The sequence below is a fragment of the Lytechinus pictus genome, chromosome 2 (assembly GCF_037042905.1).
Source record: "Lytechinus pictus isolate F3 Inbred chromosome 2, Lp3.0, whole genome shotgun sequence".
NCBI lineage: Eukaryota > Metazoa > Echinodermata > Echinoidea > Temnopleuroida > Toxopneustidae > Lytechinus > Lytechinus pictus.
The window spans coordinates 58388363-58444302 of NC_087246.1; the positions used below are offsets into that span (position 1 = coordinate 58388363).

Sequence of the window (55940 nt, forward strand, 5' to 3'; positions counted from 1 at the left end):
AATTTTTGTGATGTCATACACAGTGATAATAGTGTTATACAGTGCGTATAAAAAGGAAACCCAATTTTCGATGGCTAATATTAAGAGATTTCAATTCAACTCCAATTTAGCCAAATTCAATGCCATTCAGATTATTCGATATAATATGTTAATTATATTTTACCTGATAATAAAAGGGCAACTCTACAGAGTGTTACTGATTCCCCTGCTTGTACCTGTTACACCATCCATGACAAATCTAATTGTCGTTGAAGACATGAGGTACCAATACCCTATTCCAATATTTGTTGAGGCTGAGATGAAATTTTCACTGATGCCTCAGCTAAGTAAATACATTTAAATAGCCCTTTTTGTTGGCTATGCTAACGAATGCATAGCTGAAATATGATCCCCAATGACTGATCAGTTTCCTTAGACTTCAAAAATGTTACTAACAACTTGGGGAAAAATGGCAACTGTACCTCTTGTTTTCCAAATCAATTCATTCAACTATGTATTATGTCAGTAAGATATAGTAAAATTATGATGAGTTGCTTTTTCACATTAAGCTAGATTTACACCGGAACCGAATCTGCCGCGAATTCATCCGAATACACGTATTCGGGTGATGTCGGGAATATTCTGTTCTCCCTCCGCGAATGCGAGAAAATTCGGGAGGGACTCTTTTCGAGAACATTCGAATCCATCGAAACCATCCGAATCGGATCGTATTCGGGAGAATTGTTTTATGTGTAACCCTAGCTTTATGGGAAATCTGAATTGCAACATGTATTGGTTCTTTTATAATAGCCATTTATTTATACGCACTGCATACTGAGGTGAATAAAAAAAAAACCTGCTGTAAGAAATTATCAAATCATCAAACATTGCGCTACACAATTATATTCCCATCACTATCATCATCACCAGTTTAGCTATCAGATTTTTTAAAATATATATTTTGAATTACTTTGGAATTATTTTTTAAAGAAAAAAATGTAATGATTTAATGCACTTACCTCTTAAAAAGCTAGGTAATATAGATAAGCTTTATGAACAAGCTGCTACGGAATTTCCACATTATACAAGGTACTAGCATTCATCCTCAGTACCGACAACAGATCACCACCATCGTCATTATCATCGCCATCATCTTCATCACTGCAACAATCATCATCAGCATTATCGTCATCATCAACTCCACCACCACCACCACCACCAACACGTACATCATCATCCTCATCATTACCATCATCATCATAATCATCATCATCATCATCATCATCACCATCATGACGGTAGTTTATAACATGAAGACAATGTCAACATCTTGTAGGCGGTGCCGGGTATCGAATATGGGTGTTTTCTTGGACATTTCGACGTTGTCGTGCATTCCGATTAGGCCTTCGGTCATTTCCATCACGAATTGATCCATGTCATTAAAAGCATCGGGAGTCGAAATCCCCCAACATATCCTTGGCATTTCCAAAACACCTCACTTTACAATGGTGGACTTTACAGTAAAAATACGGAAATCCCAGCTACATAACTGCAATGATTTGAAACAACTCAGTATACAGCACACGACGGGGAAAAACTGGCTAACTTGCAAAAAATACTTTGACAAACAAGAAATTTGTTGCTTAAAGAATATTATCATAAAGATATTATACAACCGGAAAAATAAACCGAATGGAACTATAACAATCATGACAATGAAGAAAAATAATATCCATCAACGCGATTGGAAAGGCTCGCTCGAAATCGTTGTTATGTATTATCCAATGAAGTATAAAGATACATCTATCTGCAAATGATGTATTCTGCGGACTGGTCTCATCGGCGTGTTGTTGTGGGTTTACTGTAATCCGTCCAAAATATTCGAATCACGTGTTAATTGAAGTGTACACCACGTTATTTTGCGGTACGAACAAAAGGAGATATTCGGGCGTTGAATTTGTGCTTGGTTCAAACGTTATAAAGTATCTGGATGGTTTTTTAATCTTCACGCTACCCATACCTCATGTAGCCTTATGATAAGTGGGGGAAGGGATATTGATGGAAATTATTATGTTATGTTTTCGATCAATAGATTAATTTTGCAGAAGAGCACAGACGCATTGCCGATTGATTGTATTCTTAAAGATCAATGTCAGTTATTGCTTTCAATGGAAGAAGGCCCGAGCTAATAGACGCACGAGGAAGAAGAAATATTAAAATCATTATATCCCTGCATCCAGATATAATTTGTCCTCATTCGTGTCGCTTTGTAAGGATGTATTTCACCGATACGTTGGAGAAATATATAAGCTAATCACTAAAATTTGATGACGAGGGTTCGGGATATGTACGCCGTGTAAAGAAAATGTTATGCTTGTTATCATTGCAAACGGCTGTTTGATATTGATCGTTCTAAGTGCATGATATTTGTCAGGGAACTACAATACCATCTTTTTTATTAAAGGGATTAGTTACCAATACTGGCGTAATGAGAGAAAAAATGAGGTGGCTGAATTTTAAAAACTGACTTATGGTGGAAAATTGGAAGCTAGCGAGGCGAGTGAGCCATAGCTTCTACATCAATGATTGATTAGGCGTTCAAAATAAACAACCACATATCAAATTAATTTGTTGAAAACGCATAACAACGATTTTACATAATTATTACCAATTATTATAGAGGGGGGGGGGGCAGTTCCCACTTCTTTCATCTCCATCTTTACGCCAGTGAATATTAGACGTCTAAATGCCACCTCAGACCTAACGATGGAATAAAAAGTCGTAACATTTGATGCGAATATCAAATATAACTGCAATGTTCAAAACATGACCCTAGAGAGCAGGGGTGTTGTAATACTTAGGAAAAAAAAATTGTTGTATTGGAGTAGCCCGCCCCATCTTTAAACATCCCCTACCCAGGGTATTTTGTGTATTGTTATCGATAGTATCAATATTACATCTCTTGCTGAACTTGCGATAAAAATAAAAATAAAGATATTGTAGACAAAAAAAAAAGCGAGATCAGTCCTCAGGTTATCCTTAATTGTATATTCACTGTGAAATATTTTTACAAGAGATTTTTTACATACTATTGTATATCTTGGTATGTTGTGTATATGGAGTGGTGCATACGGTATCTCATGCTGGATGTATGAATAACCAAGAAGTTTTACGGCAAAATGAACCTGTATTCAGTGTGAGATGTTTGCATGTAAGGGTGTATATGTATGATTGTGAGTGTCATGGGTGTATAAGTACGTAGTGTTATCATATAGTGTTATCATATACGCAAGGTATGCGATAGCCTTAAAACCTCTTCTGAATTCGATTTCTTAAGAATGAGGAGAGAGATAAAGAGATATAAATGTAATAAATCTAAATCTAATCTATATAGGGAGAAAGGTAGAATGTGAGAGGGAGGGGGAGGACATAGAGAGGGGTGGAGAGAGGGAGAGGGGAGAGAAACAAAAAGAGAGAAAGAAAGAGAGGGTTAGAAGGAAAATAATGATTAAGATATTTTGAGATTCAAATGATTATTTCATATTTAGTTGCAATGCCAATAGCGAATAGGCCCTACTTGATATGGAAATGCCCCTTCACCTGCCGGCCTTCAGACTTAGGCGCCATATGACGCTCTTCCCATAACAATTGAGAGAGCAAATATTCATCTTTTATTAAAAGTAGATCATCCTGGTGTGAATGAAGGTGTGGTAATAAACGGCCTGGTATAAGGCTATAGACATATTGAAATAATATATATTACTTAAATTGGAGACCATGAATATATAATTGGTAACAAATTGAATTTCTTTGCACTGTATTCGATTAAAATGTTGTATTTTTGTTTTACTTTTGCGCTTAAGCTACCGTACAGCGTCATATTATTATTGATGAAAGTGATGATGATGGTGTTGGTGGTGGTGGTGCTGATTCTGGGGATCATGGTCTTTATCATCATCACCATCAAAATCATGAATCACCACCATCATCATGATCATGATGATTAAGGTACATTTGAGTTAATTCCCTTTTCCGAAAAATATGCTGATTGTACATTTTGCAAATATTTATTCATATTATTGAATGTAATTTTATAACGGTACGTAATTTTACATGTATGATTTGGTATTATTTTTTTCCGATGTAATTTGAAATGAATTTTGAATTAATGATGGTGATGATTTGAATGATTTGTGTGCCGTCATTTATGGCACAATAGTAAATAATCGCTATCTTTAACAGTACCATAATTGCAATCATTATTAAGACCATCATCATAATTTTCATCATTGGAATCATCATTATTATTATCATTATCCCCAACACCACAATATTCATCATCCCCATCGCAATTAATATCGTTAAATTCATCATCATCACCACCATCATCTTCAAGATCATAGCCGTTATCATCACCACCACAATCACCATATTCTTCTTCTTCATCATCATCATCATCATCATCATCATCATCATCATCACCATCATCGTCATCATCATCTCCATCATCATCTTCATGTTCATCATCATCATCATCATCTTCATCATCATCATCATCATCATCATGTTCATGTTTATCATCAACATCATCATCATCATCTTCATCATTATCATCATCGTCATCGCCATAATTGTCATCCTCATCACCCTCCTCCTCCTCCTCCTCATCATCATCACCACTCATGCATATCACCATCGTCATTGTCATCATCTCCAGCACCATCGTCATCATAAGCGATAACAATTATGACTGTACATTTTTTGTTCTTTGTCAGTCTCATCACCTCCTTTGATTTAGACTGGATTGGAATACCAGGGATATGCATATCCCTGGGAATACATCAACGAAATCACACATCGTCAGCTTTATCATCATCGTTGTCATCACCATCTTCACCATGTCCACATCACTAGTACCAACGGATCACGGTTGCCGAATAAGCAACAGAAGCCATACACCACTCACACTGCAAATATTTTGTTATTACATAGAAACTACCAAGCATGAATTACATCAACGGCATCCATTAACTATACATCGGATTCAACGTCCCACCTCTCTCATTAAAAAAGAACGAAATTTTAAGGCAATTTTTAGTCAATCTTAAATTCTATATTTACACTTATATGACTTTGGCATTCTCACATGAACTCTCGATTTGTAAAAGATAATCTATAATATAAATGATTAAAAATTACATTGTACGCAAGCAGTTTGCATCTTAGATGCTACCGCACACATTACGATTGGTCTGCGATCCGATGGTGGAATAGAGCGTAATAAAATTTGCTACTAATAATGGGACATGGAACATCTTACTATTTAAAGTTCTGAATCAACGTGCGAATTCCTATGTCCAAATATGTGACTAAGCTACCATCCTTATTAGATTAAACGCCAATTAGATATCTAGTCGTAATGACGTCATTGCAATCGCACGAATGGTTACGATTTGATACCAAACTGGCCTTTGTTCCAAATTGCAATCATCAAATATTATTCTATTCATGTATGTATGTTATTTATACCTCAAAAGTAAATTTCCATTTACAATGTCAGAAAATAAGCAAAATGCTATTTATTCCAAAATCGGATCGTAGAGTGTGTGGAGGGCTTTAAAATTATCATGATACCATCCCCGTTCATTGGGTCATGCGACTATTGGACGAAATGAACATTCAAAGATTATTTAGGATCTCTTTTCGATAAATCCCTACTTCCTTTATTCATGTAGTATGAGATATGAGCACAGAGTAAGCCTGTCTGCACATTGAAACACATTTCCAACCGACTGGGTAAGATGATTCAGGGCAGAGGTGACTTTCAAGTTGAATTCGCTGAAAGAAATATCAGTTATTCTTTCTCAAATAGCAAAGTTATATTCGCGTTATTCAGAGTTTGGAGTCTAATATCTCAGGAAGAAATTAGAAAATATCTGTGACTACTCTTGGGGTAAATCATGACATGGTTTTCTCATTATTCTAAGAAAACATTAACATAATCCACGGCGATGAAAACATCAGAATTTTAGTATTCTTCCTCATATTCCCCGTAATCGTCATATTCCCCATCTTCATAATACTCGTCGTCATAATATTCTCCATTCTCATCATACTCGCCGTTGTCATCGTAGTACTCATCATCGTAGTATTCCCCGTTCTCATCATAGTATTCGTCATCGTACTCGTAAGCATCATTGACCACCGCACCTTCGGGTGACTTCCGATCTTCAATCGGGCTCGACCCATCGCCCTTCTTTCTCGGTGGTGGCGCCAGCAAGGCACCGAAGTCTTCCTCGGGATCGTCGGGTGCGCCGGGTAAGGACGGACTTCGCGGTATCGGACTCTTTCTCGGGGTCGGGGTCTTCCGAGGGGATTTCTTTCCGCTCGGTGTTCGTCTTCCGGGCGTGGTTCGACCAGCGGGTGTTCTTGAGGTCGCGCTCCTTGGCAGTGTTGCAGCGATCTCGCTTGCGGTCTGTTTCGTCCTGTACGGGGACTGTTCATCGAGCTCGGAGTAATCTGTCTTCATGAATCCAATCTTGGGTTTGCTCGGCGGCATCGACGGCGGCGGAGGTTCGGTGGAGTTACGACCTCGGCTCTCGCCATCGGCTTGCTCTCGGACCGCGGTCTCTTTCAGAACTTCGGTCGGGGTTTCGTTTGCCTTCTTCTTCTTCTTTTTCTTCTTTTTGTTGCCTGTAGACTTCGTAGCCGTTCCACCAACCATTTGCGGCTTAGCGTTCCGGACAGCCCTCGCTAGCTTGATTCCTCGCATTGAGAGTACCGACTGTTGGTAAACAAATGGGAAATAAATTATATATTTGCTTGATATTTGTGCCATCAATATTTTCAATTAATTTCGAAGTTTCACAATCATGGATAACTATTGTCATTCTCTCAAAATTAAACAGAATATTAATGATGCAATATCTAAATTCTCATAGGCCTAGTCACTTCAGAGGAACTTAACTTCAAAGTCTGGAAATGATATGCTATTCAGAAAAAAATTGTTTTTGCAAGATTTCAATAACATGTACTGTGGAAGTTATGGGTTGGTATTCCTATCAGTTAGCGTAGGTCTCGTCGACTCTTCAACATAGTGCAACTTACCATGTATATATCTTATTCATGAAAGTCTCCAAAATAATTCATTGAAATTCATTGTACCCTCATAAATCTCCTTTTCATTATCATTCCATAGTAAAAACAAAACAAAAAAAATATTCTGGGCTCCCCCCTCACTTTTGATCAGTGGTAATCAATCGGTATCAATTAGACTGATCTATTACAACTGGCGATTGATAGCCCTTCATATCGCGATTGGCAGTGACGTATGAAGGGGAGGGGGCGATGTGTAATGTTTCAAAATGCTTACCGCTTTGGACTTCCTGCCACTACTGAAATATTCTTCCTCTTGTGCCAATGCTGCAAGGAATATAAGAAACAGTGTAGAAATATTAAGATATTCAGTAAAACTAAAACCTCATCGTACTGATGAAGTTACCGCACATCTATGATCCGATTTTCGAATAAAATTGTGTAAACTTGTATGTGAACTTTGAAGCATGGAATTTCTTACTGTTCAAATCTTTAAATTTCAGGATTCATATAAATACACTTTGAATTTACATGAAGACTTAAGTTCAAGTACATGTCTAATCTTATCTTCCTTACAGATCTAAAAGCGAATTCAATATCTAGTAGATACGATATAAACACACGACAAAATTTGAATAAAGATGATCAAAACTTACAAGGGTCGCCTCTGACGGCATCATCCAATTCCGCGGCCTGAAAGAAAGTTATGAAACAAACAGAAATGTGAAAAAGTGTAGGAGGTGTAAGGGTATTTTTAAGTCATGGCGGTGTTATTTTTGAAGTGGGGGTAGTGGTCAGTTTAATTCATTTTGACAAAGAACGGGGGGGGGGGGGTGTATTTAGTCAGAATAATTTTTTCCCCTCACTCTCCTAGCTATTTTTCATGGTCCTTGCCTAACCCTTTGGGGCCTCTCCTGCATTAAGTGACCCATCTCTTTCCCTATACTTAAACCATACAAAATATACAGGACTTGACGCAAGGTCTTAGTCTGTAAGGAAGGATATCTTTAAAGTGCCATCTACCTGATGAGATGGCAAGTTCTTGCCGTATCGACTAGTAAGAAAATTATTTGTCGTCATGGTCAGCTACGTTACCATGGTTACATTATCTACTTAGTACCTTGCCATATCGAATAGTAAGAAAGTGACATGTCGTCATGATCAGTAACGTTACCATGGTTATGTTATCTACTTAGTATCTTGCCATGTCGAATAGTAAGAAAGTTATCTGCCGTCATGGTCAGCTCCGTTACCATGGTTACGTTATCTACTATTATCTCGCCATGACGATATAATAAAGCTATTGTGTAGACATGACAAGGTACATTATCTTGTCATGTCGACATAATGACGCTATAAGTCGACATGGATAACATCATCATCGGTGAGCAGATGGCATTTTAAAGCTTCCTTAGTCGGACCTGTCTTCGTTTGCCCATCTATATTTGGTAAATTGTCAATTCGTCCTCTGCCAACCCGTCCCCCGTCCCCTCACCACATTGTCTGCCTTCATTTGGTCTAATGCCATTCCGTCCATCAATATTTTGTCTAATAACCATTTGGTCCAATAATCACTTCGTCTAATCACCACTTCGTCTATGACCATTTCGTCTCATGACCAGTAATTGGTCTAATATCAATTTTATTTTCATTAATTTCGCCCATTTAATACCAAGTCCAATTAGATCATATGGTATATGGACTAAATGGCTATTGGATTAAATGGTTATTAGACGAAATGGTGAATGGACGTAATGGCAATTACACCATGTGGATAATGGACGAACTGGTGGTAGACCAAATGATAGTAGACGGATTAGTAATTGGACGAATTGGCATTAGATCAATTGAAAATAAACCCTTTATTTACTACCATAAATATGGCGATTCGGTACTACTTTGTAGCAGGACATTCGAATTTTAATGATTTGTGTTGATGTAAGGTTGTAAATATTTTTTAAATAAACATAAATTATGTAATTATTATGGAGTACAGTGGCATTCCTTTACTATAATTTTTTTGGAACGCGCTACGAAGTGGAGTTTTTACAGCGTAAGTTGATGAAGTAAAGGAGATGGAAAAGATATCTTACCCAAATATCATATTCATCCTTAAGTTCTTCTGGAGGATTCTTCTTTATCTTATATGCCTCTTCAAGCTGTGAATGCAATCAATGTGAGAAAATACTATTAGATTTACACGAACTATAGACTTATGTTTTAATCTTTGCATTATTTAACACAACTTTATAATGTTTTAATACTTAACTGAATTTATTTTAAATGGATTTTATTTAGTAATCTTGCCACGATAAAATTTTGAATTTCAAATATATATTTTTTTCATAAGTCTGATGTATATTGTTTGTAGTTGAATGAGTTTAAAATCAGGATAATTCAAATACTGATATGGAATTAAATAATTTTAATTCATGAACTTACAACACGATTACAAATGATAAAATTCTACGTAAAATTGACACAAATCACATGGATATTTTCAGTAGATTATGACAATATCTTTATTATATTGTGGCTCGATTAAACAGGGCCTTTGTCATTGGTACACTGTGCCACCGTGGACGCTGATTCTGTATGTGTAGTTGGTCCATGGTATTTCCATGGTAAGACCAAGGCATGTTGCAGGTATATGGTGTGCATTAGAACATTGGCCATTTAGTATGAATAATTACTTACCTCTTTATTAAAATGCTTCTCAAGAAGAACCACAAGGAGACCCTGCTCATAATAAAAAAAAATGTTTGAAATAATTATTGACAGATATATGAATTGTTGTAGAGTATAAAAAAAGAGAGAAGAAGGTGGATTCTGATTTTAAAAATAAAAATCTGTCCATTCTAAGTCCTTACTCCGAACATGCGCACTTCGATCTTTATGTAAAATCTACGGCTTTTTATCTTCCGTAGTGTTTTTAAGGACCCTTAGTATAATTGTGGATGAAGGAAGATGCTACTTGATTTCCATTTAATTTGATTTTCTATTTATTTTAATCATTTATTTTCCCTCCTCTGGTATCTCCTACTTTTATGATACTACCCTATGGTATTTTGTGTTTCATTATCATTGCCTTCGAAATCTCTACCATATCATTCTAAAGCTTAAAACTTAAGATGGAGATTTCCTGTATTTCTGTCATCGCTCGTTGATTATTAAAGTCAATATTACGTTAATACCAAAGGAAAAGGGAATTTACGAAAAATTCTTAAACGATGATAATCAAATTTTTTTCTGATAAATGTCGATATTCGTCATTTTGTTTATGTATTTCTCAATGATGAATTTTCAAATAAATACATTAAATCGATAAAAGATTGAACAAACGCCAATTTAATCGATCGGTGTCGCAGTCACACTAACAAAACGATACCTGGGGCCCGTAACACAAAGCTTAGCAATGATCGTAGAACATTTTTCTACGATTGATTCCATTGACTACAATGTACAATCAATCGTAAAAATCAAGCGTACGATCGATCGCTAACCTTTGTGTTACGGGACCCAGATTGATCATAACTATTAGAGTACGTTATTTACATTGACATATAATCGGTTTGTTTAGCTTTGGTTCGGTTGGTGTGGCTAAGAGTATTACGAACCTGGAAGGGCATGAGTCCACCGAAGACATACCCAATCATCGGATTGAGGAAAGAAAAATGGCCGCAGAAATAAAAGATACTAAGTTCAGGAGACAGTGCGAGGAAGCACAGACATGTTGCTCTAGAAAGGGAGATGAAACAAAAAAGATAAATCAACATTCAGATGATAGAAGAGGTTGCTTTGTGAAACAATACGTATTCAAGCTATCAATAGTAGTGAACAAAGAATTTATCATGTATAGGTCCAGTGGTGTATCTAGGGGGTGTAAGGGGGCACGTACCCTGGGCGCCATTTTCACGGGAAAGGGGGCTCAAATAAACAAAGGGGGGGGGGGTGAAGAGAAAAAGCAAAGGAATAAAAGCGCAGAAGGAAATACCACTGAAGGTGATAAATACCACCGTTCTATGCTATTACCATGGTAATGCAGTTTCCAACACATTTAGAAAATCAATCTTGCATATCTTTACCCAGGGATGAATTCTCATTCCATCTTTTGATTAGTGATATCCTTATTTTCTTCAAAATTTCTAGCAAATAATCCTTGAAATATTCCTTTTCAAACGCAAATATCATAAATGTTCATCTTTAGCTGCGGGTTTGTATTTGAATAAGTTACTCTTTATTAATTATTACAAACAGTTTTGAAATAATGTACATTCTGGGTTCAATTGTCAAAGATTTTAATCACGCGCTGATTTGAAAAGGAAGATACATATTCTCTTTATTATTTTTTTCAAACAATCATTAAAATTTCTTTTTAAGGTGATTTTGACGATACAGTGTATATTTGTCTTTCCTACGTCAAATACTTCGGCTCATCCGAATCCATTTAAAAACTCACCTTAATTTCAGTAGTTCTTCTTTCTCTCTCTCAAAGAGAGTGATTTTCCCTGCCTGCACAATAGCTCGTATTGATGCCAAGAGAAGTAATATAGTTAGCTGCGTAGCAGAAACAAAACGAAAATAATATTCCAAATCAATTCGGTAAAATATTATTGTAAAATAATTGAGTAAGCTCAGAGAGGAAGAAGGGTATAATGACGATGATTAGGATGAAGATGATGATTATTATGATCATGCTGATTAGGTGAAAAGGGAGAAGAAGAAGATGTTGGTGATAATGATGTTAAGATGATGATGGTAATATTCATTATGACAATGATATTGACGATCATCGTGTCGACGGCGATGATGTGCATGGTAAGTGTTATGATGATATGGTTTATGACGGCGGCGATGGTGGCAATGATGCCAGTGCTAGCAAATATGATGATGATTATGATAAGGTTAATGGTGAAGATGATGATGATGATAATGGTGATGAAGATGATCATTTTGGTTGTGATGTTGACGGAGAATAGATACATAATTCAAAAAATGTACTACTTACCACACTGTAAACTAAAGTGGGTACCATGAATGCCATCTTAATCTTACTGTTATTATTAAACCAGCATCTAAAAGGAAAAGAAAGAATTTCAAATACGTCACATAAACATAGGTTAACACAAACATTATCCATAGAAAAACAAAATCTAAATACACTCAAATTTAAATAGAATTTCAAAGAGGCACTTAATATTATTTCAATTAAAAAAAATGACGACCTCTTATCAGTATGACAGATATCTTGTCATTGAAATATGAAATGAGTCTTCACATTTACAAAATATAAATTATATTACTTGCTCCTCTAATATGATATGTTTTAAAATTTGAATAGATTATTTTCTAGTGTTGTACATTTAGCAATAAGGTATAAAGCACAAAAGAAACATTTCGAACCTTCTGATTATTCTATTTTCATTTGTCTATTTAGAGTGACAGTAGTTATATTTCCAGAAGATATAAGTGTGATTCGTTGAGTTTCTTGCGAAATAGGGCCCATTCGCAAATGCCATAAACTTTGCAATACTTAGCCATATCGTTATTCCTAAAAATCAAATTAGGTTAAAACGGCTAAAAGGTAAGTTATCGTTGATTTGTTAAAATTGGCTCTTGCATGATTTATCTTCGTTATTTGTACAAGTAAATTAGGGTTAAACTGCTCATGTATAATTTATTTTTGATTGGTTATGAACTTTTAGATCTCTCACCAAGCTAGTCAAGACACTCGAATATTTTTCCATAGATTGCAATTTTTTATCACCTTTACATGAATTAAACTGTTAAATGTTTTATATATCCTGTTCATATATATGATAATTACTATGGAATACTCACCTTGGCCCTATTCCGTATTCTGTGTAGAGCAAGCTACCGGTCACACCAACAGTTAGGATAGGAGTACCTAAAATAGAAACAGAGAACGAAACATGAATAAAGGTTATATCAGTATAGGTCCATGGTTATATCGACTGAACGCTATCAAAACCTTAGGGGAGAGTTTTATCAACATTTTAGTCTGACAAGTTGTTAGATCTTACAACCTTCCTTGATTTTGATTGGCTGAGAAGCACTGTTACTATGGGAACTGTTGGATAAAACAGGACTTTTCGGATAAAACGTCTGACAAATTCTTTCATGAAACGCTTCCCAGGACTACCAAAAAAAAAAAAAGTGCCTTGTAGCACAAAGGTTTACGAAGGATAGTAAATTCGAAAAAATGACACTGATTGATTCACGATCAGTGTTTTGAATCAACATCCATGTTTCAACGATCTTGACAGGCCGTTGCTATAATAAATCGAGTGATCGTGTGTGTTGTGGAACCCTGTTGGGAGTTGATGAAGCACCACGTGACTTACCACATCCAATCAGATGATAGAGTACCACGTGACTTACCCCATCCAATCAGAAAGGCCAGCCAATGCGGCGCCTCTTTACTTGTGAACTCTGTGACCCGTGTGAATAGAAGAATGCTGATGACAAACAGCCATGCAAACGTGGACGTAGTGAATAGATGCATGGCTATACCGAACCCCATACATGCATAATCGCTCTGTATGGAGATAAATGCAAAATTGAAATGTGTACAATTTTATGAAATGAAAAACGACCGTTATTCTGAATAACAAAAATGTGAAGAAGTGAATGAAATCACATGTTCTGGAATAATGTCACAATAGCCTTTGTGATGGTTTGGGCAATTTTACTTGTCTGAGTTACTAGTTATTTCGATATGACCTTCGTAACTAAACAACACCGATTTTTAAGTTTCTAAAGATTTTTTAAAACGAAATTTAAAAATACTCTACTCTATTGTCATATTTCTCCGAATTGCTATCATTATAACGTCTTGTTCTCTAAGTTCTTTTATGATCGATATTATATATATATTTTACAAAAAGTCCTTTAACATCGCCCGCTATTTTCAAATAGTAGGTTCTAATTGTAAAAAAGGCTTTGAACCGATTAAACACACTTTTAAAAATGATCCTAGAGATACTTTCTCTTCCTGACTCGAGTATTTATTATGAATGGTACGTCATTGCGTTAAAATGCATTTGCACCTTGCAATAACAAAGAGATGATACATAAATATAATAAACAGGGTTCGGTCGCATATATCTTTTGAGTTATAGCAGCTATTTCTCATCAACATTTCAAGATTCAATATTAAAGAGGTTTATTGTTTGCTTGGCCCAAACATATAAAATATAATTAATGTTCAAAATATTAGGCCAACAAAGGCATAGCACAGATATGAATATCCATTATTTGTCAGTTATGTGACATTTTTAAGTTGCAAATGTTTGTATTAAAATATATTTATAGAAAAGCAAATATTATTTCGTAAAATCTCACCTTTTGCCATTTAGCAACCTCATTTGTAGCTAGCACGATTAACATCATGATCAAACTAAAAACAAAGTTGATTTGTGCCGACCTACGCTTAGAATTAATTGTCCTGTAAAATGAAAAAAAAAAGACAGCATCACATAGCATCAGAAAAAAAAGTACCCATTACTCGCAAAAACGAAACATTTATTGGTAGGCTTTAATTACTATCTTAACAATAAAATCTACAGCAAAAATAAAATTATGGTTTTGTTATAACATTATAAAGATGGAATAGCTAATTTAATTCTTATTTTATTTTATTTCCATTTCGACTTTTTAATGAAGAATTACATTAAAGCTCAAAGCAAGGTATGATTAATATTTTGATCAACTTAATAGTATTTTTTTTTAAGTCTTAACGGGGATGAATTAATGGAATAATATATAGCTAATACCGTATTTTTCAACGTACATTTTATTCTGTAAATTTTCCAAATGATGTATCTGAGTGATAAATGAATATGTAGTGTATAAAAATAAGTAGTATTTATCAAAATAAATGAATATGTCATGTAATAAATAGTATTTATGAAAAACAACAATAACTTACGTTAGGTAGATGAGGAATCCAAAGAATGGAAATAATGGCAAGACCGAGACTCCTGCTGCGATGGACCATAGCCAAGTTTGTATGATGAAATGCCAATCAACGTACTAATGATAATAAAAAATGAAAGAAAATACAAATTTAAATAAATGGCAATTGTATTTGAGAAGGAAAGAATGTCTTTGAAAACAGTGATTTAGAGTAGACTACGTGAAAGCAATGAAAACCTGAAGATCATTTATTTTGCTCTATAAATGCAAAAAGATCTAATCTATAGGAACCAATCTCTTTGGAGTGAACTGTAGAGTGCATCATAGCTCCTTCTGTAAAGTGTGCATCTTTATCGACATTTTCACTCGAAAATGAGGTAAAATACACTCTCAAAAGATGCAAATTTAACTCTAAAATTATCGTCTAAGATCGTCTAATCCCGAAAGGGTAGTGATTAAGGACTGGGGAGATCAGCTCGTTTGCATTTAGAATGTAGAATAGCTGCAGTTTGCACTTTGGAAATTTAGGCCTAGAACTAATTAGGCTTATGTCGAAAACGCTTAAGGTTTTCCCATTAAACCAAGTACATTTTCAACTTGTGGAAAGAATCCAACATTCCATCATTTTCGAATCGAAGTTTTACGAAGTTCTTCATGAATAAATAGGAAATTCTATGTCATCTGGTTTCATTAAAATGTATTTTCTTATAGTTTATTAGTCTTTTTTTACAGTCCATTGGATGTAACGTAATATAATATTTGAGGGAAACATTCTTAAATAGTGTTGGAAGAGACTTTAAGCAATCAATTTATGTTTTCACTTGCAAACTTGAGATTTCATTTATTGATATAAAATTTACAGTCCGGTATTCAATTGTGAATATACAAAATTCTGCAAGACTTGTCATTGACCTTGTTCTAACTTCGATCTGCAAATGCATTGTAACCCTTTTGCGACCCTTTTAGATTATAAGTTGTGAAATCCTTACCTCAGGGTCGTGTTCAAGAAGAATCAAGCCAAAGTTGGTGGTGTGATTACAGAAACATTGCGTTGACCAGGCAGAGGAGGATACTTCAATCACTTCACATCCGGTATCATCCCAGATACCACCTTCATCAGAGCTGGAGAAAAACAAATACATCAAAGTAAAGCAGTCAATTTTCACTCAAATTATATGCTTCTAAATTAAACCAAAAGGTACATTTAAACATAAGTCGTACAGAATCAGGTAAATCATACAGAATAATAATGTTCATGTACAGGACATCTTCAGAAAGGAGTGATGTTTAGGTTATATTGGATTAATTCACATCACAGAAGACTCAGGAGCTGAGCCTGATGATTTTGGAAGGGGAAGGGGCAAGATTGTCTAATTATGACGTCATTATTTTGAATTGAATAAAAGGGGTACATTGTAGAATTCTCATAAGTCTTTCATCCAAATAGTGTTTTCTTTTCATGTTCCTTTCTCTTTTTCATCTCCTCTTATTTCACTATAAAAAAAACCCATAACATAGCCGCCTCTTTACAGCTCCACTCTTCAGAAAAATTTACATCAACTTTGAAGTTGTTTTGGTTAATGTATTAATCTATTGTCTTTGTTATTTTAGCCCCATATATGTCATTTAACATAAGTCTTGCTGTGATTTGCACATACATATTAATTAGACTTTACCATGAAACTAATATCAAAGCAAATCAAACATTACACGTTACACAGTATACTCTACAATCTACTAATGCGATCAGTTCAAAGAAACTTACAATTTATCGAAATTCCAGAAGGCACATACAACGTCCCAATGCTCGAGTTTCTGTTTAAAAAAAGAATGAAATCAGATAGAATCATGCCAAGAAAAAATACAAAGGTAAATACATGCCATCATAAACTGGGCCTAATTTTCAAACCCAGTATAAGCTTTAGGTACACATCTTAAAAATGAGTGCCTCTAAGTGCTTTTCAATAAAAAAAATCTGGCATATTCCTTAGATAGCGAAATCGTCTCATTATCATCATCAAATCATTGTAAGACTTTTGTTTATTTGAATAGCACTGACTTTATCAACACATTTTGACAATCTTCTTACACTGAATCCCATTATCACGGTTGCAATTGGTAATGCATGGAAATATAATTCAATCAATCAATCAATCAATCAACCAACCAACCAACCAACCACCCACCCAACCAACCAACCAATCAATCAATCAGTCAAAATCTTGGATTGAATAAAAACGAAAACAGAAATAAAACAAAACAGAAAAAGTTAATAAGTAAATTAATTTATAAATGAATGCATGGGCCTAATTAAATGGAAAAAAAAATTCATTTGATAATCTGACAAAACTATACCTTTTCTAGATTTGCCATCCTATATATGACTGGTATACTGGTACTACTGAAGTCTGGTACACGGATGGCTGTCATAGAGATCACATCATTGTTTAATATCCTTGGATTATAGGAGCTGGAAAAAGAATGAGATTTAAGAAATTTGCTTTATTTAAAGTATTCTTTTCAGGCAATACATATCAATAAAAACAAACCAACGTTACATTCGTTAGTGAATTTTCTTAACTTTTTGCTTATGAACAATATGGAGGAAAAATGTGATTACACCCCCTTTTATGGGGAGGGGGCCTTGACAATTTTTTCTCTCTAGAGAATGACCCCCGCCTCGTAATCCCTGATTCGTCATTGACATTACATAATACTCTCGCGAGAGTTACTGTAGTTCGTCTTTTAAGAGCATATAATTGTTTTACCCCCCAGAAAAAACCCAAAGATGAAATATTACATATTATTACATTTATTAAGGGGAATTTCAGTCCAATAAGAAAAGAATTATACTTTTTCTTTCCAGAAAGATTAATTTTGAAGGAGTTTCAATTATCTGCTTCATTTTCGAGATAAATACACTCTCACGAGAGAGCGAAGCAACCGTACTCATTGCAAATCTGTTTGTGTGTGTGAGGGTGGGGGAGGGTGCGTATGTGAATGTATTTTAAATCGAACATTACATTTTGGGTCCACAGTTCGGTTCAAATGTATTCACCTCTCACCAGAAATACGTGATGTTCATGCTTGATATGCTGGAATTAAGATATTACCTTGGATTTAAAATGGAAAGTTTTCTCTTACCTTTGTTCTCTTATTGATGTTGATACTGAAACACGGGTCTTGTTCTTCCCCATAAAGTCGCTTACGCCCTTATACTGCACGCTTACCAAAGCTACTTCATCATAATCTGCAAAGATAGGATAGGAAGATATTTAATTCCACAATGGTCACAGTATATGGACAAAAAATCAATACATAATGTAAATAGGTGGTTAAAGGGATTCTATTAGATTTGAAATAACGTATACGGCATTTTGTATGTGTATGCAATCCCAAGGTGTTGTAAGTCTATTCATTCTGTGTATGTGCATATGTATTTGTTATTTTGTAAACCCGACGTGAAAAGAATTTCCTACACAGGACATTAAATGCATTCAATTCAATTCAATAAAGTATTTTGAAAGATTTATTTTCAGCAATGATTGCACTAAAAAATGAATTAAAGAAAAGTTACAAAAAACAAATTCTTTCTTCAACAAACCCTTGAATACAGCGAAATCAATTAAATAATAGCATTTTTTCTTACTTGATTTCAGTTATTCATATTTTAATGGACTGGTTTTGGTGTCGTTTTGAAATGCCTAACTCTAATAACTTGGTGGGGAAATGTTTAATTCTGCCTAACTCTATTCGGCATGCTAATTGATGAATCAGAATAGAAATTCTCCTCAGCAAAAAGGGCTACCTAAAGGTGACAACCCTGAAATAATTATGCAAATGAGCACCAATCTGAACTACCTCACTGCACAGCAAAAACTGTATAGTATTAACTCTTATACTGGACCACAACATTCACTTTACTCTAGTGTTACATTTAAAGCGTTAGTTCAACATCCAACATCTTTGGTTTTTGTTACTTTTAATTATTTCTAGAGTTTCATTTTAACTCCTCATATTGTCATCAGTGTGTAAACCCTACTGTGTCTAAAACACCAGTCGGTCTTTAGAGGGCTGTACCCTCAGTAACATCACTGTCCATATTAAAAAGAGAATGACACAAATGGGTGTTGAACACTGGTGGAAAATGTTTGACGCAGACCTCTTGAGACACAGACCGGTGTAGTTTTAACACTTCCCTTTTTTTGCAGCGTATAAAAATGGAGACTCGGAGTACACTTACAGTCAAATTCTGCCTGTTCAAGGTAGAGTTCTGGGATGAGGATACCCTCGTTGTCTCTGACCTGGAAAACATAGTCCTGGTACGTCTGGGTAAGGTTGTACCATGAATCCTTGACGAGAAAGAAGTCTAAAGAAAAAAATACAAGCTCACAATTATTATTCGTTTGTTTTGTGACATGATCATTAATAAGTAGCGTACACCTGAAAAGCCTGTCTATTCTACACAATTCAGTCTTCTGCACGCGCAATACAAGTCCTTAATTCAACGAAGCTATATCGGTAACTCGGCTAAAATGCTTCCACATGGAGAGGGCAGGGGCGGATCTAGCTTTTTATAAAGGGGGGGTTGGGGTGGTATGTGAGGGAGCATAGCGACCGAGTCCAAGCGAGCGGAGCGAGCGAGGGGGGAGGGTGTGGGAGGGGGGTGTCATACATAGAAATAGAATAGAATAAAATTACAAGTTTAAAAAAAAAGATAAGATTTTAAAAAATGGTCCCCGGATTTTTTTTCTTTTGGGGGGGGGGGGGGGGGGTTGCAACCCCCCCAACCCCCCCTCTAGATCCGCTTCTGGAGGGGATGTGTATAGTCATCCAATGCAGGCAAAATTATTCTTAAATCAAAAGGCTGGATTGAGAAGAACATCTACACTTCGAAAGTAATGATAATACTAGGGAGTGAGCAGTAAAACTGTAAATTGTGGAAATCTGTATTCTTTCATGTCATTTCGTTATTTTAGAATCTGAAGTCAAACAAGCAAACAAACCATAATGCAAATTAAGTGAATTTTTTAGGGTAATCCTATATTAGGATAAGGTGTGAAGGCCTGCCTGGCGGTATGGATAATCATGAAAAGGTTAACGGTAAATCACGTGATGAGTCCTATAGATGGACTGTGAAAAGGGGGGGGTAGAGGTAGAAGTGAAATGGAAAGGTGAGAATAAAAGTTAAAGGTTGTAAAGTAGAGTATTCGTTTCTGAGATTAGTGTAGTAAGGAATGTAAACCAGAAAAGGTGTGAGACTTAGGAGGTTTAGTAGATGAGAGAAGGCTGGGATGGGCCTATAATCATATTATGACATTTCAATGATAATGACTAGTATTTTTCTGGAATGACTTACTGATGTTCTTTACGTCTGACTTCAGCGTTCCCGGGGACTCGATCAGGTTGGCGATGGCTAGCGATGCAACGTCGACGGTCTCAATCACCGCAGCATAGACAGGATAGGCCTTTGATATAGAAAAGGGAAAGGAGTTCAAGCATTACTCTCACAAAGTGAAAGATTAAGAGGACGTTGGTAATAATTCAGTTTACTTTGATAAATAACATTCTGAATGAGACTGTAAGATTTTAAAATTAAAGTATTTTTTGTTAAAATCATGGTACACCAATGTTGATTTTACATGTGCACGTTCATAGGGTCATATACATGTTGATCAGAGCAGATAATATTGGTTTCTGAGTCTAAATTATGAAATTAAAAAAAAAAAAGAAGAACATCAGCACAGGATCGGCGAGGAATGCAAGGCAATCATTTCGTATTCTGTTTAATATTAAAAACAAAAACATAACAAAGGCGCGGCGTCATGAATTCCGCGCACGAGGTAATTTTTGAATATATAGCTCCAACATGCTCGAGCCATTGCTGAGTGCACTTGGTCTCCTTTAAATGAAACAATGTCTGTGTCATTATTTTTTAAGCCACGTCATACGAGATAGTTATGTGGTGCTTTTTAGTTGATAAACCACCCTCATCTCAACACCATGCCGGATCAGTAACATGAATAATATATACCAGTCATTAGCAAATATTCTGTTCGCTAAAATAAATGACTGATATTATCATACTTTTCAGCCAATCATTGATTAGGATCCATATCACCATTTGATAAAACGTTTTCATCATGATTGTTACTGTAGTATCATTTGTTTTTAATCCACAAAAGCAATGAATAAACATGATGTTTGAAAGTGTTAATATTTACTCTCTGAATGTCCAACCACAGATCCACGTATTCCTCGTCCAGTAGGATATCACATATTTCAATGATATACTAAAAAAAGAGAAAATTATAGGAATTCAAATAAATGGGTACTAACAGAAAATACAAAAAAAAATCCAAAAAGAGGAAAGAAAGAAAGATAGAAAGAAAGAAAGAAATAAAGAAAGAGGGGGAGGGGTGAAGCAGACGAATAGAGCAAGAGAAAACGAGAGAGGGTGAGAAGAAGAAAACATTCAATCTTGAATAAAAAAAAAAATCATTTATACATACTGATATTTGGGATATGAATGTAACCAGATAATAAAATAACATATTCGATCTAAATATTCAGATTACCGAAAAAAAGTTATAACGCTAAACAATGCTGCCCAAAGATGGGTTAGGATCATGTGGCACATGGAGCCCCAACATTTAGGGGGCCAAACATGGCGTATGATGCAAAATGTATAAAATGTTTGCCTTTTTCGATAGAAAAAACTAATTTATATATATATATATATTTTGACAATATGTGTATATAAATTATCATTTCATCATTTTCCGCTACTTTTCTTTTTCTTGGTCGTAGATTTAGTTTTTTTTTTTTTTTTTTTGGGGGGGGGGGCACGGCTTAGCCCATGTTTGAGTCACACGACTGACTGAATTTAACTTTTTTCAATTAATTGTAAATTTCAATTGCTACAAGATCGAAGTACAAAATACATAGTTGTAATTCATCTCTCAGATGCAAATTCTAAATTTGATTTGGCAATTGATTGCAATTTATATATTTGAAATGGCATATTACATACTGAAATGAGAAAAAAAATAGACGACATACCGACATGACACTTTCGAACTCTCCGAAATCAGCGGTGAGTTCGTTCTCCGACATCTCGAGGAGAATGGTGGCCGTGAGGTCTTGCATGAAGGCCGTGGTCACCAATACCTCCCTGGTCGTTATGTTCACGCTACTGTCGTCGAGTACGTCGATGACCACGGAGAGGATCTGCAGGAGCTCGTCGGATGATAACGTTGTCAGGTCTGGCCGCGTGGTCGTGTTCAACATGTAGTCACTGTTGAAGTAAGTATCCTCAATGACCTGATAAATGATGGAGGGTCGAAATCAATTTTACACGAAGATAAAGTAAAGGCCTTTTTCACTTTTAAAATCATTATGTAATTGACATATCAATGTTTCTGTATAAAGCTTGATGGATTAAAATTGGACCTATTAACTTTTGCATTAAATATAATGCAACATAATCTCAAAGGGCCAACTATTCTCCATAAATCATGATGACATAAAGGATGGTCAATTTATATGAACGAGTTACTTTAGATTATATCTAACAAAATATACACATAAAACAAGACTGGAAAGTTTTTTTTAAAGAGCAACATAATTTATGAACACCAGGATTAACAAATAAGCCCACACTTTCTCAAGACTTTCCTGGCAAAAACAAGGCGGGGGGGGGGGGTGGACGAAAGGAAGAGAGAGAGAGAAAGAGAGAGAGAGAGAGAGAAAGGGGGGAGAGAGGGTCAAATGCCATCATCTTTATCAATTTTTCCGGCAAAGAATTTTGTCGACAAGTAAAAAAAAATCATCACTTCAATGAAAAACATCCCCTCCTCAACGCTAGGAAAGAGAGGGTCGCATTGTCACTTTTCTATTGTCTCTTTAAAATAGAAAATGAAATTTTTTCCCCATGAGGAAGAGGAAACCTGCACTTCTTAGACCCGCCAATGAGTGATTCCTTATCCTCTCTACATACTAAATATCATACTAACCCATGAAGTCTCAAATGGATACGTTTCTATAGTTCGAAAGAACGTATCATTGAAACTCTGCGACTTCTGAGCCATGAGTTCGTCCACGATCGTGAGCCACCTGATTTCCGCCCTGCTCGGACCTTCGTTTCCCGACGTCGTACTCTCCACGATAGGTGTGACGACGTCGCCCGTGATCGTCCCGCCTGGTGTCTCTTCTGTCGTGGTGTTCTGTGCTGTACCTGTTTTAATCATGTTAACCGAAAATGCAAAGTAAATCTTTCAAGACACATTAAATTTCATATTCATTTTTCGTACTTTCAATATAGGCCTACTTACAAATCAGAAATACAGAAATACAAATAATGATAAACAAAAAACAATTAAGTTGTACACGGGTAATATCGATACAAATGCAATAAAATAAATTCAAACCGTCGTAAGATAAGGTTATCTGGTATTTTGTTTTTATAATGTTTCCTAGATGCCGGGGTTTTTTTTTGCTTTAAAAAAAAAATCAGCACCCGGAGTGCTGTCACTATACGAGATCCATGTTTGTTCTTCTCTTTTTAACGAAAATTTGTCACGCAAATAGTGTCGTTTCTTTTCTTTATCATAATAAAAAATGTATATAAATATCCTCATCATTTTGTTCCGTTTATTCCATTTCAAAGAGTACAGATCAGAAATATATTTCTTTCTCTATTCATGAATGTGAAATACTTTTTATTTAACAAAAAAAGATAATGGCATGATAATCTACTGATTTCTGAGGGTTTATTCCTGCATTTGATTATTATGAATGTAAGAACACACAAGTCCATCTTTTGGCCTAATTGAGTTAAATATGGGACACCCATTTATACACCTTCCCTTGTTGTGTGAAATTTATATCCCGGAATTCCACCCAAAAATCCCCAAATGAAATAAAAACTTGACCGAAGTTCTCATTGGAAGCATACAAAAATAATTTTGTTTTTCTTGATTTTTTCAAAAAGAACAATCATATGGACTTGGGTTGTTTTGATATTCAATTTCATTCCTCGGACAGAAATTATGAATAATTCGATAATCACAATAATAAGAAAAAAAGTGCGAGATAGCACCTTAAATAAGTTTACTCCTCATGCTCGTTTGTATATTCATTATACGGCATGTATTACTGTCTAACATGTCCAACCGACATGACCGAAATAACGTAAAACATAAAATTGCCTTTAATAACTTCTACATGTCCTGCTATTTCACTGACACATTTAAGTCTTTGCTGGGTGGTGAAATTTCCAATATTGATTCAAAAGATTTTTAGGTCTTTTAGATTTTTATGCTTTAGGTCAACGTATTCTTTTATAAACAATGAAGATATCCATAATTGTCGCTTCGTAAATTGTTTAAAAAAAAACGAGAGAGAAAACTAATGTTGAATTGTTTTTCAATAGGCCTACTATATTAATGTTTTATTATATATGAGGAGGTAGAAGCTGAAACTTACCATAATTGATGATGTAGAGTAAGAGAAGTAAGAGAATTTTCGTCCACATCTAAAAAAGGAAATAAAGAAAGAAAGAAATGAGAGTCACATGTAGATAGAATTTATATCAATAGACATTTTAAATCATAAAAACAAAATAATACTAATGACATTAATGGGTAGATTGATTAAAATATTGCGATATCCACCTTGTTAGGTGCAAAAGGCGCTTCTATCTGTCATAAAAGCGCTTTGTGATTTTACGTATGTTCACGGCCTCAACTCAGTGGAGCGCGCCATTGAAAGGCCTTTTCGCCTAGCAATATTGTTAGCGACGTTTGTTAGCATCACTTTGCTCACTCTCCAAAATGTCTGCGACATTAAAATTCTAAAAACAATGGATTTGTTCAATTTTAGTGAGGCTATGAATGTTTATCATTTACATTGACTATCAGTGTACCAACATATACCGAATTTACAAGCAAGTGTGGGTAAGACTTTGAATTATCAGTCATTTCGATGCAATCCCAAAATTGATGAAAATATAACAGAAATGTGATATAGCATTGCAAAATCCTTATTTTCATATCCCCTTAATTTTTAATCATTTGCAAAAGCATCTTAGTACGTTTCCTAGAATTTTTCACAACTGATAACGGTGGTGGCTTATTGATTCTAGTTTTTTTAAAGAAATGGCAGGCATTTGAAATCAGGTAAATTGTTGTTATATTTTTAAAAGAAAATCGTTAGATTCGAACAACTTACTAATAGTTCTCCAAAAGAAGGGTTATATTCAATTATCTGTGTGTAAATGATACATGACGACAAATTTTACGAGTATATCATTGCATGTTGGATAACCTTTTCCACGATGAGTTTCGTAATTGAGAGAAAAATCAAGTTCATTCCTAGCACGCGAGCCGCAGAATGATAAATTTTAGCGTGCGCACACGGGCTGATCGCCGTGTCTGCGGGGACGGATATCTAGTCCCATACTGGTGTAAGGTGGTATTTTCCACGTACCTTTTCCCCTTGTAATGACCACTTCGCACTTTAGTACTTAATTTTGACACTTAATCTGTGAAATTGATGGTTTAACGATTTTGGAAAATGTTCGGAATATACCTAACACATAAATGATTTCATTTTCTAGAATTATTATTTCTTTCCTGAATTACCAAAAGGCAAATTTAGGTCAAGATTGCATATACTCACATTGACTGTTTAGCATAGCGCATATCTATTACAATTTCTATTATGTGTGTCTATATTAGATAAATTGTCCTGATGTAAATATATGTTATAGAATCATATTGGATACAAAAATCATGACGGGCGTCATGGTCTGAGTTTTCTTTGTGTATAACAAACAAAATACTGCATGATTCCAATTTTATTTGAACATGTCATCGTATGCAACGGCAATTTCAATCAGTTTATAATTTTCTTTTGCTTAGTCAGCGTTTATTTTTCAATGTGCAGAATTGGTTCGCAAGCGGTTTTTACACCAAAGAGCTTGCCAAAGAGCTCATTCCTGGCACTTCGACTAAAGATGGATATGATTATTTTGTTTCTCATGGTTATCCATTTTTAAAAACAATATTTATTTACTGAAGCCAACGAGTTCCTGACACAATTTATTTTTTGACTAAAAACTACATTATGAATGTCCCCCGAGCGGTCTTAAAATAAAAAAGAAATACCCTTTTTCGCAAATAAATCATAGTTGTAGCTGTAAAATTACTTTGTCTTAATTCCTTTCCTCTTAATTTAATATTTTAGTATTTCATTAACATAACCTAAATGAAGGAGGATTCGGAACGATTATTGTTTGATGATTATGGGTGTGAAAGGACCCCTCCCCCAAAATAATAATGAGTAAGAATAAATAAATAAATGAATAAATAAATTAAATTAAATTAGATTAAAATAAAAGTCAGTAATCTTTAACAGGATAGTTCGAAAGCTTATTTTCAGTGGGGTCCTCAACACGTATAGAATTGTAATTATAAAAGGTAAAATCTGTTTACACTATAAATATGAATATGAACTACTATTAAAAATAAATAAGATCTTGAGATGGTATGTACAAGAAATATATAAAAAAGAGAACGAAGAAGAAAGTTGAAGGTATAATGTTGTCTCAAGCGGATCGGGAGAAGGGGGTGCTCCTTTCCCTCTCTTTTCCAATACACCGGGTGAGTTATGTATATCTCAATATTAATTTTATAACAAACTACTTAAAATCCCCATTTCATGACAGATTATAAAAAATTCGGCTTACGATTTGTGCTCGCATTGATTGTTGAAAATATATTAAATCGTGCATCATAATTACAAAAGTGCTTTAAATGTCAATTTTTCAAGCCATAATATTAACAGATTACGCGCTCTCATTAGGCTTATTAGACTAATAAATAAGATATTAATTTAGTAATCACTATGTCGTTGTTTTCAGAATGGAATATCGACAAGTTCTATTTCGTGCTTAGGAAGAGAAATAGGAAGACAGTCATCATTTTCATTTGATGACATAATGTTCTTAGGATGTCCCGGTCCTAGGTCAAAACTCAAAGGAATAATATTGAAACATATCGGCTTTTTTAAAACTGTGATTCAAATCCACCTCACAATTGTCCTACAAAGTGCTTGAAATACAGAGATTAAATTGTCCCTTTTTCAGATCGGAATATCAAATACTTTAAGCTCGCGCTTTTTGCGCTCGCTTTATTGATTTTCATGATGTAAAAGATATTTAGAATGCCCAGATTCTAGGTCGCGCATGTTTATTCAGATACGCAGCTTGTTCACTATTTAAATCATCCAAATATCAAACATTTTGTGCTCGCATTATAAGATTTCCAATTATAATTTTCATGATATACACAATCAGAGTGTCCCATTTTTGGGTGTAAATCTCGATTTTTTTCCGCACGCGCTTCGCGCTCGCATCAATTGTTTAGTCATTTACTTATTATTATCACGATTACAAAAAGTGCTTAGAATTTCCGTACTTCGTCTAGAAATGTCAAAATTTTCAGCCCACGCTTTTCGCTCGCATTATTTGATTGTTGAAAAATGTAAGGTAGTTGCGGTAGATACACATCTGTCTTAGGATCACAAACATTGCCCAGAATATTTAGATTTTAGGACAAAATACTTAGCACTCGCACTAATCAAATAAGGCTTATGAGATTATTATATATTTATGTTGATTTATAAGAATAAAGCTTAGACTATTATAATAAAAGACTACCCGGCCCTTCAAAGATACAAACAAAAATCAACTTCGAGTGGCCGATCGGGAAAATGTGGCTAAAAAAATTCGGCTCCCCCCCCCCATATTGGCAAAGGCTGGATCCGCCCCTGTCTACTGATAGCTCTTGAAGGGGGGGGGGGGATGAGTTACCCTTGAATATTATTGTTGAATATTCAGCTCAATATATTGCTTTGACCCCCATCCCTTCACACACGTTTTGTATATCCCCGTCTACTAACAGCTCTGGGGGGGGGGGGGGGACCATTTTTTTTTAACTCAACATAATTATTGCTCTCACCCCCCCCCCCCCCCGATCAGATGAATTACGCCACTTGACGTGCGTGATTTCAATTGTAATATAGCCCCAAGATCCACTGACTATTTATTTAGCTTACACATTAAAAAAAACTGGAGAGTTGTCAAACTCAACACAAATATACAATAAAATAACAACAAAATAACATACTATAGAAAGAAAGTATTAAAAAAATTGAGAACTTAGTACAATAAAGATAATAAAATGTTGAAATTTTTTACCCCCGTCTCCCACACTCGATCTATTACGTATTAGACAATGATATGAAATTATGCTGATCTGCCTTTATTTGCGCACGATATTCTTAACTAAAGTCATGATATGACCATTGATATAATGGATTATAAATTTTCATAGTTTGATCACACCATATCAACTTTAAATCCCTGGAAATTCCAGCAACAATACATGTTGTCATGGTACGACACACATTTTCTTTATTGAAAAGTATCACGACACCAACGTTGAAACTGTGCAAAGGCCTTTAATGGCGAACTCCACTGGGTTGATACATAGCCTATGGGTGATGAACATACGTGATTTGAGATGAACATTTTATTTGTATGTGGTAATTGCTTGTTGATTATTTATATAATACATTTATACATGTATTTATTTATCTGTTAATGTTTGTATTGTATATTTTTTTATGAAGGGTAGAATTACAAACAGATAAATTGATTATTAAACAATATATAAAACATATACGACGATGGATATGGATATAGTGACAAAGACACCAATCGTGTTATTCATTAATTGTGTTTTTTACATAATTATATCTTAAACAAAATTATTTAGACCCCTGTATTGAATGTTGCAATAATTCAAAGAAAAGGAAAAGATATTAAGACGAACTACAGCAATTGAAATGTAGCGGTACGCGTTTTAAGAATCAGGGGCAATAGTTTTCAGGACAATGGGATAAACACTGACCAAAATAAAGAGAGATGGAGGGGTGGGATAAAGAAAAGCTTTCGAGAAATAAAAACATCTTTTAGAGCATTATTTCATAAATAATAATATATGATAAACGATAAGTTAGACGGGGAGGGGGGGGGGGGCTGATTAAACCTTGCGTAGGTAATAGTTAGGCAAAGTACTTACCTTGGAATAATGGGCCGTCATATCCTCTTTGTGGTTACCATCTTATACGACTGATTTAGTGGTTCTTGGAACATATTCCAACTTATCCAATCCTAAAACAATAAGACCTGGTCCAAACTAATGTTCTAACAACGTCGATGATGTAGCTTATTCTCGTAAATTCTACATTTCGCCAGAAATTGCAAGGACCCAACGAATAACGTAGTCCACGCAGTTTTCCAAGATGGCCGCTCGGTCAATATATCATCTGGAAGTAAGTTTTGAAAACTTTTGTTATCGACGCAAAGTGCTGATTCTTCTTCATGACAATTGGACATAAATTTCTTCATACCACATCGCATTCCGATTTCAATTATTGCGGTGGACAAAGTGATTATCGATTTCGCACCCCTTTCGTCTCAGTCTTATTCTCCGATAACAGACACAAATCGAAATTCAAAATTAACATAACATTCACAGGCTTCTTTAAAAAAATAACTTTTATCTAATTCCACTGAAAATGTGAATTGGCCTTGTTATGCAAATTTTGCTACTTCATAGATTACAATATATAAGTTGAAGTAATTTTTTTACTCGTTTAAGAACAGGTAAATTGCCTATTTAATAAGACTACACTCCTTTTCGTTGCCACAACTCGAACGTCGAAAACCACAGGGTAGCTATATACAACCAATTCTTTTATTTCCGATCGATATTGGGGACGATGCCATTACAATATACAGACATAAAGATATATCGATCGGTACTCGAAATGAACTAATTTGCAAGCGGTCTGAGAGTCTTTACGTATGTAAATCTTAGCACGGCAGATGTATTTAGTAGCATTGCAACAAATTAACAATGGTTACATGCGAGGAACCTGATTAAATAATTTATGACGCTAATGCTTTTACACAATTGATTTAAATAATGTCTTTTGTTTTACTTTGGAAGGAAATTGTAAAAAAAAATCAAAACAGAACTCAGACTACCTTTTGATAATATATGATTTTACTAATGAAGACGTGAACTTTCATTTATTTCTTTCTAGAATATCAGATTCATAGGAAATATGAAATTGGATGTAGATGGGGAAGGATGGGGTAGAACTCGGTATAACAATACACCAGATGATATCCATTTCACATGGTATATAAGCTTTAAAAAGGGGGAATCTCAACCCACCCTCTTGATATCAGGACGACTATGATTATTCTTTATTCTTTATCATGAACTATATTGCAATATTAGGCGTATTATATAAATTGCTCGTCACATCATCCTATTGGTGTTGTAGACATCATGACACAGTGATGTGATAAAATCAGATCAATAATCATTGTTCCTCTATATGGTAGACGAAAGTGCAACGAGAGATGGCGGTAGACTACTATTAATAGAAGTAGTGACGAATGCCAATCTCTAAAAGGAACTGAATCCTGACATCAAAGATGAAAATTGAAATTGTCATATTGATGGACATTTTAATACATTTTGAACAGTTTGATTTCTTTAAGTATCTTTCCCATAGGCCTATAATGTCATAATCTAATATGAATTCTATGAATTCTCATTTCTCATTTCGAACTCTCATGATCACTTGCCACATTGGTGGTGGTGGTGTTGATTTTTTTAAAACCTGATTGCTTAGAAAGCATGAATACTTGTAAGCAAGCAACCAGAGGACCAACGGCTTGAGGTCCTCACCGAGAGCGGAAAGTTACAATAGTTGGAAGACAGAATGATGACCAAAGTCGTCTTGTGGCGAGTGAGCGAGCCTTGAAAATTGCTTCAGTCGTTTGAACTGGTGTGCATGACTTGTATTACAGAAGATGATACGGGTAAATGATCAATAACGTAGACTTTAAAAGAAAAGGATTAAACAGTTCAGATTTTGTTCAATGAAAACCCATTTGCTCAGTGGGTTAAGGTGGGATGAGAATGAAGAAAATGACTGTGATCATGATCGTGAATAATGGTGCTATGTGGAATGATCATTATAAGCCATCACAGGCCACAATATACACTTCCAAAACGTAGAAATAGTACAAAGATGCAAATGAAGAAGGAAAAGCTTGCAGAAAGGATATATTTTGAATAATCTTTCAGATTATATTGAGAGATGATGCAACATTAAAAAAATGAAAAAAATTCATATTCAAAATATTTATTACACTGTCATGTTAAATTAATGTGATTTAAAGTCTCCTGTAAACGGATGAAATTGTAAAGTCTGTGGTAATATTGCGAGTGTTTCATTCATGACAATGATTTGGTCAGTATCATCAGTAACTCATCGCATAGAATTTTGCATTTTTATAATGCAAAATTGGGCCAATTTAAGCACTTTGACTGTATTTAACGATGAATCCACGCCTAGTGTTAATCCTTTTGTGATAAAAAACATCGTTTCTTTTTTTGGAAAAGTTTTGGGGATGGTTGAACATGCACCCCCTCTCTGAAAGTGTGAACGGGATAAATCCCCCACACCCCCGGGATTTACGCCAGTGCTTTTAATCTATAAATTAGTTTTAGAACAGATAAAGCATTAAAAATAGAGATTTATCGTTTACCACTTTATAATTTTGATTACGTTCAACCTTTTTTTTTTGCATGTTGTCACATAAATTTTTATTCAAGGTTGTTGTTTTTCAGCCAAAGGTATGAAGCCTAAATATAAAATATATTGGCATCGTTTACATTCGATAGCCCATTGATGATAAAATCATTATTTACAATAAAAACCTAACTAAATATTTGGAATATTATACAAACCCGACTAGATTATAAATTTGTCCCATAATAGGAGGTAGCTGTTTAATACCAGAAAGGTATTATTTCCGTATTCATTATGATTCGTGTGCTTGGCATAGGTCTCAGGGCAACAATTTAGATTTTAGAGGTTTTCACCCATCGGAAAGTTGTCGGCTACCGCCCTCTTTGTTCAAAATCGGGCAATTATATCCTTGTCACCATTCTGCCCACAAACTAACGGTAATTCATTCAGTGATCGTTACACTTGGTTAGATTTCTTTCAGAGAAAAAAAAAGAAGAATATTAGCAGATGAATATTAAGATATACAAAGTTTTTTCCTCTAATTTCATTTTACTCATTTAAAATCTATTCATACTGGTTGATTTCCTATTTTATTGTGGTTAAGGACAGCTATATAAACCCTTTGACACAATCAATCACTAAAATTATTTTGTTCGTTCTTAAAAAGATTCTTTTTTGTTGTTGAAAATTTGAAGCGAAAAAGATTTTATATACATGACTTAAAGGAAAATGAAACTCTTGGAGCAAGTTAGCTTTTGTGAAAGCAGAAAAATCAAAGAATAAGATCAACAAAAGTTTGAGTAAAATAGGACTAGCAATAGAAGAGTTATGAGCATTTGAATGTCGAGATCACTAATGCTATGGAGATCCTCCCATTGGCAATGCGACCAAGATCTATGATGTCACAGATGAACAACTCTCCCCTTTTGGACACTGAAAATATACCCCAAAACATATCTTTTTGCTCATTCTAATCATATGACAAACGATTCATCAATGATATAATGTTGTGAAACCTCTGTACTTGTCCTCTCATAAAGAGAACACCTCACCTTGTGAAATACTATATACAAGTGAGAATATAAGTGAAATAAGTACTAAAGTACTGAGGGAGTTGTACGTCTGTGACATCACAGATCTTGGTCGCATTGCCAATAGGAGGATCTACATGGCATTAGTGATCTCAATATTCAAATGCTCATAACTTTCTTATTATTCATTCAATCTTCCTCAAACTTTCAACAATATGTTTTTTTGATTTTTCTCTTTGATATGGATTCAGCTGGTTTCAAGGGTTTCATTCTCCTTTAAATAAAAACAAATAAAGAATGATATAAAGAAGCTCAAATTACAACTACGAGCTATTACAAGCTATTTACACTCTTCGAAACCCGATTTCTTTGTATTGCTTGAACATTCTAAATTGGAGTACCGGTAGACATCATTGCGATTTTTTTCTCAATGTTTCTGTACCCCACTTTTCAAAAAGATTATTCAAAATATTTAAGATTATGCTTGACCAGAAATATTAGATATTGTTTTCTTCTCTCTCTCTCTATTTTCTCTTTACCTCCACCATCGCTCAACTCGACTTTCTCATCATCTTTCTCATCCTCACACATGAACAACCCTTGTATTTTCACATCCCTGCTTCACAACCCTCTATTCCTCTCTTCCCTTTCCTCCTTCAGCCTTTCTCCCCTTCTGTCTATCTGAACCTATGATCTCCCCTTTACTCCTCTATCCCCACCTCTTCTCCATTCAACCTTTCAATACGCTAACCCTATATACTTCACAGCCTGCTTCTCCTTTCACTCTCTCGACTTTTAATCTCCTTAACCCATCTTCCCACCCCCTCCTCTCTCTCCCCCACTCTTCACCCCTCTTCCCTCATGTAAGGCGTGATATTGACGTTTCAGTCAAATCTATTTGAATTTACTCCGTCCCGCGCTCTGGTGTCAATACGCATGACGTTCCTCCGCTGCTAAATATGACAGTTAGACTATCAGATTTATTCAATTTTCCTGGAAAGTGTGCATCCGCAGCAATGCCCCTGTAATTGTTAAGAGGCTGCGTGTCATAGACCCGGTCGTCTCTCCCGCGATTTCACCTGTACTTTAAGAAGCAGTTAAGTCGAATTTGCGCAAGATATGAATAACGTTGACTTCGGAATGGAAATAAGGCGCCATTCACGTTCACGAATTGTGTATGAATTTTATTCCATATATTCACATAATTTTTTATTACAGTAATCGAACGGGAAGTGTGAGGTTTTGGTTCAAAAGGGAATTGCACTACTTGACCATAATCTGTTTCGCAAACCGGCCAAATTAGAAGGTTTAGGTTTTATAGAAGGTTGTATTTTTTATGAAAAACTCGCACATAGAGGCATATATACATGATGTCTAACTAAATGACTGCAAACTATTTCAACGTAAAGATCAAGTCCACCCCAGAAAAATGTTGATTTGAATAAATAGAGAAAAATCAAACTAACATAACACTAAAAATTTCATCAAAATCGGATGTGAAATAAGAAAGTTATGATATTTTAAAGTTTCGCTTATTTTTCAATAAACAGTGATATGCACAACTCAGTGACATGCAAATGAGACAGTCGACGATGTCCCTCACTCACTATTTCTTTTGTTTTTTATTTTTTGTTGGGGTGGACTTGTCCTTTAATTAGGAAACGCGATAATATTGAATAGATTTTGTAAGCTTAATGTTATGACTATTCCCTTGTAATCGCGGCTTGAAATCGATGTTATTTTTTGTTATTTTGTTTTGCATCATTTTCAGCATGCATGGAATCGATTCATTTTACGTGGTAATAGAACAAGAGTGATTTTATTGGAAGGATTTGCTTTGATTCGTGAACATTTGAAACGGTCAAAAAAGCGTTTACAGGATAAAGTTTATTCAATATTATGGTCATTCGATTCAGCGGTTATCTGCCATCTACGTTCGAATTTATAAATTTTTCTCCACTTTCCTTCAATAATTTTATATCGTGTGTCGGAGTCGCGGTATATTAAGCAGAACACCAAAAAGTGATACCCGTTAATGATACCGTTTAAAGGGTCATTTTGGATTGAAAGATTCTACACAGATATTGCTTTTCTCCATAGTAACAGCAGCAGCAAAAACAACAACATCGAAAACAACAACAACAATAATGATAATACTGATAATGGTCATTATGATAATATTGACGTTTATCTAGCACTTTTTAAACAATATTTCAAAGCTCTGGCATCATTCGTCTCTATCATTAGTTATTTATATCATCAATGATCTTGAGAAGTATATACGTTTATCACATTTATGTATTCAGGGGCGCTTCTAGCTTTTTTTCCTGCCTGGGGGGAGGGTTGACCAGAAGGACCATCACCCGCAAGCCGGCAGGCGATTTTTTGTTGTTGCTATTTTGAACCCCCTTAAATGGTGTTTTTCTCGAATCTACTAACGCGATGGAGACCATAAAAGGCAGTTCATGATAACGTCTTTTCAAATGAACTAACAGTTATATCCGTGTGCTTGGTTTGGTTACTAACTGTAGTAAGTTACAAGAAAAATTCCACCTATAAACTATCTGTTCTATTAAAAATGATATGGGAAGTTACATACTTTTGTGAAATATTTCATGGTGGAAAAAAAATTCCTGAATTTTTGAGAGCTGATTGAAAACTGGAAAAGTTAACCACTTCTGGCAATCATAAATATGATGGGTATTAAACATAGAGATGTATACTAATAACGCGTTATTAGTATACATCTCTATGGTATTAAATCAAACAATTTATGCGAGAGCGAAGAGCGAGCTGGTTTTTTTTAATCCTAAAACAGGACTCAACAATCGGTGCGAGCAAGAAGCGTGAGTTATAACTTTTTATTTTCCGACCTGGAAACTAGACACTCATCTAAGCACCTTTGGTAATCGTGCACATTATTTGTTTTAATTGGAAGCCCAAGGGGTATTTAACCCCCTAATACCCCGTAGATCCGCCACTGGGGTTACAAAAGAAAGAAATAAAGCATTTAGCGACACGGCTTAATAATTTTCGTTGTCTTCCAACGAGACCGATGGTCCACGAGACCAAGGATTTGTTTGTCTGTCTACATAAAAAATGTCAGTGTAGTCGATTAAAGGCCGAATCTTATAAACCTTACTTCAGGTTTCAAGACATGCTCTGAAGGTGCATAGTTGACTTCTACGTGCTTATGATTATGGTATTTTCTAGAGTGTATATTCCAGTTTACATCAGAATAAGCGAAAAACCGTTTGACATGTTTGCTGTAAGCCTACATGACTTTGTATAGGCCCAGTCGTAGGCGAAAAACGTAAAAAATCAGCCTCGCTGGCCCTTTCAAATTTTAAACAGAAATAAATAGCACCGATCTTTAATATTCATTCATCATGAAGAGAAAATGATCCGGCTACGCTTTAATGTACTAATTACCTTTACGGATCAAGAAATCTTCGCTTTAGTAATCAGTATATACTATTTCAAAGTTCATCCTTATATAAAAAATGATCGATGACTTGGAAAAATTCATCATATTTTAAAGAGAATGATCAGGTATACTTTGAATGATTATGTATAAGATAGATTGGTATTGGCTTATATGTGTTAAACAGAAATGGCTGTGTAATTTAAATTAATATAATATAAATATATCCTTTAATAAAATTATTCTTTGAAGGTATTAGAAAACTCGATACATGACAGTTGGGGCTGCACGTTACGTAGTATGAATTATCCTTTGGAATATAGTGGTCACCTTCCATTTTGGACAATATTCCTTACATATTCTTACCATCCAATTCAGAATCACACCTGAAGGGGTGCACTAACACCCCTTCCCCCCCAAAAAAAAGGAGAAAGAGATAAAGTAAAATAAATAGAATGAGAAATCATCGTCAACAATGTGAATCGCATCTTAATATAATCTTCCATGAGAACACAGTGAAGTCTCACAGTGTAGAGAGGTATCCACAGTGTAAGATTATCTCCACACCATTCAATTTCAAGATACTTGTCAATCAGATCGTCACACAGTCCAAGGTGTGGACACACTGTGCAACACAGTGTTCTTCCAAATAGGGATGTTACAGTAAAGAGATAATACAGGCCTTTAAAGCTACATGATTGCGGGGGCGAAATCTCCGGTAGATATTAACATAGGTTGTAACGGATAATCTAGTTTAATCGGGCAAATCCACAACGTGCCAACAAAATGATGCACTTTCCATGACAGAAACAATAATATACAATAACACGCCAAGTGCAATTAGTATAATTAGATATCTATAGTTCGAATTAGGGAAGGACTATGCAATGCAGAATGACTTTAATGTAGATAAATAGCAGACGTGACATTATCATTGTACATGAAGTGTGTGTTCATTGGGGGAAGGGGGCGGTATAATAAATTATATGATTAGATGGATTATAATAAAAATTATAGATGTGAAGCGGAGACTAGTCTGTAGTATGGTGCTATAATGATGATTTTATTCTTACAGGAGTGAAAATGTATCAGGAAGAAAATAGTTCTAGACGAATTTAGTAGGATTGTCTCAAGCTCAACTCTAGCTAAAGCTGTGCCAGCATAAACGACTTTAACCTTGCCAGTGTCGGATTAACCACCGCCACCCACATAATTACAAGTTTAATTCACACCATGAATGCTAGTATGATAACCGATTTATGTCTTTATTATGTTTTCCTTCTGTTTCTCTCCATTTCTCTTTCCGTTTTTTACGTCTACCTTCGACTTTATTTTTATTTTTTTATAAACTGTAAGCAGGAGACGTGCAAACGGATCACCGCACCCGGTTTTTAAGGCGGTTGTCATGGCAATGCATTTGCATTGACGTCACAGCTAGCGGGCAGGCAACTAACAGTATATAAGAAGCCTGAGATCTGGGAGCAGGGAGAGAGAGAAAGAGATAGAGAGAGTATGAGATAGAGAGAGAATGAGATAGAGGAGAAGAAAGAGAGAGAGAGAGAGAGAAAGAGAAAGAAAAGGGGTGTTAAGCCGTGTAACTGAAGAATAAATGAGATGGAGATGGAGTGGAAAAGTACTATAAGAGATACTATACAGAATGATATAGGAGAGAGACAAACAAAAGGAGAGAGAGCGCAAGAGAGAGAGAGAGGGGGGGAGAGATGACAGGAAAGATGACAGGATGCAGGTATCATCAAAACATGGAAGAAGACAAAACGGGAGGCAGAGCGAGACAGAACAACAAAGGACATGTGGAGGAAATTAATGAGGGGGTGGGGTTAAGGGATCGAAGAGGAAGAAGGGTAACAAGAGAAAGAGAGAACGAGAGATAAGGAGAGAGGGGTGGGAGGGCGAAGGGGAGCCACGTTAACGGAGAGAGAGACGGAGAAAGAGGGGTAGAGAGGTGAGGAGGGGGCAAAAATTAGGAGCAAGAGCTCAAGAATTACAGATGAAGAAAAAAGGGAGACAGTTAATTAAAAAGAAAATGAAGTATGGTCCGGCAGACATGGCAGAGAATAATCGAAAGTTACTAGAAATAATATACAAAATACTTTTTTAAAAATAGTTTGAGGTGGACTTAAATTAGCTACTCTTGTGGTAATTAGAGCAACAACGACATCAGGAGAGACAAATAGAATAAAAGGCATGCAGAAGAAATTAATGTTCTTTCCTGATATGGAATGAGAAATAGTGTTTTTTTTCTTCAAACCTTTGCCACCCGGCCTCCCCCTTGCCCCCACTCCCTTCGCCCCTTGGTAATTGGGCATCCTTCCCAATGCATTGTAAAAAAATAAAAATTGTGATAAAATAGAACGAAACACCGTTAATTTTCGCCTCTTTCACCGAAAGACACAAGCAAGCATACTGAAGGAAGCACATGACTTGTGGCAGGAAAAAGGCATTTCCACAAACCTAATTATTCATTTACTGCCCATTGGGTCAAAGATGCGCTAAAAATAGTGTGTGCATGCATTAACGGGACTTTTCATTGAAGATTGTACGACCGACATATCGAGGGAAAAAACATCAATAATTAGCTGGTTTGGTTTGTACAAATGTCTGGACCCTTTCTGTGTACGTACATTTTATTTTAATTTCATTCAATTCCATGTCGTTTTTTTCCAGTTCGAAATATGTAATTTAGGATTGACAGGATACAATATTCAATTATGTTTTAAATTGACTTGAGAAACAAAGTACAGGCATCATAATCAGTGTACAACAGGTTATATATTATCAAGGTTATTAAGGTATTGACAGAAGTGAGCTTGTAATAATAGCTTTTAGATTTTATATGACAAGAAGTATAAAAAAATACGAATATGCAGAGTTAAAGGGAGAGAGAAGGGGGATGTGATGTAGGCCTATAACAATAAGAAAACGTTACTGCCTACCTGTTAAGAATAAGGGAAAAGAAACAAGTATCACAACGTGAAGGTCATGTACCATGAGGTCATGAAGACGAGGGATGAAGAAAGAAAGATAGGGTGAGATGGTAGTAGTAAGGAAGAGACAGGGAGAGAGGGCGAGAATGATGGTAGACAATTATGAATGATACCATATGCACACAAAATGGGAAAAATATATTAAACGGATAAATAGAAAGTCGATAGAAAGATTACGGAAAAAGATGGATTTCAAGAGGGAGAAGGAGAAATGGAAAGACGGAGAGAGGAGGGGGGAAGAAAGAAAGAGGGAGAAAGAAATACAGACAGAGGGAAAATTGAGAGAGGAGGAGAGAGAGGGAGGGGGGGGGGGAGATTTGCTGCTCCCTGGATGCGTGGGTGGTTTAATGGTACCCTGGTTCGGGTTGCGTAGCAGCACATCCTGATAGGGTCTGCCTCATTGCTAGTCTAACACTCAAACCTTTCTATCACAACCATGCAGCTGCTCAAGTATTACAGAGCATTAACTATTTAATTTGAATTCAGTTAAAAATAGGAAATGGATTTAACTTCTATCATATTCTTTTATTTTTTAAGTGAGAAAATTAAAATAGAATTACCGGAGTCCAGGGGCTCTGTATATGCTATACTATGTCAACATCTAAAGCTGATAACAACATTCTTGGCTATATATATATGCTCACTTATCTTGTTTTCACTGAAGTGTCTTACCTGGCAGAGGGGAGATTGTTCTCCATCACATTTGGAAATAAAATCGACCTCTTTCTCACGTCCGGAGTCAAAAGCTCACTGCCACCATTATCAGACTTTACAGAGGTACACACGACATAGCACCATTAGGCTTATTCATTCCACAACCTGCTTTCAAAGGAACAATCGATATCCCGATGGATGTGTACAGCCTGTGATGATGTCATCCGTTTTCGTAATTAGCTCTATATAGATTTTTTTTTTCGAAAATTACCCAAGTATCATTCCCTATTCATTTGGATAGGTTTTTTTTCTTCAAAGGAGATGTTATGTAAGCCTGCCTGGTATACCAATCTTCGATATTCAACCCAAATAAATGAACCACTGTATCTGCATATACCAGGTGAATTAGAGGTTACATAATTATTATTGGGGAAGCCACTATTACATTGTTCGCTGGAAAATAGTTAGCCATGATTAGACCAATTGCCAAATACCAAACATGACTCAGAATTTTTTTGTTATTCTTTAAGGGGATAAACATAATAATTTAATATAACATATTAATAATAATGATCATGGAGGAGGAGGTTGATTGCACTATAACAAAAACACAACATTGCTTATAGGATTACCAAGGATTAACAAGTATAGGATCATAGGAGACAATCCAAGTATCATCATGATTATCAGATTAGTTGAAAACAATTATGATATATATATATATGATCTCTATTCTCCATAACGAGGAATATGAGTGTCTCTATAAATACATAATGTTCTGTTGAATTTTCCTCATACTGTTGCTCGTTTTTTGTCTGACAAGATGATCTGTCCATAAAGTAAATGTCCGTATTTTAAAACAATTAGAAGTAGTTTATAACATATGAAAAAAATATTTCCTGCTTTCTTAGTGATTTTGTCTCTTTCACAATTTCACCTTTGTTTTGATATTGACATTTTGTTTAAAATTACAAAAAGCAATAATGATGATATCAGAGCTATTGCATCCCAGGGCCCTGCGAACGATTTTTTTTTTACTCGGGGTGCTAATATAAATTTCAAAAGCAAAAAAAAAAAAGTTTCACTACGAAATGAAAGTTATTTCAGTCCAGAGAAATTTGATAAGCAAAAAAAAAAGAAAGAAAGAAAAAAAGGGGTTTAACTACAAAACGTACGTCATGTTGGTTACATTTTTCATTTTTTCCACACCTACCAAAAATTGAGGGGGTGCTGCCTAAGGATGATAAGACACGCGGTACCCCCCTAGGAAAATCTTGTGGGTGCTTCAGCGCCCCCAGCACCCCTGCTTCACACGGCCATGTTGCATGAAATGTTTTATTTTCATGAACGTAAATGGCAAGTAAGAAAGAGAAAAGAAATTGTGGATTACTTTTTCCACCGAATTAAAAATCAAGATCAGGCATAAAGACCCATACAGTAAATGATGAAAAAGAAATGATTTGCCTGTTAATTTTGAATTTTTGTAATGATATATATTTTTTTCAGACAAGATGTGTATATGAAATGATTTTTTGTTGAAAATTAGATAAATAAAAATGTCCATATTTCGACCTAGTTTGATTATCCGGTGACAGTTGGTGTCAAAGTTCACCTTGACGAGACTGCACTACGTAGTTAATATCATTTAAAGCTTCATAACCACAATATTGTCTCAAACTTGATCAGGATTAACTGGTTATTAATCATATTAATTCTAGACAGATATTCCTTTCCAAATTTGTATTTTTATTCACTCATGGTAGATTAACTGAGGATTTAATGAAATACACTAATGCGTTCTTACCTATCATGATGCACTCTGTCATCCATTCCGCACCCAATACACCACAAGCAGATGAATTTTTTTTTTGGGGGGGTGGGTGGAAGCTGGGGACACCTACCCTCTTATTGGTCGTAAGTTAACTGTACACAATTGGTACTGTGCATAACTAGTAAATACTCCTCTTATTCCATGTATACCCCTGAAAAGTTTGTTTTGTTCTATATTTAATCATTCATTTATTTTCTTATTCAATTATTCGTTTTTTCTTACTTTTTTATATTTCTTTGCCATTATAATCATTTCTTTTTGCTTGTGTGTGTGTGTGTGTGTGGGTGTGTGTGTGTGTGTGTGTGGGGGGGGGGTTGTTGAATCTGTTTTATTTGGGGGAGTAAGATTATAGCTTTGTTTTTAAGTGAGAAACATTGGCTTGCCAGGTTTCATCTTGATAGACGACATTAATTTAGGGGGATTTTAGGTCTTTTTTGGCAGCGAGTAAATGGATCATATCTCCCCCTGATTATAAAGCCCCGAGGCTCGATCTACCCCTGCCCAGACGGTTGCCTGGATACACCCCGATGATGATTCTGCAGTGGAGACTTGTCTTCTACCCACCTGCACCATCTGAGCCAACATCCAACCTCCATTCCTCCCTCCTGAGTTTACAATCTAATTATTATCCTCCCTACAAAAACATCACACGATCGCCTCGCACCCCATGATGCGCCTGGTCCTGCTCGCTCGCCCACCCGTCCGGCAGCGCTGGTCTGTAAAGTATCCGTCACCCTGGCTCTGCAGCCAGAGCCTTAATCAGATGCAGAACCGATTTTCCACCGATTTTTTTCTTCATCTGTTTAAAGCCACCATCATGTCAATAATTTTCAATTTGCCTCGGGTAATTCGTCGTTATCATCAAACTTTCAGACAAGTAGCCTCGGCAGTCAAATAGGGAAATCAATTTTGAAAAGAGCACAATTTGTAATATCTTTTTCCAGATCATGTGAACGTCCTTTCAAAATAACAAACTAGTGAAATGATAGCAGAATTGAATACAACCAAACTAACTAAAATCCGAATCAACGAGAATGTTTCGATCGCTCTCTTAACATAGTCTGTACTACAGGCGCTTTAACACATCATTTGACTGAAGTGGGTATAAGGAGACTCCTAATTAGAATAGATAGGCAAGTTACAGATTCAGTATGGGTTTCTTCTAAATTTGAAGATGAAATTCCGATTTTTCATAGAGGCATTCAGGTATTCAAAAACCAAAAATCGTCTTGTAATATTAGTACAATCAAACAAAACAAGGATATTGATTAAAATAGGAACACCGTTTTTACAGTGTTTAGTATTAGATTTTAATAAGAATCTTTGAATTATGACTGCAAACATCTTAGCACAGTGATTGTGGCAGTCAACAAACCATGCCACAACTCAATGAGCAAGGTAATAAAAAAATACCCGACATGCAAAATGACTGCAAAAATAGGAAAGCTATATGTAGTGTGGCACGTTTTGGCCAAAATGTTTGAAATTTAGTACTTTGGAATACGGACTTTAAAAAGGAATAAGCTCGGTGGATTCACCATGCACTTTTCGTTGCAAGTCAGGAAAATCAAGCATCACTATTATGGACACTTCCTGTTAAACCTCAGTGGGCAGGTATCCATATAGTATCAAGTCTCTAATCAATATGAGAGTTTTAACACTGTGAAATAAACTGAACTGCGATGTGTACACAGTCATTTGAAGTCATCTTTATATTGTTAGATTCAAGAGTTTTTAACACTACATGAATAATATCTATACATGTATAGATAAATTCACACTTTGAAATCATACTCCCGTTGTGAGCATCGTGAATCGTATCTTGTCAATCGGTACATTCATATTGTGAAATAAAACTCCGTTGTATTCCACACGGTTTCTATTTGATATTATTAACCCTCTGAATCAGCTGTTAGCTAATAAATTCAAATCATATGTGGACAATGTGGTGAACAATTTATTTATTCATTCATTTATGTCGATAAACATCTTTTTTCTTTCATTTTCACGAAACCAGACTTTTGAAAAAGTTGAATTCGAGCACAATTCGACTATATAGAGTGTATATGGACAGTGTATACGGAGCAGCGGTACACTGTCCATTTACTTGAAGGGAAAGCTATAATCAAACAATTTCTTCTTTGAAAATATACTTGTAATGTGTTCAATCTTAAGCATTTATAATCATTATATAGAAAGACAGATAGATGTTCCTTCACTGGAAAGCAAAGCGCTTACATCGCAAGAGATTACCAGTTCTTTTCCGATATTAAATTGCATCTCACGCTATAGCTGACATACCCCCTTAATATGCTAAAGGAGGTGGGGGGAAAACGCGCATTCTAATCGCATTTCACACTTTACTTCCTCCCGAATGCACGTGACGTCACAAAAATCACTCTATTTCAGGATTAATTGATTTGATATGCACCGTAATGGCGGCGACAAGCCTTTCAAAATATCATCACATGACCGAACAAAATGGCGGATGTTATGAGCAATTCACCAGCCCTGACAGCTCATCCGCTGCAAGTTTATGCCTTTCTTTCTGTTATCAAATGCTTATTACTCGCTAGAATGGAATCATCTGAGGGAAAGTTGTCTCTTGCATTGCTATCAAGGTCGGATGGTCTTTCCATCATTTTATCATCATGTTTATAGAAGCATAAAGTTTAAATGCTAGAATCTAAGAACATGAATTAGTTTCATCATCAAATTGTATTACTGTAGTGGAACTTAAAGACCCATGAAGATTTCGAATTTTGAATGGCAATTAGATCTACAAGTAGATGTAACTTATGATGTAGCGTACTTGAATGGGATGTAAACAAATAAAGAGAAAATTAAAACCAAACAAAAAGCAAAAGCGAATTATCTCACTATATGGAAATTTGTAGTAAATGTATGAAACAAGTTAATAGTCTGCGGTGTTTAGCCAAAAGGAAACTCAGAGGCCTAATCATTATGAAAGTTTGATGTTATGGAATGATTTTAGTTACCGAGACGAGACCCAGACCTGACCCAAAAGGGAAATTGACAAATCATATACTAATCGAAAGCTTGTAAAATACTTAACATAGAAATGCAAGCTTAATGCGTTTTCACCGCTTAATTACCAGCCAAGTATTTTGCTGAAGAATAACTCCAATTATCGGGCTTAGAAAATAGGCTTTCTTGTACGTGCTTTCAAGGGCCTCGAGACCTTGACGTCATGTTGTGTTAGAAGTGTTGTGATTCCATTGGTTTGTACCATGTAAATTTTTCTGCTTTTCAGATTCTGAATTCGATATTTTTTTTCAATTTGCATAAAAAATTGAATTGTTGGGAACCTGCAACTCTTCACTGGATTCTTTGTGATTTCTTTGTTTGGCTCTTATTGGGCCTATATCGAATTGGAAAGCTGCGCCAAATAAGCATAAAATAAAATATGTAAAAACTATTCAAAAGCTTTAGATGTTATCAATTCAAGCTTACATGAAAGACATTTATGACATCTCTTTGTGATAGAAGGGAAGGAATGAAAATACGTAATCTGAAAAGTGGAAAAATCACACAGGTTTTGTTTGTGTGTCTACTAACCTATATCACAACACTTCTAACACAACGTGACATCATGGTTTCGAGTCCGGTGTGAAGGCACGTGCACAAAGCTTATTTTCGAAGCCTGATATAATTGGACTTATTCTTAAAGGAAAATTAAACCTTTGAAACAAGATAGCTTGTGTGAAAACAGAAAAATCAAAGAAACAGATCAACAAAAGTTTGAGGAAAATTGAATAGATAATAAGAGAGTTATGGACATTTGAAGTTTAGATTATTATAAATAAATGTATAGATCCTCTATTTGGCAATGCGACAAAGATGTGTGATGTCACATGTGAACAACTTTCCCATTACTTTTCTATATATTTCACTCAAACTGCCTATTTTATCACATCTATTAGTGTTTGTATTCATGTATCCTTTCTAATGTAATACAGATTTTTAAAGAATACATTATAAATAAAGAGTTTGTATCACCATAAGAAAGAGCAAAAAAAAAATGTGGGGGGGGGGCATTTTATAGTCCAGGGAAAGTTGTTTACATCTGACATCACACATCTTTGTCGCATTGCCAATGGGAGTATCTCCATAGCATTAGTGATCGCAATATTTAAATGCTCATAGCTTTCTCATTATTTATTCGATTTTTCTAAAACTTTTTTACCTCATTCTTTGATTTTTCTCTTTTCACACAAGCCCACTTGTTCCAAAGGTTTAATTCCCCTATAACCAAAACATTCAGCCTGTAAGTAGTGAATATGCACGTAGCTTGCATTTCTGCGTTAATTAGTTTATTAGGTTTCGACTGGTATATGATTTGTCAATTTCACTTTTATGTCCTGTCTGGGTCTTTAAGAGCACAAATTACTTTCAGATAACATTCTTCAACTAGTCAGTACATCACACTTTCCAAAATATAAAAATAGCAGTTAATAGTTATTATGAGTAATGAAAACTTGTGTAATAAGTTTTATCAAAATGCAAAGTCATGTGTACCTGTATATTTTTCGTACGTGGGGAAGATATATAAGGGGAGTAAAGGGGATAAAGTAATATAAGGAAGTTTCAACATTTTCATTTACAATTTATATCCATCCCCTACACGTGTCCTCTAGTGTCATAGCATTTAAAAATAAAATCTTAAGTCGTTCATACAGCTAAGTTGTACTCCCGACTTTCTTACAAGTTCACTCGACTTACTAACGCCGAGTTATAAGGTGGCGTATGAACCTGTATTATGTCGTGGGAATTAGTGAGTAAGCTCAAGTTTGGGACAAAGTCACATGATGTAAACAAATCAAAAGAGGAAACGTGTTGATTGTGATAATCGTACAGTGACGTACGTTTATTAATTTGCTGTTTATCATCTTCTGTACAAAAAACAATTGGTAAGGACAAGTCAAACAACATGTAATAATTATGCTCAAATGTGTTTCCATGACTACCGATTGGTATCTAGGTATTTTAATAACTAGTAAAGAGAGAACATCGCAATCAGTGATATCTCCTTAAAGGGATAGACCAAATTAGTCAAAATCTATGTATGTCTTTGATGAAAAATAAGACTAATTAATTAAACGATCAATCGACCACGTAAATAGGAAATGAGTGAATCCTGAACGGATGTTTGTCGCTGTTACCATGGTTACGTAATCATCACACAACGTAGGGTCTCATCTGAGAATATATTATGTGTATAAATAGTCTCTTCCCCAGACGCACTTGCACCTTTTGTTCAAAGGGACGGACATTGTTTTCCCTTTTTCATAGAACAAACAAAAATGTAGTCCCAGATAAGGCTATTGCGTTACAAACTGTCTGATTTAAAACATTGAATAAAATGATATGTACGAGACAGATTTTTTTTTCTTCACCCGTTGCACTAACATAAGTGTTGATAATTAAAAGAAATAGTTTAAATTCGATGAATGCTTCATTAAATAAAAACCGACATAATTATATGAAACTCAATTTATTACCAGGAGCACATTTAAAATGGCAAATACTTTGGATTCAATACTATTCATTCCTTCCAATACTGAGTATTAGATATTATACAAGTCGTATATTCTTTAATATATTCGTTGTAAAATCTGTAATTACTCATAGAAGTAGACATCATCAAGTCTAATGCAGCAAATTACTGAACAGCTGCAATGAGCATTTAAATAAATCATATTCTTTAACTTCATAAAATACAAACTTATAATTCTGCAGTCATCAAAATGCCCCAAATGTGTACCATCATTACAGGCCTATAATAAAGTGGAAATACGTTTACATAATGACTTTCCTTCAACGACCATGTTTATGGCTGAGCCTTCACCTGTATTTACTCAAGATGGATACAAAGAGGGTCATCTCATGTTGCCACGTGTTTTCACGAATTGTAAGAGATACAGTGACGAATACTATCCACACTTTGTCCAAAAAGTGCGCTTAATAATCGCTTGCCTTTGATTTACATAATTATGAATATATTGCTTCTGGGGAGCGTTTCATGAAAGGACTTGTCGGACGTTTTATCCGACAAGTCCTGTTTTATCCGACAGTTACCACAGTAACAGTGCCTCACAGCCAATCAAAATCAAGGAAAGATGTCAGATCTGACAAGTTGTCGGACAAAAATCTTGATGAAACGCTTCCCTGGTCTTAGAATAAATGACAAAATTGTCGGCAAATTTAACCATTTTTTATTTCAATATCAATTATTTCATCTGAAAAAAAAAATCCATATGCACGGTTTGAAATCACTGGAATAGAATGCCACAAGCCACTGGTCTAAAACTTTCCAATGAATAATCTTTACGGCTAAAACATATTTAATAGAGTAATGGAGCCTATGCACAAGCGTATTTTCTTTTAGAAAAAAATAAATCAACTCTCTTGAAATGCTGTTTTGAATTGAACATTATCGAAAATAATACTTCAATACCCTGTAATAGTTTTATATCAATATGATAAGATTGTCTGTTAACATGGGCGTGTATACCCATTTGAATAAAACATTTAAGCCGAATAAATTCGGCCAGAACAAAATAAAATCTCTTTCGTTGCACCGATGAAAATCTTCAATTTTCGTTTTATGTCTTAATGAATCAAAATAGAATTTATTTTTATTATTTTATTCTTTCAAGTTCACTATTGAAATTCAAATCATCAAAACGGCAACAAGCATTATACTTCATGATGCAATCATGACTGAAGTTGCCATTCCCATCAAAGAACTGATAATAAAATCTTTTATCAAATCAAAATGAATTATTCTGCAGAAGAGAAGGACTTAGCAGTCACCATTATAACATACATTTCATAGCATCTTATAAAATATACCAATATCCGCAAAGTCGAAATTTAACTTTTTAACTCTCTAGTTTTCAAGAATGTTTGTTATGGGGGCTGGAAATCAGTTTTAATGATAATGACGAAACCTACATCAGGACTACTCAGGTATGAAACGTACGTAAGTAGTCTTCAACCGAAATTGACAAAAAAAAAATCATTTTCAATGTGAATCTTCCTGATACAATAATAGTTCTCCCAATATGGCTTGAAAGAGGGTCATTAACGTATGGGGATTTTAAATACCATGCAAATGCAGCCTTTTTGTTTTTGTTTAAGGCTGAGTGTTTTTCGAGGAATACTGGGTGGTATGTTCTTCTGGTTTCATCAATAATAACTTGAAAATAGTATCCTCTCGTGAACGATGGGATATTTTGAAATCAGTTCATGAAGTAATGGACAAAATATTGTGAGGTTTGGTGTGAGTTATTGGGACCATTTCAAACTGCTGGAAAGTGCTAGTACATGTATTTGGGCGATCTGTCATCACCTTGTTTTTAAAGGGATGGTCCAGGCTGGAGATATTTATATCTCAATAAATGGAGTAAAATTCACCAAGCAAAATGCTGAAAATTTGATCCAAATCGGATAACAAATAACGAAGTTATTGAAGTTTAAAGATTTGCATTATTCCGGTGAAACAGTTATTAGTTATGTCTTTATGAATAATTATTAGGTGGGCTGATGATGTCTTATCCCCACTTGTTCTTTTGTATTTTATCATAAAAATATGTTTATTCAAATTTTTTCTACCAAGAACTAAAACAATTGGGTTGACAACTGATTAAGTGCATTAGTTATTTATTTATTTGAAACAATTATGATTTCATGTAATAACATAAGAAAAAAGGAAAGTGGGGATGTGACATCATCAGCCTACCCAAAGAATATTCATGATGATGTGCATATAACTGTTTTCACAAAATATTGATAAACTTTAAAATTCAATAACTTTGTAATTTGTTATCCGATTTTGATAAAATGTCCATAATTTTGCTCTGTGAACTTTACTCTATTCATTAAGATATAAATATTTTCAGCTCCCTTTAAAGGACCATCCCTTTAAACAACATATTTATGGTATGAGCGTTGTAAAGTTTCAAGCTTACAAATATGATATAAATCTATCAGTGGGTACAACATTATGAGATTACATGATCAGAATGTTGTATTCTGGGTAAAGAACAAGGAACTCGGCTTTAGAACACAATGTGTCCATCAGTGTATTCACAGTGTAGAACACATTATGAAATCTTCTTCACACTGTTGAATTAAAATATCCTTGTGTTAAAGGGGTAGTTCACCCTGACAAAATAGCAGAATTATAATAATAAAAAAAACATTACCAAAGGTTTGAGAAAAATCCATCAAAGAATTAAAAAAAGTTATTACAATTTTAACCATTTGATTTGTGATGTCATATGCGAGCAGCATTCATAGCGAATGGTAAAAAAATCAATGAAATGTCATTTTCTCAGATGTAATCAGGAACCATTAAAAAAAGAATGAAATTCATTCATTTTATATTACATATCATACGGAGCAGCTGCTCGTTCATGACGTCATATATCCAAAACTTAACTTATAACTTTCTTAAATCTTTAACGGATTTTCTTCAAACCTTCATTAATATATTTTATTATTTTTTCTGCTATTTTTACACCAAACTTTTCATCAGGGTGAACTTCCCCTTTAAACAAATCATGACTTTGTGAACGGATTGTGAACACTTGCACCTAAGAGGTATCCTGTGTGTGATACAGTCTCCATGTAAACACACTGTGTGATATCGTTTTCTTTCCAGCAGGCCAAGTTGATACACTCTAAAAAAAGGTTTACCCAATATTGGGTAAAAATGGAAACATGAATGTTGGTTGGGAAAAAAGATACCAAATACTTTGTAAATTTTACGCAATGCTGCGTTGATATTTACCCTTAAAAATGCATTTAGCGCAATATGGGGTTTAAAAAAATACCCAGCAAACATGTATGTTCCCTTTTTACCCAATATTGGGTAAAATTTTACTCAGTGTTTTTAGAGTGTACCATTCAACGTGGAATATTGGCGTTACGAAATAAAAAGAAACTATTTTTTACAAGTCTGCACTAACTGCCAAACAAAAATGTTTTCGAATTCTCCATTGTTAACTATTAAGGCTTATGGGAATATTGGAATGATGACTACATAATATAATTGCATAATGTCGAAAACAGCAGATCACACAATCCTCTCCTAACTGGAATAAAACGGATAAAGAATCGTAAGTTGTTCCTGCGGGAGATTTTTCTTTTATGATACTTTTTTAATGGAACCATAAATCAATTTAATTACACACGATTAATTAAGTATTTACCACTTTATAACATTCTTGTGAAAGTAATCACTTAAGATCAAGAAAGTTCGATCAATAATGATGACGATTTTTTTTGCAATCGGAATGTGCAATTCATATAAAATTAACAAAATACAACAGCCACAATAAAGATTGATTTGGTAAAAAAGAACATATCCACTATGTCGATAATGATATAGTACAGAAGTACAGGAAGGGTGGATTAAACCAAAGAAAAGGAAGAGAATTCGATGCGACTAACTACAGTTTTTAAAATAAGTAATTAGGTAATTAAAATATCGGCGAAACAGAAGTAATTACAGAGAATCAGACGCTTGGATATCACAAGTCCCATTGCAAATGCACCTTACGAAATAGCTTACTTCTCGAAACACAATGTGTGTTTTACAATAATAACAACACCAACACTTATATATTACCCAACCACTCAACAAATAAATGTAGTTCGTTTTTTTCTCACGAAATAGTCCTATATTTAGGTCCTTCTGCGTCCATAGTAGTAGTAGTAGTAAAAAGCGAAATGATCAGATTTTCAAGTCATCCTCTTTCACGATCTAAATGTTGTCAGGGGACACGACTTTGATATAATTATGAAAAGAAGCAACTAATAATGTTGGTATTAATCAGGTCATCGATTTTCTCCTTATATGGTAGTGATATCCATATCTCAATGAATTGTGGGTAAACAAGATCAGCTAAACGTCACGTGGTTGCGTTGTATTTCAATGACTGAGTGATCTCCGTAGAAGGCGTAAACGTTATAAGTCGTAGCAAAATATATACACACTTTTTTTCTGTCCGTGAGATCAAATACATGATAATGGTCGACACGAATACCATAGAAATAATCTTAGAAAAGTTTCCCAATATTTTATTCTTACTCTTCGTTACCACCCTCTTTTTCACCTCTCTCTCTCTCACACACACATACACACACGCGCGCGCTCGCGCGCTTAGCATTTCACAAGCACCCAAATATTCGGAATAGACATCATTGGCTAAAATGATGCAGACGAATGACACCGTTATCCAATCAGCACAGCATATATAATCACGTGACTGATGATATCCAATCGTAACTTTGGACAGGGCATGGTGATCCAGCAGGAAAGTCGTGATGGTTTCAATTCCGCACAAAATCCACATGGTTAGAGAGAACGCACTACATGATCGCTTCATCCCACGGGTTAGAAATCACAAAAAAGTGAGAGTGGTTTGATCACATGAAGGTAACCAACATGGCGTCATTCATCTCCAGCTCCAGTGTCACGTGATCCACATCGCACACAGCGCGTACACAACATTCTCCCGAGCGTGCGCACGAACAAACAAACATTTATTATCTCCACTTGTGTTTGTACGAGAGAAAAACAAAAGAAGAAACTTGTTTGGTTGCCATGAAAAAGAGCAAAACCATCGAAATTCTACCTACTAGTCTCAATACAAGCCGCACCCTCGTAGATTGTTGGCTATTATTGTGTCAGTGACCGCGTCAAACACAAATTGAATATTGTTGGTGTCCGTTGCACATGTCATATGTGTATAGATTTCCTTGTTGGCGCTTTTGTTCAGTGCTTCAAATTGTAACTGTATGTATCCAGCAGCAGGTAGATACTCATTAGCACCTGTAATAAAGATTTAGAATGTATCAATCAGAATGTATCAATTGGATTGACGAAGGGCATTGTGCGGTCTCAATAAAAATAATTACCATTGCTTTCTAAAAGCCAACCTTAGTTATATATATTAATATCAAGACCCACAGTTGACCATACATCTTTGATAACTAGGTGTTGTTTCACACACACACACACCCACACGCACAAATAATAATAATAATAATGATGGTGATAATAATAATAATAATAATAATAATGGCTTAAAATCATGATTAGTGCCGACGCTCAAGACGAGGAAACCCACGATCTGGCTGATAAATACATAGCAGTGCGCGTCCTCTGAGAAGATGTGTTATATTCAGCACTCAGCTTGGAATTTAAGTGAGACTATAAGTAACAAATAAATGTTAGTGAAACAGCCCTGAATTTACACAGAAATATACATGTATACATAGATACTTGTAGATATTCACTTTGTCAACACCATGAGAATCACAAGAAATTGATGCTGCAAGCTTCCAGAGATCATCTTGGTTACTAAAAATGCGATGTAGAAGTGAAAATTCCATTGGTTGTGATTTCTTTACTGAACCCTTGAGGCATGACGTGCAATTTTTCTTTGATCAAGGTACATGGTCATACACTGATCAGAATGACTTTATTCCTATGTGCTACATGTGACCGGGACCCGTTTCAAGAAAATTATCGGCACTGGCTAAACAGTCTGCTCTAATAAGTTCAGTCGAACCCTTGCTGCTGATTGGTCAAGAAGCACTAGTCTCTGCCTGTTGATATGTCAACTATCAGAGAATGGATATTTGTTAGTGCTGGCAACTTTCATGATCTGGCCCTAATAACTATGATCCAAGCACAAAGGGTCATGAAGGGTCATACCAGAGGACGAAGAAAAAAAGGTTTATATCCAGGGCAAAAAACATAGAGATATGGAATTTTTTTTTCATTATTATTCATTAAAGAATAATAAGACAAGGAAAGGTCTAGCCAATTAACTTGTCACTGTCCCAAGTGTACACAGTTTTGAAGCTGCAGAAAAGCCCTGTTCTTGGACGTGAGCCAGTCACCTTGAAAGGGAAAACTAAGTACAGATGCGTAGTATGCCTGCTTTTTGGAATATTCCATGGGTATCCCTATATATGCATCCTACGTACCCCTGGGCATCCTAGTTATCCATGGGCACCCTTGGTATTGCTAGGTACCCTAGGTATCCCTGGGCACCCTTGGTATTACTAGGTACCCTAGGTATCCCTGGGCACCCTTGGTATTACAAGGTACCCTAGGTATCCCTGGGCACCCTTGGTATTACAAGGTACACTAGGCATCCATGGGCACCCTTGGTATTACTAGGTAACCTAGGTAATTCTTACCTTCATATTCTGGAAAGCAGATGGTCAATGGTGACTTCTGGATCTTCTCTTCAAACAGGTCTTTCTTGTTTAGGAAGAGAATGATGGAGGTATCAGTGAACCATTTGTTGTTGCAGATGGAATCAAAGAGCTTTAGGCTTTCTTGCATCCGATTCTACAAAGCGACACAAGATAGAGAATGTGACGTATTAAGTTCATATTTTAAAATTGGATGTAGGGTGCAACTAAAAATAAAAAAAATACCATAGTGCACACAGTGTGGAACTCTGTGTGAAATCCTTGTGACACTGTTATTTTTTTTTTTAAGCGTTTAACAGTTTGAATCACAGTTACACATAGTGCACTGTGTGAAACACTGTCAAAACCCGCACTAAAAACGTGGATCACATTCACACACTCACACCGTCATTACCGTATAGGTGTCAACGGTGTGGATTGTATTCACACTGTTAAATTTGCGTATTTTAGCGGCGTGAATTTCATCTCCACACGGTCCACTATGTGAACACACCGTTCGACAATATGATTATTAGAGTCTTCGCTCTTCGACGCACGACCAATTTAAAAACACAGAAAGTGTACTGTCAAAATCGTCAAATGCCCTTCATGACAATGACCAAAGAAGCCTTGGTCGAAAATTGATGAATCAGAACAAAAGTTTCGTTTCTTAACAAACTTAACTTAGGTCGTATTGCTGTTCCTCTTAGCTATTCATTGCCATTTGACGGGCATTTTCAATACATTTACCTTGTTCTTAAATCCGTCGGGTGTCGCGGAGCAAAACTTTCCAGCTTGTTTCTAAACGATTTAACTAAATCGATAATCCCTTTTTATAGGAGCCATAATTTAAATGTCTGTTTTTAAATGAAAAACTGAAGGGAATTATTTCCCTTTGGGTTCCGATATATTCACTATCTGTTTACAGTTTTATTGCATCAAATGTCACTTTTTGAAATAATGTATTTATAAATAAAATTATTTGTCAATATTATATTTTCATGTTTATTCTTATATTAATCACAATATAACCTCTAGTCACAAATACGCGAACATTTAGGGAATACTTGTACAATCAAATTCTTTTGTATTCATGGAATTTTACATTTGTATTTTGCATAATAATCACATAATATCAAGTATTTCTAAAGCTGTTTCACATTATTAGCGTATTTAAGCATACACTTTGCAGACGCTTTCTGCAACATTCACAATGTACTAAAAATACCCGTCAGATCACAATAGACAAGTTAGAGATCATTGTCAAAATTTGGTGGAACGGGACAGCATATCGTCTTAAGATTTGGACCAGACAAAAATTGCAAATAATTATGTCGTCTGTCCAGATTCCAAGACGACACTGATGTTTCCATTAAGCAGACTCACCGATTTTCAACAAAATCTTCTTTGTTATGATATGAAGGGCTTTTGATAAAAGATTCTCATAGAAAGCATGTGCGAAATGATTACTAAAATTCCCTATATACTCTTATGATCAAATATTCTAAATGTATATCATCCAAGTTTTTTTTATAAAAGCATACACAATTTATATCAGTATGCTAAGACATAAATGTGAACTGATCTTCTTAAATAGGAATTCTCATTTAATTTCGCCTTTATGAATGCTTTGCGAGAAATCTCAAGGATATTATTACTTCCTTCTCTGCCTATTCATCATGAAGACGCCTAGGGGAAAGTCTCCCCACACTGGAACAAACATCTTCAAAAAGCGCGTTAAATACCACTGCAAATCGCATTGATTCAACGTGTTTTCTTAGGTAGATGTGAAAGTAGTAGTGTCTTGTTCATCCCGAAACGTCCAACATGTGAACGGACTTTATAATGAACTGATTAAAAAAACCGCTCTCTCTCTCTTTCTCTAATGCAATTCTTTGTGAGCTCGTTTTACCCGTGTAGCCATATATAACTTGCTACGAAAAGAGACATTTGACGTGTTCTAAATAAGGAAATTCATCAGACTGCCAACCCGATCAGTCGACTGAAATAGACTGTATCCGTTACAGCCGACACTTTTCATATCCTATAATGAATAGGTA

The 55940-nt window shown here is 35.2% G+C and overlaps 2 protein-coding genes across 3 annotated transcripts in view; both read right to left on the minus strand.

Annotated features, from left to right (window-relative positions):
- Nucleotides 1-3603: 3603 nt before the first annotated feature.
- On the minus strand, nt 3604-29516 carry LOC129253902 (uncharacterized). Its single transcript, XM_064095259.1, has 24 exons — nt 29160-29516; nt 24499-24547; nt 23028-23248; nt 22075-22335; nt 21237-21305; nt 20372-20480; nt 19256-19381; nt 18157-18262; nt 17368-17482; nt 16778-16827; nt 16002-16134; nt 15026-15129; nt 14440-14542; nt 13477-13633; nt 12916-12982; nt 12083-12149; nt 11534-11631; nt 10692-10812; nt 9772-9813; nt 9168-9233; nt 7731-7767; nt 7352-7401; nt 4937-6763; nt 3604-4479 (listed from the first exon to the last, which is right to left on the minus strand). The coding sequence occupies exons 1-23, from the start codon at nt 29178-29180 to the stop codon at nt 6008-6010; spliced, it is 2928 nt and encodes a 975-aa protein (XP_063951329.1). The 5' UTR covers nt 29181-29516; the 3' UTR covers nt 3604-4479; nt 4937-6007.
- A 16981-nt stretch (nt 29517-46497) lies between these two features.
- LOC129276942 (guanine nucleotide-binding protein G(o) subunit alpha-like) overlaps nt 46498-55940 on the minus strand; it is a 54973-nt gene continuing 45530 nt past the window's right edge. For both annotated transcript variants that reach the window (XM_064095260.1, XM_064095261.1), the window contains 2 exons: nt 53884-54037; nt 46498-52504 (listed from right to left, as the gene is read on the minus strand). In XM_064095260.1, coding sequence (XP_063951330.1) covers nt 52317-52504; nt 53884-54037 — 342 coding nt within the window. In that variant the 3' untranslated portion in view covers nt 46498-52316. The remainder of the gene's footprint in view (nt 52505-53883; nt 54038-55940) is intronic.

Bases quoted from the DNA above. Each gene is read 5' to 3' on its own strand.
- LOC129253902 (XM_064095259.1), bottom strand. From the start codon at position 29,180: ATGACGGCCCATTATTCCAAG. The intron at 13,634-14,439 runs GTGAGATTTTAC...ATCTCCATACAG, and splicing joins AGGTTGCTAAATGGCAAAAG to AGCGATTATGCATGTATGGG. The intron at 9,814-10,691 runs GTTCGTAATACT...TATTATGAGCAG, and splicing joins GTGGACTCATGCCCTTCCAG to GGTCTCCTTGTGGTTCTTCT.